Source organism: Lactuca serriola, chromosome 3 (genome assembly GCF_051521515.1).
Source record: "Lactuca serriola cultivar US96UC23 chromosome 3, Lser_US96UC23_V15, whole genome shotgun sequence".
In the NCBI taxonomy this organism is placed as follows: domain Eukaryota; kingdom Viridiplantae; phylum Streptophyta; class Magnoliopsida; order Asterales; family Asteraceae; genus Lactuca; species Lactuca serriola.
Window position 1 is genome coordinate 236577140 of NC_136410.1, and position 62577 is coordinate 236639716.

The following is a 62577-nucleotide window of genomic DNA, read 5'->3' on the forward strand; positions in this document are numbered from 1 at the left end:
GCGTTTGGCCAAGCCGGGACTAAGTTGATGTGTTCAATTGTAGTCTGTTGTCTGTCGTCATAAATCTGAAGTCGGGAAACAGTATAGAGAGAATGATTGAAATTCATGTCTTTTGTCTATACGATGTCTTGAGAATGGAGGAATATATAATCCCTTATCTAGAGGACACGCTATCTGATAAGATCAGAGTTGACAGCGGCTTTTAAAAGCTATGATTGCTGATCAGGTTCTGAAGTCATACAGAAAATAGTTATTAGACTTATCCAAGTGGGAGACTGTTGGATTAGTGTCTAAGTCCATAACTATTTTGGTATGTACTTGACCCGATTATGAGCATGGTCCTTTTGGGTTGCCTTCACCATTGCAATATGTAGGATAAATTAAGGAGAGAAAGGTTTAAATATAATTTATTAATATATTATGAGAATAATATATTAAAGGAGAAATTATATTGTTTAATTAATATTAGTCAAGAATTAATTGATAATTAATTTTGTGGCTAAAAGAGATTAATTAAATTTAGGGGACTGGACTGCAATTATTGGATAATTGAGTTATTGGGCTAAGGAATGCTAAAGGAATAAGGGGTGAACGAAATTATGATGGAAGCCCATCATATTTTCGTCCATGGCCTTATCCAGAAGGTTCCATGGGCTGCTTAGAGTTTAAGCTGTCCATTAGGGTTTTGACTGAAACCCTAGCAGCCCACACAAGTATATAAAGGACCCATTAGGCTCCAAAAACGTGGACAACACTTCCATTAGGGTTTCCAGCCGTTTTTGGTGCCTCCCCTCTCTTCTCCTCTTCATCCAAGTTGCATAAGGTGTTTGTGACTCCATTAGAGGTGCAGCACTTGAGGCACTAAGCTTTCTAAGGCCAATCCAAGCAAGGAATTGATTGTTATTGATATATAACAATCAAAGGTAATTCTCTAAACCCTAATTCAGTTTATAATATGTTAGATCTAAGTTTGTTAGTCTTGGATCCAAAGCATGTACAATAGAGAAACCTAGATCCAAGCATTAGGGTTTGTATGAGCACATAAGATTGTTCTTATGCCTAAAACCCATCACATACATACTTTCGAGAGGTCTCACCCACTCCCCAAGTTTCCTGGTTCCATCTTGGCCCTCCTTGACTCGAGTATGGATCCTCTACTTTCAGTAGTATGGGCCCATACTACCTTCCACATCTATCCGTACTTTCCTCAAGGATTGCCTCAACTTCACCAAGTCCCTTAACCATTATCCCTTTCCAATTGATCTCATCCTAGGCTTTCCTAGGGCACCCTCCGACCTACTCTCCGCCATCAGCTACACTAGGGGTCTCTACCACCTTTCCCTAACTAGCTTGCGAATACTGTTTCATATTCGCTTACTAGTTAGTTAAAGTTAGCCAGAACCCCTATAGCACAAAGCAAGCAGCATTTGTGCATTGAGTAACCAAATCAAGCATAACCTAATCAGGTTATCTCACTACTAACGAACAACTCTAACATACGGCTCAATGAGCTCCTATAGCAGGCATACAATGCATCCTTCCTAGATCCTTAGCCATATTTTATCATGCAGTTCTCATAAACACATAATAGGCATACAAGGCATCCTCCTAGATCCTTAGCCGTAATCTAGCATGCAGTTCTCATAATCATATCATATATCATAACAAATATGGGTATCTTGGGGAAAACTTACTTGAGCTCGGCCGGTCGCACGCATCACACACCTCGTTCTTTCTCAAAACTCTTTAATTTAGATTTTTGAAAAACTATTTCCTTGTAAAAATCTTTTAAGCCCTCGGTTTGAGTTTAGACACCCCCGAGGGTGTGTCCGAATCCCTCAAACCAAGGCTCTGATACCAACTTGTAACACCCTAATTTTCGAGACCAAAAATTTCATTTTATATAAATACTTCACAACATAGTTTACCAAAACATTACCAAGGTCATGCCATTATATATATATATATATATATATATATATATATATATATATATAACTATAACAACATGTTCGAAAACCATCTCAACACAAGTAATATGAATCAGAGTACAATCCTAGAAACTCAATGCAGAAACCATATGTGTGTGTGATGCGCTGCTACACCGCCGACTCCTTCCCCTTAGACGAAGAGGTACCTGAAACCAAAACCGAAACTATAAGCACAAAGCTTAGTGAGTTCCCCCATCATACCACATACCAAAACCACATACATATTGCCAGGCAAATTCTGGGGTGCTCGACCTACCCATGTCAATCCATTCTGGGGTGTTGACCATCCCATATTAAGCCAGTTTGGGGTGCTGACCAACCCATGTCAAGCCATTCTGGGGAGCTGACCTACCCATGTCAGGCTATTCTGGGGTGCCGACCTACCCTCTAGTCTATCTCAACCGAACACGGGGACTATTTCACCCCCCCTACCGCTAGCATATAATATCATATCATAATTATGTTGTTAGACATATCTAGGGTGTCCGATCTACCCATTGGTCCTAGTGACCGAATCGGAGACTAGTCCCCTCCTACTGATACTATCTCACATAACATATCATACTAGCATACACACATGTCAAGCAATAGCAAACCAGATAATTATCACAAAGACAATCATCTCAACTAAACATCTACTAGTGGGCTGACCTTGGTTCCTTAAACCCACTTCTACAGGAAGGTAACTCACCTCGATGTTGTGTAGTGTCTGAATTATCCTCAGCGTGAAAATCGACTCTTCTTGACTCCTCAATCCCTACACGACAACCCTTCTAAGTTATCAATTTGAATATGCAACCCTAACTAGGGTCAACTCAATTCAGTCAAAGTCAACATCCAGTTGACCTGACTCACCGAGTTGGTCTACCAACTCGTGGAGTCCATACTCCTCTAACCCGGACCAATCCCCGTCTCTACTCGTCGAGTCTAGCAAGAAATTGATGGGTTCTCCTTTAATCATACCATCGAGACCATCTTCATCCAACTCACCGAGTTCATCCTTGAACTCGTCGAGTTCATCTCCCTCATATGAATGTGTCTAGTCTATGACTCGCCTAGTTGTAAGAACAACTCGTCGAGTCCATCTTCAAAGATTGGTAGATTGCCTTGGACTCGCCGAGTTTGCTCAAACACTTGTCGAGTCCCATGATTCCCAGGTCCCTTAAGAGCCTAAACAACCGAGGGACCTTCCACACTATCATCTGGTCCATCAACAAAAAGGATTTGGTGGTCATTACACCCTGACTTGCCGAGTCCTAATAACGACTTGTTGAGTCCATCCTTGACCATTACTATACAGTCGATTTAAATGGGTTTTAACACATCAAAACCATAGATATGGCCTCATAATGTCCATTTTACACGTAAAGCCTCAAGCTTGGTGCACATGCATGTGATCTTTGGCTCAAAAAGCCATAAAAGATGGTCTACAAGATGCATGGTGTGTTTATGGAAACAAAGTGGGCAACTTTATGCCATAAAGACCCCCCCCCCCCAATGGCCCTATATCTGAAGCACAAACTCACTTCTTATACTCAATCCCGAATACATCCTCACTAGGGCTTAGAAAGATGAAGAAAAAGGTCCAAAATCAAGATCTAGACAATGAAAAGACAAGGTTTCAGCTTTATACCTCTAATAAGCTGGAAATATGCTCAAAACTCTGGATCTTCTTGTTTCCCCTTGATCTCACAAGCCTCCTTCTTTTCTTCAAGCTTCAATCACACAAAGTAACACCACAAGGCTCAAGAACACACTAAAAACAGCTAGGGTTGCGAGTTAGGGTTTGCTCTGGACGATGGGGGCTGAGTTGAGGGGTTATAATGTGTTTAAATAGGGTGAAAACCCTCAATTTAGGGTTTCACGACGTCTACTCGCCGAGTCGGTCTCCCGACTCGTCGAGTAGACTACTTTAACTTCCCGCGGATCACGACTTTACTCGACGAGTTGGGCCTCCAACTCGTCGAGTCCCAAAGAAAAACATAAAAAATAATTGAATTAAAGGCATACCAGGAATCAGGTGTTACATAAATGGTATCAATGTTTTTGCCATATTAAAAACGAAAATTTTACCCTTGATTTTTGGATCATTACAACATATGTTTCAATTCTGTTAGATTCAGTGTCAATTCCGATACGACTCTGGTACGAAATCGGGATTTGGTACTAACTACTCATCCCTAACATAAGTTAGTATTTAAGTCACCATGCACATAATGGCGGAGAACTCATTTGCAATTAATAAAAACAGAAACTATAAACAATGTTTTTCATTGTTTAGGACGTTGATCAGTGGTTTGTTTCATCGGGATATTGAAACCCAAATCATCCTTTATTTTTAACAATAAATACCTCATATATTGTTTTTGTTGTATCATAAATTTCTTTATATAATATATAATAAAAATCATAACCTTATATAGAAGCTATTTTTCATATAACCAATTTATTGATGTTTATATAACTATTATATCAAAAACTGAAAAAAAAAAACATAATATCATATCAGCATATCATCGTATATTAGGAAGCATCTTTCATATCGCTATATGTATTTAAAACCTCAATTTAAAATTTAATATAATTAATGTAACGTCCCAAAAATACCGAGTAAAATTTTCATTTTTAAACGATTCATTCATTGTTCCAAAGGAGATCAGAGTCATAATAATTTCAAACCATCAAAGTAATTTGTAAACATTCAATGAGGAATAAAAGTCCAGGGGGTGCAGTGCGATTAAGCTGGACCATTCCTTTTGAAAACGGAGATACCAAACATACAATAATGGGCCCTGCCCCTGAGGTTTATTTCAACTCGATCATACCATAATGAACCCCACCTGGAGTTTATCTCAACCGATCAACATCTGGAACCATAAAGTCACAAACTTGGTGACTTTTCATGCCTCAAAAGGACCCAACTTCAAGAAACAACATTCTACTTTCACTAGATGGACAACGACTCATGCATAGATGATTCTCAACCCGAAAGGTGGCAACTTTATGAACTTATAACCTCAGAAATGCTAAGAGTAGCAACTCAAAGCTCCTGGAGTGGTGTCCAACCACTAGATATCATCCATGAGATCAAAATGGGACCAAAACTCACATAATCTTAGATCTCAAATTCTAATGAGCAAGGTTAGAACTTTTTACCTTTAATGAGGTGGAAATGGAGCAAAGAGTCAAGATCCACAAGCCTTCCATTGATCCACCACCTTGCATAAAGCTTTCACCCTTGAATATTCACCAAAAGCCACCAAAGATGCACACAAAGAGCTCACAACACTCTTGGATGAGACTAGGGATCAAGATTAGGGTTTTAGGACTATAGAGGCTGATAGAGAGGCTAACACCTGGGACTTAAGGTGTTTATATAGTGAGCCAACCCTAAATTTTAGGTTTTAGGATCCAGCTCATTATGATGGGCTTTCCATCTGTACACTGGGCGTACAACCACCAACACCCGCGTCCACTTTTCCTAATTACGCGGGGCGTACGTCTAAATTACGCTAGGCGTAATCAACAATCCATGCTTTCAAGCATTCCAAGGACTAACTTGCAACACTTACATCTTCAAGGCTTAATTGCAATACTTTATAACTTCAAGGGTCTTAAATAAACACTTAGAAATTCCATAATGTTACGGTCGATGATATTTCTTTTGCACTTGTTTTTGGTACCTTTTTTTTATCGGTTTTGCAAACTTTAGTTTTGATGGGTTGATTTTGAAAGATAAAGATTTCTTTTACCAAAAAATAAACATCGCCTTAGTTATTATAGTTTTTTGTTTATGTTTTACCATTGAACTTGTTTAAAAAATATCATTATGACTGATTATTGTAGGTTCAACCAACCAAATGTAATTTTTATTGAAAAACATGAACTTTTTCGGTGAGGACACACACATATGATGTGTTTCGATGAAGAACTCAAGAACCTTAAACCCAAAAGTTATTTGATGCTTAATAACTCAAGGACATCTCGGGTTGATCTTCAAAACTTTAGAATAAACCAAATGTTGTTTTTGAAAAAGAAGTATTCGTTCGAAAATCTTGGAATAGAAGAAAAGAGCTTATGATACCAAAACAAAACATCACACAATTGTTTAACCATACGATCAACAATATGAATACTCGTAAATCTAATAAATCCATTTCTTTTCCCAATTCGATACCTCTTTTTAGCAATAAAATCATTCACAAATTTTCCAAGACGATCACATACACACCACAAATCATTCAGAATAATAGAATCTGGAAAATTCGTAACATAAAAGTAAGAAATATTAGGACTTACATGGTAATTCTTCCGAGTAGTATCGTACCATTGCTCTTTGTGGTTTGAAGATTGTTCCCTGTTTTTGTCCTTCGAAATCTGGTTCCTGGCCCATTCATCGACATGTCTCCATCTTGATTCCATATTAATTTCAAGAATACACCCCCTCCCGCGCGCGCGACGGTGATCAGAAAATTAGCAGGAATCGACCAAGCTAGGGTTTGGGAGCATTTTTTTAATGGAAAGATCGGTTACTAACAAATATTATTGATAATGGCAAAATGTTACAATTAACATATAAAAACGGTTTAACTAAAAAACGCATCATTAATATAAAAAATAATAGTGGAAGGTGAGATTTTGGACACAATATTTACTTATATTAGAATACAGGACATTATCTTTATTAGTTAAATTTTTGTATACTATTTTTGGGTTAAAATTTAAAAAACAGAGGTCTGAAAAGGGAATCAAACCCATCTCCTTTCATCAAACCTATTTCTCTTCATAGTGAAAAAATCATAAAGAGAAAAGTGTGATAACCAACTAGTCTAAAGGTAGTTACATATAAAACATATAGCCGAATTAATTTTGGGGCCTGAAAACCGTCATGAGGCCCAAGGTCATCCAGCTTGCCCCTATTAGGTTGGGCATGTCACATACCGAACTAGGATGTCCGTAGTTGCTAATATTTAATTTGTATGTAAAAAAGGTTTGCATTTTATACGGTGGATTTTATTTATTTTAATAGATAGTATTTAGTAAAATCATAGACGCTCATATATTCTTTTTTGTTTTTAGAATCATAATTTATGTCCAAAAGCTCTTGTAGTTTAAGTTATATGTTGTGGCTTCAAAGTTTATTACATTTTATTATTGGAACATTAATCCTTAATCTACTCATGAATATCAACTAGATAGTTTGGCCGAGTGGTCTAAGGCGCCAGATTTAGGCTCTGGTCCGAAAGGGCGTGGGTTCAAATCCCACAGCTGTCAAATTTTTAATACTAGTTTTCATATTCTAAAAAACTGTCGCTATGAAAATTGCCCATATGAGACATCATAACTATTAGAGAAATTAAATATCCCCCTACTTTTATTCCTACAAATCTTCCTACCCAATTAAATGATGACATGTCATCCTACCCAATTAAATGATTACATATGTCATTTTAGTATGCTAAAATACCATTAAATGAGCATTAAATGTGACACATGTCATCATTTAATTGGGTAGGAAGATTTGTAGGAAGAAAAAGTAGGAGGATATTTAATTTCTCTAACTATTAACTTGTGTTTAGTTGTAGTTGTTTTACTTCAATATTTTTTTGTACTTGTTCAAAAGATAGTAATTAGTATTTGCTCACAATTAGTTGTCGTATATCAGTATATGTCGATTTGGAACATCAAACAAAATACATAAAATAGATTTATATGTTTTGTATTTGAGGTAGAATTAGTAATTACATCAAGCTAGCAGTATAATACATAGAAACAGATGTTCTAAAATCAGAGAGTAACAAATAACAATTGTAAACCGCAAATCATCAGTGCTAAATTTGGAGCGGAGGAGATGCAGTGTACATAACAATCTACTGATAGTATACATAAAGAATATCATTTTAAGTAAGATTGTCACTATAACATGTTTGATAATGATACATGATGTTATATCGTCATGATAAATACTATGTTTTGGAGTATTATTTTAGTCAAAAGATTATAACGAATGGATGTCACATACAAATTGGCTTTGTTCAAGACTTCGGGTATGCTAGATTTTAGTTAAAAGTTGAGGTGAGCCTTGAATTCAAAGACAAAGCTGAACAAAAGCTTGTTATTTTATGAATTTATCAAACTTGTGTTAATAAATCTAGTCTTTTATACACCTTAAATAGAATATATATACTTACTTTATGTTTTACGTTGTTGCATTGCTATTAATAAAATTTAGTCTTTTATACACCTTAAAAAGGATTGTCATTTTAGGTTAAAAAGGATTGTCATTTTAGGTGTCAATGAAATACTATTTGTAAATAGGGAAGTTCATTTGTCCAAAGAAAGTATACAGGAATCTAGAGTGGAGAAAGGCAGAAATATTCAAAGCTAGTTGTAATAAAAAAGCATAATTCAAAGTGCATTTTGTCTTCTGGAAAATAATATTTTCAGAAAGCAAGATGCATTGCTAAAGTTATACATCATCCAATGAAAGTCAACGTTACATAGACTCTGTTTTCAACTCCTTGGAACAACAGATTGATTTTGTTTTTGCTAAGTTTTCAATCTAACTCTAAAACATTAGTTTCATAGGATGTCGCTTGATAAAAACAAGAAGTTCACTTTCTCTTTGGGTTTAATCAAGTCTATAAAATAAGGAATTATCAGAAATTAACCATATAATAATTTCTATTGAGTTTGATGTTGGTGATTTTAGTGCCACCATGTCGTTTTATGTAATTGGAATTAACATATGAGCTAAGAGACTTAATAATTTGTACTCTAATATATGTACGGTTATGTGCAGAGTGCATGCATGTATAAGATCGAATTACAAGCCGGTTTGACGACAAGTTGGGGGTCTGGGGGCAGCGCCCCTAGTGGGGTCCAAGGGGCAGAGCCCCTGGCTGGTTATAGTAAAATCGAATTCTTGAGGGTGATTATGGTAAAACTGCCGAATTCGTCAGTTTTGGAAACCCTTGATTTCCTCATTAAATTCTTGATTCTTAAATTGTTTCCAAAGCAACCTATGACGGTCAACCCTAAGAGGCAAACCCTAAATCTCGTTTATTATATAATAAATGACTCTTCTCTTTGAGACGAGATACACAACTATTAGCTCTCTTTTCTTCAGAAAAACATAGAATCGTTCTAGCAATTTGGCTTATGATTTCTGTGCCTAGACTCGTAAATGTCCTTTTGGATTATCCTAGGCTGTATTACTTGCAACCCAGACATAGGGTAAAAATATCAGTTCGGAAAGTGTTCACATGATCCAAAGGGGTATCTAGATCTCTAACATAAACCCTAATTTCTCTAACAATTGAACTGAAATTTGTTGTTTCTGGAGATGGGAGAATCAATCCGCGAGATGACCATAAAGTTTGCAAAGCTGGAGAAGTTTGAAGTCGTCGATTTCAGGCGCTGGAAGAAGAAGATGCACTTCATGCTGACTACTCTAAAAGTAGCTTATATGCTGACTACTCCAAGAACGCCGGAGGTTGATGAAGGTGTTGCTGAGATGATTGAAGAGAAAAGGATGAGACATAAGTGGGACAATGATGACTACATTTGCAAAGGTCACATTCTGAACAATATGTCTGATGTTCTATTTGATATCCATAGTGAATATAACACCCAAAATCAGGAAGGCCAAGAAAGGAAAGGAAACCCTAAGTTAAAGGGCCGACTCGTCGAGTCCAAGGAGGAACTCGACGTGTCCGAGCAGGATCCGGGTCGAGGAGTAAGTGACTGACTCGGCGAGTCTGGTCTGAACAAGGAAAACCCTAATCCTGGGAGTTGCATCCTATATAAAGGGTGTTATGTCCCTTCCTCAGCCTCCATATCATCCTAGAGAGCCTGTAAACCCTAGATTTCGTGTGAGCTTCCATCACTTGAGAGAAATAGCCTTGGAGGAAGTAAAATTTGAAAGGAACTTGAAGATCAAGAAGGTTGCTTCAAAGGAGAGGTGTAGATCCGAGATCTACTTCAGTTAGTGTTCATCTTGGAGGTAATAAGCTGCTATCTTCCCTCCTTTGCATCTAGATCTATTTTTGTTATGAGATTTGGGGGTTTTATGGTTGTTTGAGACCGAATTCGGGCTTGGGGCTTAGATATGTAGGTGCCACTTCAGATCTAGTGTTGGGATGGTCCAGTATGTCATAAAGCATCAGATATTGAGTAGTTGGTGAAGCCCTTTTGTCATAAAACCTAGGCCTAGTGTGTTTTTAGCCTAGATCTCTTTAGTTATACGTAAAGTTTGCAACTTTACGTAAGGATTGAGCTCTGGAAGTATGGATCTATGATTTGGAACCCCTGCATTGCTCGAAAAGCCACTGAATGGATTAAGAACTAGAGCGACTCGGCGAGTCACATGGGTGGACTCGGCGAGTTGGATGAAGTTGGGCAGGAACTCGGTGAGTTGGAAGAACAACTCGGCGAGTTTGTTGAAGATTGCCTTAGACTCGGCGAGTCAAGTCGCGAAACCCCAAACACTTCGAGTTGAGACTCGAAATAGTGAGTCGATTGGAGATCGGTGAGTTGGACAGGTCAGGACTCGGAAATTGGTGGATTCGGCGAGTCGAGTCGCGAATGGAAGGAATCTGAGCATTTGAACTCGGCGAGTCAGTAGGCAGACTCGACGAGTAGGGTTGACCTGGAAGGTTGACTTTGACCAGGACTTTGACTTAGACCAGAGTTGATTTAGTTGACTTTCGGGGGACAGTTAGACTAAATGTTGCATTGATATTGGTAGCTCGGGGAGCTAGTGGAGCAGGAGTTCAGAGAGTTGTCGGGCAGCAGCTAGAGGGGTTATCAGCAAGTTCAGTAAGTGCAGGTGAGTTTCCCTTTGTGTGAATGGGTCTACGGCCACAATGCCGACCCATGTAGTTATGAGTAGAAGACCCGGGGGTTAGCCCTAGGCACAATATGCTAGTATGATATTCAGGACGAGGTCCAATGATAGCGGGCGGGTGCCCAAGGAATGGTTTATGTGATAGTTTATACTTGTTGTCTGTGTGATACTTGTATGTGCCTGGTAGGGAGGTGAGTGTGGGCGAGGTCCCGTAACTCACCAATAGCAGAGTGTGGATGGTGTTCCACATCTTGTTAGCAGCAGATCAGGGGCGAGGCCTAAGTTAGGGAAAGAGTGAGTGTGGGCTGGGCCCGTATCTCACTATCAGTAGGAGCATGGAGGGGGTTCCATGACTCATCAGTAGCAGGACGAGGGCGAGGCCCAGGATAGGCGAGGCCTTAGGACAGGATCCATTAGTATATGTTTAGCTTATGTGTTGTGATATGTTTATGTGCTATTATATGTTAGCGGGCGAGGCCCTGTGACAGGCGAGGCCTAAGTGAAACAGATCTGTGTCCGAGCGGGGCTCGAAGCCAGGCGGGGCCTTGAGCGGCAAGGCCGTTGTAGCGGGCGAGGCCCGAGGTAGGGGGTGAGGCCCAGAATAGCGGGCATGGCCCAGTATGTGCAGTATGTGGTTATGCATGGTGTGTGGTAGGTTGGGGAACTCACTAAGCTTCGTGCTTACGGTTTTCAGTTTTGGTTTCAGGTACTTCCGGTAGCGGAGGGAAGAGCTCGGGGTGATTGCATGGCACACACCATAGATTAGACAGCTTGGGAATGTTTTACTCTAATAATGAACATATGTTTGGAAATTAATACTCTGATTATGTTTTGGATTGATGATTTTGCTTTAAGTAATGTTTTATTAAAAGAAATTTTTAGTCTTGAATTTTGGGACGTTACAGTGAAGCCTTGTGTGCCGAGGAGTTATGAGACACCCTTGAATTGAAATACTTTACTGAGTACGCTTCTAGCAATACAATGAATCCATTTTTCTGGTAAGTGATTTTAATAATTTTAAGATGGACGATTCAAGGTCAGTCACTAAACAATACAATGAATCCATTGTTGTGTCAAGCATCATTGATAAACTTCCTCCATCCTGGAAAGATTTCAAGCATAACTTAAAACATCAAAAGTGTAACACCCTAATCCATGTAATTCCTTTTATTCCTTATAATCAAATCATTATGGAAATTGAGGTCCCTCTGTACGCTGGGCGTACATATGGATTAGTGTCTAAGCCCATAACTATAATTGGTATGTACTTGACCCGATATAAGCATGGTCCATTTGGGTTGTAATACTTTGGAAAAATTTGATATGATGGATACTTGAGAAAGAGGTTATTGTGATTTATTAATATATTATAAGTATAATATATTACTTGAGAAATCATATTATTTAATTAGTATTGATCAAGAATTAATTTGGAATTAATTTAGTGATCAAAAGAGACTAATTAAATTAACGGGGATTGATTATGTAAATCAGTGAGACATATGGTTTGGACTAATGATCCATGGTTAATTTGTAATGGGCTAAGCTTATGTGAAAGTCCATGAAATATTACTCCATATAAGTTATGGATCATAAGCTTAAGTGTAAGAATTAGAGTTTGCTTATGACTCTTGGAATTCTACACTATATATGTATTCCTCTAAAGCCAAAATCATACACTATGTGTGTTCTTAGTAGCTCTAGCCGATTTTGAGTCTCCAACTTCTTTCTCAAGTCCTCTTCTTGTTCTTGGTTTGTTATAAGACATTTAAGGCATCACAATTGAGGTGCTAGGCTCTCGAAAGACCAATTCCTACAAGCTACAACAAAGAGGTAATCTTCTAACTTACTTTTATGATTCATATGTCAAATTGTATGCTAGTTGTAGGACTTATGCTTTGGAAATTTTGTTGCATGTATATAGGGATGTCAAAAAGTCCCGTGGGACCCCATTCCCATGGGGGCCCCGTCCCGTTTGGGGGATTTTTTTAAAAAAAATCGGGGGCGGGGGCAAGGTTAACCCCCATTTTAATTTCGGGGGCGGGGCGGGGGTAGGCAATCCCGTCCCGAAATCCCCATGGGGACCCCGTTAATAAATTACACATATATTAATTATATAAATATAATAAACTATAACATGATTTTGAGCTTCCAAAATTCATCAAAAAACATGTTTTTAAGCTATTAGTATAATTTATTAAAATGCCATAACTTTTTTATTTTTAACATATAAAATTTTGTTATAAATAAATATTTTTTTTTTACCTAAAAATAGTTTATTTTAGCCTAAATACCAACTTCTTTTAGCCCAAAAAAAAGTAGCCCAAAATCAATCGGGGGCAAGGGAACGGGGGCGGGGGCGGGGGTAATAAAGGGGATTCGGGGGCGGGGGCGAGGGTAGGAACATTGAACATTCCGGGGGCGGGGGCGGGGGCGGGGGGACGGGGAAATTTCGGGGGCGGGGGCGGGAGATGCACTCCCCGCCCCGTTTGCCCCCGTTGACATCCCTACATGTATAATTACATAGAACTTAGATCCAAAGCTATTAGGGTTGTATGTGCACCATAAGAGTGTTATAGTACCTAAAACCCAACACATATATGTACACTTAGCGTACATGGGCGTGTTTGATCGGGCACCTGAGCCACGTACATGGGGCATACGAAGCGTATGCGGGGCGTACGTGGCCAAAAGATAAAACACTAACTTATGGACATGAGCTCCACTTAAGTACACCTATGACTCTTGGACCATCACCCTTATCAGCCTCCACTGCCTTTGAACGTCCCTAAAACCCTTGTTTCCATTGAGCGTGATCTTTGAGCTTGAAAGTGAACTTAGTGGTCTTTTTGGTGTGTTAGCAAGATGAAGAAGTTGGTGAGAAAGCTTTGGGCATGGTTAAGCTTCAAGATCCTGAATCTATAGCATCTTAGAAAACTTTTGGAGTTAAAAAGTCCATACATTGTTGATCCTTTTGATAGTTGGAGTTAGGGTTTGTTTATGAGCTCTTTTGGGTCCATGGATTCTCTTTTGTGAGTTTGGGCAACTCCAGAAGCTATAAATGCTATATGTCAGTCCCTGTGATGTGTTCGACAGAAAATACAATTTCATCAGACATAGGGTGGAAGAAGGTCACGTCGTAGTGAAGAGGGTATCATCTGAAGAGAATCATGCAGATCCACTCACAAAGGGTCTGAGTAAGGTTGAACATATGCAACATGCTAGGAGAATTGGTCTAAGAGATGATATTAGTTCTAGTAGTTAGATAGTTAGTTTGAAGCTTGTAACAAAGTAAATGTAATTGACTTTTGGTGATTAAATAATAGAGAATTTTTTATGAGTTTTTTTTTCTACCTTTTTTTCAATTGTTTATTATTGTGTTTCAGTTTGCATGTTTTACTTCCCGAATAATTAGATTATTCAAATTCCATATTCGTTCGTACTTCTGGAAGTAAGTAGTGAATTAAGACTATCATGAATTGAATTGTAGATTGTCTAAAGAGTTTTAGGAATAGCAATGGATTGCTACAATGTTCATGAGTACTTAGAAATGGAGATTTAAGTATTGGATTAACCCACGCTTAGATAATTACTTCATGGAATTTATCAAGAGTAATTCTGAGATGATAATATCTTATAATCTTTAACCAGAGATATATGAGTTGTGGTGTACAAGTCAGTTGTGCGTTGATGATACGTAAACGCATTAGTAACTTGATGTCATAAAACATGTTGTTGTGCATGATTTGATGAGTAAATGGTGAAAGAATATAAGTAAAATTTTATTCATTCCTTTTGCCTTAATAGGAAAAAGAAATATTTGTAGGCCCCTCGGTGATTTGGTATTGACTTATAGTGTCAGGCCCGACCAAGACTAAATTGATGTGTTCGATTAGAAGTTCTTTGTCATTACAAATTAGAAATTGTGAAATAAAGTATTGGACAATGTGATTGATTATGTTCCATGTCTCATGTCCGAATGATATCTTGTAGAACGGAGGATTATATGATCACTTATCTTAGGACATGTAACCGATTGGGTCAGAGTTTGACAATGGCTTTTGGAAGCTACAATTTGTTGATTAATTTAGAAGTTATACTAGCAATTATAGTTATATACTTATAAAAGTGGGAGATTGTTGGATTAGGTGTCTAAGTTCATAACTAAAATTGGTATATACTTGAATTGGTAGTAGCATAGTCCTTTTTGGGTTGCCCTCAAACGTAGCAATTGGACATGATAACTTTTAGAGAGATTAATTTATAATCTGAATAATAAATTAAATAAATGGTTTATTAATGTATTATGAAAATAATATATTAATTAGAAATCATATTATTTAATTAGTAATTAATCAAAAATTAATTGGAATTAATTTTGGGATTAGTTGGGTTAATTAAAAGTACAGAGACTGTTTGTTTATTTATTGAAAGTTGAAGAAGGAAGACTCTAGAACCTCATTAGATGAGGTAGACAAAAACTTCTAGGGAAATTTTCGTCTAAGGCCCTTTAGATAAGGGATTGGGCTGCTTGGTCACAAAGCAAGGGAATCTAGGGCTTATCACTTAAACCCTAGCTTTGGCCCCAAGATTCCTCAGCTATATAAAGGTCTCCCTAGCCCTTGATTTAGTCCATCCCTTCCTCTACAAGCCTTGGACGAAAGCTTGGCCCTCTTATACTCTCTCTATAGTTTTCCTCTTGCTATCTTGGGTATGATTCCATTAGAGGCATGATGCTTGTGGTGCTTGCTTCTAAAAGACCATCAAGAGGATTTCTAGTTGTTTACTATAACAACTAACAGGTATGTAACCCTAAACCTTTTCTTTAGTAATTTCGAAAATTACCTAGGGTTCTTATTTTGATGTTCATAGTTATACGTTCAATAGTGAAAACATAGATATTGTTTTAGGTTGCATGCACACTTAAGAGTTTTAAGTTTGTTTTTTGTTATGCCTGAAACCCATCATCTTTATTTTCCACTGCAACCACAACCCATGTAATAGGATATATGTGGTTTTTTGCATCCCTCCTAATGGCTGCAAGCAACTAACCTTTACATGTTCCCTTTAAGAAACAACCATCTACTCCAATTACCCTCCTACAACCCTCCATCAATCCTTCAAACCCTTTAAACACACATAAAACTTTGAGAAGTATGTTTCTCCATCAGGCATCACATCTACCCAAATCTTAACTTAATACAAGATTTCTCCTTTTTAGCTCTTCTCCATAGCTCCATGTTTTGGCATAATGCTCTATTAAAGTACCTTCTATCTGCTGAAATGCATATTTCCTAGCATTTATGCATTGTCCAACACTTTCTATCAGGTTAAACCTTTTTCTGACCTTAGCTTTCAATTTCCTTATACTCATCTTTGGTTTCTGCAATACCTCATTCATTAAATTAGTTCCAATCCATTTGTAGGTTACAATGGACCTAAATTTGAATACTCTTGAGCAATTATGCCTATCAATTAAGGACTTGATCTGAAAATACCTCTCATTTTCATCCAGGTTGCCCACAACCTAAAGGGACAAGTCTTATTCTTCTTACGTTTACAACACTTGCCAACAACCTTTGATGATCATTTTTTTCATACCATAAATCATACCCATTCTTGACGACATAGTTGGTTAGACATAGCTTCAATTCCATTGGGTTGGAAAATTCATAACAAAAACTATGACCATTTTATCCCATGCTTGATTCTCATCAAAGACAGGGAACACACCCTCATCATCTTCATCACTGGCTTCATCATCATCATTTACTTCTTCTTCATTACTATTAGGAATGGGTTTACCTGACAACTTGTTCAAAACTTCATCATCAATTGTATTGTCAAAAGTATGCACCTATTCATCAGTTTCATGCTCACATTCCATTATATTTGAAATGTGTGAATCCGTATCAGCATCTTCTACCAAATCAGACACCTCATCACTTGTGAACACCTCCTTATCACCCCAGTCAAGAATAGGTTCATTTTGGTGGTCAATGTAGACATTCATTTTTAGCTCATTCTTAGGCATGTAACCATCTTCAACAAACTCAAAATAATCAGCATCATTGTCGATTCTTCTAATACCTCATGCCAATGTTTCATTTCTAGTACAATAGCACAAATTTCCACACCTCCTCTAGTCAGCTTTGTAACCCACAACACAAATTCTCTATAGTTCATGGTACCAAAATCCACATCACGAACCGACATTCTTATAGCGTCCAAGTACACTAACGGGTTTGGTGCAAACATTCCATTATAGTGAAAATCTATTGTAAGATTTATAGTCCACGGTTTCAAGTCCTAACTTCAATTCCAAACAATGAGCTCCTATTGCTTCGATCGATTGATTTTTGAGAAACCTTAATTAATCGGGAAAGATTTGGTTGTAATTGTGAGGAACCTAATTAAATGAAGTCGATTTCGGACAAAAGGGTGTAATGAACATGTAAGATGCCACATAATTTCTTTTAAGTGAGTTAATTTGAGCCAACCAGTTAAAACATGTGTTAGCCGGTAATATTGATGTAAATTGAACACGTAAAACAAGTTAGCTGGTTTTACGTGTACAAAAATAAAAGATGTTGCCAACATGTGAACCCACATAAGAGGTAGTTACCCTCCTAAGTCATTTTCTCTAAATTATTTCATAAAAAGTAATAAAGCTTTGAAGTTTAAACATAATATGTAACAGCCCGGATTTCCAGGTATCTTTTATGGTTATGTTTTTGGTGTTTTGTGAGGGGACTCGGCGAGTTGGAGCTCAAACTCGCCGAGTAGGATCGGGGTTCTGGACGCGGGTTCACGCTTGGACTCGGCGAGTCCAAGGTATGGACTCGGCGAGTCCAAGGTATGGACTCGGCGAGTCCGCGCTGTTTAATGAAACCCTAATTTCTCGGGTTTGGGACCTATTTAAAGGGCCTTAAGGCCGTCATTTGTGCTCACCAGTCCCCTGAGTGAAACCCTAGCGAGTTTGAGCGTTTGGAGCAAAGCAAGAAGCCATTGTTGACCTTGGAGGTGTTATCTTGCAAGGGAAAGGAAGCAATAGCTAAGGGGAATCAAGAGGAGCCACTTCGTGAAGATTTGAGGTCCAGAACATCACATTTGAGGTACTACCTTTGAGCTATTCTCTGTTATGTTGATGTTTATGTTGATTTAGGGCTTATTGAGCCCTTTTGTGGCTAGATCTAGTGCTTCCTTGGTCCCTTAAGCGAGTTAGGTTCTAGATCTGGACCCTTGGAGGTCCAGAGTGTCCCTTTGCCTAAGCTTTTTATGAATCCATGGGGGTTTTGGATTGGGGTCTTTGTGCTTGAGGTCAAAACACCATTTATGAGTCATGGGGTGTGTTATGAGCACCAAGACATGGACTTTACGTGATGAATAAGCTTAGGAGGGCCAGATCTATGAGTTGTTGGAGCGGATCTGACCTCAGAAGCAAGTTTGAGTTGATGCATGGCGTGGACTCGCCGAGTCTGAAGAACAGACTCGGCGAGTAGCATGAAGATTGTCCTTAACCACTCAGTGAGTGGTCCAGCCGAGTTATGGGTTGACTCAGTGAGTCAGGGAGAGTTAGAGAGGGTTGACAGGTGGATTGAGTCGAACTGGAACTCGCCGAGTTGTTCTTGAGACTCGGCGAGTTGAGTCGGGGTGGCCCCGCGATTCTTACCAGGTGGAACTCGTCGAGTCAGGGGGAATACTCGACGTGTCAAAAGGGAATCCTAGAGAGTTGGTGAAAACGCTTAGACTCGCCGAGTCGCCCTAGTGCACTCGCCGAGTCCGGTCAAAGTTGACCGTTGACCGTTGACCATATTTGACCAGTGTTGACTTGATAGGGGTAGTCAACCTTAGTGGTAGAAGTGTTAATTAGAGACATATTATGTTATAGGAGGATTATAGCTCGGAGGATCGAGCATGAGTGATTTCCAGGATTCGCGAGTTATCGAGATACACGAGGTGAGTCTTCTCACTATACTTTACCTTGAGTAGGTAACCAGAGTTATGTGATCAGAGTATTTGTATGCTATATGTATGTGATGTGTTGTACCGCATTATTTCTATGTGATTTATGTTGTGCATGTTTATAGAGTTGGAATCGGAAGGTTCACAGAGTTAGAACCTGAGGGTTCACAGAGTTTGGGTGCACGGACCCATAGAGTTATAGCCTCGAGTGGCTAATATGTGTTAGGTGTGTGGTATTTTGGGGAACTCACTAAGCTTTGTGCTTACAGTGTTAGTGTTGTTGTTTCAGGTACTAGCGATGACCGTGGGAAGGTGCCGGCTTGATCTGTACACACGCATGGGATTTTTGATATATATATATATATATATATATATATATATATATATATATATATATATATATATATGATCTTGGGATTTTGTATGATGTGAATTGGGATTTTAAACTTAATGTTTTATGAATATTAAATGAGAAATGTTTTTATATTTGTGAAAAATTATTTTGAAAATTTACGGTGTTACAAGTTGGTATCAGAGCCTTGGTTTGAGGGATTCGAGTACACCTTCGGGCGTATTTGAACTCAAACTGAGGATTTGAGATATTTTTTCAAAAAGAGTAAAAGATTTTTGAAAAACGCAGAGCAGAGTTGTGTGTACGATCAGTCTGCGCCCGAACGGTGATTTCCCAAAATACCTTTATGTTATGTTGATGTTATGAGATTCTGATACTAATATGATGTATTCGCATGCTAGAGTAGGCTAGGTATTCCTATTAGGACTAGAGTGGCCTGATTTGTGATGCCTTAGCCTAGGAAGAGGTGAGCTGCTATGAGATGCTTGAGAGTGAGTAGGTAGTAGCGAGGGGCTTATGAGAGACCTATTAGAGAGTGGTCTTTGCATGATAGAGTACTTGGAATTGGGATCCGAAGAGGAGGACTTGGGGTGTATTCTGATACGGTGCGGATAGTAGTATTGGGCCCGTACTACTGAAAGCACCGGAGCGGTGTACAACCCAAGTAAGAATCTTTGGAATACCAAGGATCAAGGAGGAAAGAGTTGTCGAGTGTGAGTATGCTCGAAAGGGTTCTAATTTATCGTTTGTTGTATTTTAGAGGTAGATCATGGTGAGGACACGTTTGATGCCTGAGAGCAGTGGTACCAGTGATGAGGAGATCCGCCGGATCATCCATGAGGAGGTGGCTGCGGCCATCAGGGCAGAGATACCGGAGATGTTTGGGTCTATAAAGACCACGCTGATTGAGACCTTTGACGAGCGTTATGCCGCTCTTTCTGAGGCTGCTGTTGCAGCGGCCACCGCAGCGATTGCTGCCGTGAGGCCGCAAGGTGGTGATGCGTTGCTATTCCGGGAGTTCAGCAACACAAAACTACCAGAGTTTGATGGGACCCAGGATCCGGTGGCAGCTATGAGGTGGATATCTGATATAGAGGGGTGTTTCTTCACTTGCTCATCTCCTGAGCATTTGAAGGCCCGGTTCGCGCTGAACCAGCTTCGCTTGGGAGCGAAGGACTGGTGGAAGTTTGTGACGGCGCATTTCATGCCTGCTGAGATTGCGGCAGTGACCTGGGAGAGGTTCACTGCCATGTTCTAAGATGAGTATGTTCCCCAGGTGGAGAGGGAGCGTTTGGCCCAGGAGTTTCTGAACCTCAAGCAGGGTACTGAGTCGGTTATGGTGATTACCAGGATGTTCCACGAGAGGGCGATGTTCTGCCCTGAGCACGTGTCTACGGAGCAGGCACACATGAGCCGTTATCTGAGTATCTTGAGGCGGGACATTCGGGAGTTCGTGGCGAACTCCTCGTACCGGACATTTGCCGAGCTTCAGGAAAATTCCCGGAAGAGGGAGATTGAGCTTGAGACTCAGGCCAGGGAGGAGGCGGAGTCTTAGGAGAGGGATCGGCGACCGGCACAGTCTCAGCCGACAGCCAAGCGGGCCAAGCCCGCTGATCCCAAACCAGGGAGCCAGAAGGGCCGCACTTGTGGGAAGTGTGGCAAGGGTCATGATGGAGTCTGTCGAGCGGGATCTTGCTACAAATGTGGCAAGGAGGGGCATATGGCCAAGGACTGCCCCAAGGGGTTTGCAGTGTGTTTTCACTGCAACCAGACCGGACACCGGAAGGCGGAGTGTCCGCAGTTGCGAGGAGCATCTCAGGGATCTGCCCCTGCCGCCATCAGAGCTACAGAGAGTCGGCCAGTGAAGGCCGAGGCGCCGAGAGCTCGAGGGAGAGCCTTTCAGCTGATCGCGGAGGAGGTCCGCGCTGCGCCCTATGTTGTGGCTGGTATGTTTTCTTTCATGTATTTATTTTGATGCTGAGATATTATGCTTATATTATGTTATGTGTAGGTACTTTCCTTGTGAACTCTGTACCTGCTTTAGTGTTATTTGACTCGGGTGCGAGTCGGTATTTTGTGTCTTTGGCCTTTAGTCAGCATATCAGTGTTAGTCGTGAGGCGTTGAGTTGGCCTCTGAGAGTTTCCATAGCTGACGAGAGAGTGATTTATGACACGGAGGTTCTCCGCGGATGCGTGTTAGAGATTTTTGGTGTTGAGTTCCCAATTGATTTGGTTCCTATTGCGATGGGAGATGTCTGTGTCATTGTGAGCATGGACTGGTTGAGCAGATTCGGCGCAGTTATCGACTGCGAGCGTCAGTTGGTGACCATACGAGACCCTAGTTGGGGAGTTCTTTCGGTGTACGGTGAGGGTACACGTTCGGGATCAGCTTTTTGTTCGGCCGCTAGGGCGAGGCAGTGTCTACAGCAGGGCTGTAAGGGTTTTGTGGCGTATGTGATGGATACGCGGGTGGTTTCCGAGAGGCCGAGTTCAGTTGAGGAGGTTCCGGTGGTGCGTGAGTTCCCAGATGTTTTTCCAGAGGAATTGTCGGGTGTGCCTCCTGTGAGGCAAGTGGAGTTCAGTATCGATTTGGTTCCGGGGGCCGCGCCTATCGCTAAGGTGCCTTATCGCCTTGCACCTCCAGAGATGCAAGAGTTATCCTCGCAGCTTCAGGAGCTGCTGGGGAAGGGATTTATTCGGCCGAGCAGCTCGCCGTGGGGAGCGCCTATCCTGTTCGTCAAGAAGAAGGATGGTTCACACCGGATGTACATTGATTACCGGGAGTTGAACAAGCTGACGGTCAAGAACCGTTACCCGTTACCGAGGATCGACGATTTGTTCGATCAGTTGCAGGGAGCATCTTGGTTCTCCAAGATCGATTTGAGGTCTGGATATCATCAGGTGAGAGTGCGGGATGAGGACGTCCAGAAGACAGCGTTCAAGACGCGTTATGGGCATTATGAGTTTGTGGTGATGCCTTTTGGACTCACCAATGCCCCGGCGGTGTTCATGGATCTCATGAACCGTGTATGTAGGCCGATGTTGGATTGGTCGGTGATTGTATTTATCGATGACATTCTGGTATATTCGAGATCTAGAGAGCAGCATGAGGAGCATTTGAGAGAGGTCCTTGGGGTTCTGAGATCGGAGAAGCTTTATGCAAAATTCTCCAAGTGTGATTTCTGGTTACGGGAGGTCCAGTTCTTAGGACATCTTGTTAACCAGGAAGGGATATTGGTCGATCCGGCCAAGGTTGAGGCGGTGATGAGTTGGGAGGTGCCGAAGTCACCCTCTGAGATCAGGAGTTTCCTAGGGTTGGAAGGGTATTATCGGAGATTTATCAAGGATTTCTCCAAGATCGCAGTACCACTCACCAGATTGACCCATAATGGTGTTGCTTTTTCATGGGGCCCTGAGCAGCAGGCCTCCTTTGAGACACTTCGCCAAAGGTTGCGCGAAGCCCCGATATTAGCCCTCCCGGAAGGGATGGAGGACTTTGTGGTATATTGTGATGCATCGATTTTGGGGTTGGGAGCGGTGCTGATGCAGAGAGGGCATGTGATAGCATATGCATCGAGGCAGCTGAAGCCTCATGAGACGAGATATCTCATCCATGATCTAGAGTTGGGGGCAGTGGTGTTCGCCCTCAAGATTTGGCGTCACTACTTGTATGGGGTTCGGTGTACGATATACACGGACCATAAGAGTTTCAGGTACTTGATGGATCAGCCCAACCTAAATATGCGACAGAGAAGGTGGTGATGGTGTGGTGGCAGAGTTAAGGTTAGGGACGGAGTGGTGGCAGAGACGAACGTAGTGGTGACGACAAAGGTGGTGGTGATAGTAAAGACGATAGTGGCAGTAGCGGCGGCGACAATAGTGGTAGTGACGGCAACGACAATGGTGGCGATGGAGACGACAGTAGTCGTAGCAGCGGTGGCAGCATTAGTGGTAGTAGTAAAAAAAAAATCACATTAGTGTTATAATTTAGAAAACATCTTTCAAAATAAGAAGTTATTTTTGATCTTCTAGAAAAAGATATCAAAAAACTTTTTTATGTCTTTTGTCTTCTAAAAACAATAATAATTTTTTAAAATGTTTTTCCGCCCACACACATAAGAGGTCAAAAAGACATTTTTGTCAAACAACAAACACCACCTTAGTCACTATAGTTTTTTTTTGGTATACGTCTTACCATTGAACTTGTTTAAAAAAATATCATTATGGCCGGTTATTGTAGGTTCAACCGGCCAAACGTAATTTTTACGGTAAAACATAAACTTTTTCGGTGAACACACACATGATGTGTTTCGATGAAGAACTCAAGAACTTAAACCCAAAAGTTGTTTGATGCTTAAGAATTTAATGACATCTCTGTTTGATCTTCACAACTTTAGAAGAAACCATGTGTTGCTTTGAAAAAGAAGTATCCAATTTCAAAAATCTTGGAATAGAAGCAAAGAGCTTGTGATACCAAAACCAAACATCACACAATTGTTTAACCATATGATCAACATTGCGAACACCCGTAAATCTAATAAATCCAAATCTTTACCCAATTCAAGACCTTTTTTTATCAATAAAAACATCCACAACTTTTCCAAGACAATCACATGTACGCCACAAATCATTCGGAATAATAGAATCGTGAAAATTCCTAACATAAAAGGAAGAAACATTAGGACTTACATGGTAATTCTTCCGAGTAATATCATGTGGTTGCTCCCTTGGTTCCAAGATTGTTCCCTGTTTTGTCCTTCCAAACCCAATTCCTAGCCCATTCATCATCAGGTCTCCATCTCGCTTCTATATTAAATTCAAGAACAAACAGCCACTCCCTAGCAATGGTGATCGGAAAATAAGCCGACAGCGACCAAGGGTTTGGGAGCACTATTATTATTATTATTATTATTATTATTATTATTATTATTATTATTATTTGTGGAAAGATTGGTGTCTAACAAATATTATTAATAGAATAATGTTACAGTTAAAGTATAAAAAAGGTTTAACAAAACAAAACATCATTAATATAAAAAATAATAGTCGAAAGTGATATTTTGTACATAAATGATATCTATGAGTGATGAAAAATATAAAAAAGTTCATAGTATATAGGAATAAAACTTTTTGTTGTGCATACAAAGACTACCGAGAAAGGAATCAAACTCAGGTCCCTTCATTATGAGAAAAGCATAAAGAGAAAAATGTGATAACCAGCTAGTCTAAAGGTAGTTAGTACGTGATTGAAACACAAAATATATATATATATATATATATATATATATATATATATATATATATATATATCCAAATTAAATTTGGGGCCTCAAAACCGTCATGAGGCCAGGGCCGTCATTTCCCCGTATTAGGTCGGGTTGTGAATTAGGACTTCCATAGTTGCTAATATTTAACTTGTATGTAAAAAAAGTTCTTTGTAGGGTGGATTTTATTTATTTTAATCGATAGTATTTAGTAAAATCATAGACGTTCATATTAGGGGTGAGCAAACCCAAACCAAAAAACCGAAAAACCGACTAAAACCGACGAAACCGAAACTGAAAAAACCGAAACCGAAGCTGAAAAAACCGAAACCGAAGCAAAACCGACGGTTAGGGTTTGAATTTTCTAGAAACCGAAAAGTCGGGTTCGGTTTCGGTTTTTACCTAGAAACCGACCCATCCAACCCAAGAAACCAACCCATACTTAAAAACGACAAACCGCCCCAAGAAACCGATCCATCCAACCCAAGAAATCGACCCATACTTGATTGTGTTTTTGTTGTAATAGACTATTTGGGGCTTTGTTTGTAACTTAGAATAGACTATTTGGTTATAAAACTCATGTTTCTTAAAATATTTAACTTTAATTTGGTGTTTTTTGAAGTATTTAACTTCTTGCTATATTTTTGGAAAATGGGTTTGAACCCAAAACCCACGGGTTTAAACCCAGAACTCCTCAGTGTATGGGTTGAACCAAAGAAACCGAAAAACCGTCCAAACCGACTTCAGAACCCAAAAAACCGAACCGATCAGAAACCGATCCTATTGGGTTCTGAAAACCAGAAACCGACCATTTATGGGTTGGGTTGGGTTTGGGCCCAAAACCGACCCATGCACAACCCTAGTTCATATGATATTTTGTATTTAGAGTCATAATTTGTGTCAAACAGCTCTTTTAGTTCAAGTTGCATTCTGTGGTTTCAAAGTTTATTCTATTTTGTTATAGGATCATTAAAGCTTAAACTATACGTAATTAACAGTTGGACAGTTTGGCCGAGTGGTCTAAGGCGCCAGATTTAGGCTCTGGTCCGAAAGGGCGTGGGTTCAAATCCCACAGCTGTCACAGTTTTTTATAAGTTTTGAAGTGGCCATGAAAGTTGCCTTTGTGAGGCATGTAAACTTGTGTTTAGTGCTATTTAAGTAAGATTATCACTCTAACATGTTTGATACATGATGTTATATCATCATGATAAATACTATGTTTTGGAGTCTTATATAAGTTAAAAGATTATAAAGAATATTGGATCTCACATGCAAATACGCTTTGTTCAAGACTTTTGGTATGCTATAGATTTTAGTTAAAAGTTTATAGGTGAGCCTCAAGGCACGATGATTGCTTGTAATTTAGCATCTAAAGCTAAACATATATTCATGTAGCTCTTTTTTTTTATTTTATTATTGTTTTTATGCATTGTGCCTTGTTATAGGTTCGATGGCTCTCTAATTTTAATTAGTATTCAAAGCTGAACAAAAGTTTGTTGTTATTTTATGAATTTATCAAACTTCAAAACATAATGATATGACTAATTATTTCAGCACAAGAGTTAATATAGGGCTAAAGTGACATTTTCCCGAGTTTAACTTCAGAAATTAGGTAATCAATTTGACAATGAGATAACTTTATAACAAGATTACAGCATCAAGGTTTTGAAGAGATTGAGCGTAGTTTGAATGATTGAAAAGATGCTGGCATATAAAAAGCATTAAAGCTTCACAGCTATGATCATCAGCAGGAGTTTTGCACTTAATTTCCATGGACGATTGTTGGAAAGTAAGTAATTCGCCTATATATCAAGATTCCATTTTATACAAATTTAGAACAAGAAAAAATTAAGTACATTTTGGAAATCATGACTGTCCATAACGGCTTGCTTCAGATCACATAAGAGTTTATCAGTCAGATAGAAGCAAATTAACCTTGTAAATTAGAAGCAGCACCATATAAATGTCCTCCTTTGATCTTTTCTTTTCTCTGATGATTTTATTTCAAACTTCATTACATCCACTGACCTTTGATCTTTTATTGCTTGGCTGTATGTATATAGGAGTGAGAAAAATACATTAGAATTCAATTAATAAGCCATGAATTTAAATAAAATACCATCGAAATGTCATTTGACAAATGTGCATCTAAAGATAAAGTTCGTCACAGTTTCAAAAATATATGGAATCATATTTAAAGAATTAAAGGTGTGAAAATGGACCTATTTAATAAAAAATGCGTTAACATTAATCATGGGTCAAATGCATCACTTTTTAAGCAACATATAGATTGGCATTTTAACATGGGTACAACCCTGGTAGCTCTTAGATGACACATCATCCAATATATTCATGATTCGAACATATTTGTATATTTGTACCAGTTTGTCTATACTCTATCGACATATTATTACTATTATTATAATGATTTCATAATTAAGTTGTACTCCAACTTTAACAAATAATAATAATTCTAGAACCAATCTTAGTTCAAATCTAATACTTTTTTTCGATTTCAAAACAATTGATTTGTTAATTAACCATTTTAATTCATTGTGCACACCCTTCTATGTTGACAACCCTAGTCATATACTCATATTCATCAGCAAAAATAAAACAGAAGTGAAGGGCGTCTTTTGCACTCCTGGGAAAGAGACATGTTGTAATTGAATCACAATTCCTAATATCCAATTGCAAGAGAGTTTGTAGACTTTTCAACTCACCAATTCCTAAGGGCGTCTTCTTCAAATCAGGAGTACCCCTCATGTCAAAATGCTGCAAATTTCTAAGATTTGAGAAGCTCTCGGGCAACTTAATCAATTCATGACAGCCAAAAACAATCAGTGTCTGTAAATTATAAAGGTTGCAAATGTTTTCCGGTAAATTGGTGATTCTAGTTCAAGATAGATTTAGATACCTCAAGTGCTTCAAACTACCAATACATACTGGTACCTCGCTTATACTAAACTGACTCAAACTTAGCGCCCTTAACAATGGTAACTCCTGAAGTAAGTCATTCAGGACCTTATTTGATAAGTAAAATATATTGAACCAATGTTCTACCACCCCAACAGACAATGCTAAAAATGTTCTCATCAAACTTTTTGCTTCTTTGAGTGGCTTGAACCTTCCGTAAACCATGAAACGCTCACAAACAAATGACATATGGCGGTGGTTTTGCAAAGCTTCCTTCCTAGTGTACTGCTTCATCCCAACATCTAGCCTTAAAAAAAATCTCCAGCAACATGCATGGTCATGTCATTCATGAGGTCATGCATCACAAACAATGATTTGTCATTAGACGAACGTTGAAAAAAATGACCTCGACAACAATTCTTCAAAATATTCGAGACCCAAGCGCTTGCATGGACTTGCTTGTAGTAGAGTGGTGCAAAAAACCTTCTACCATCCACAACAAAATCAACTCCTCCTTGTCGAACAAATAGTCCTTGGGAAACAAGGAGCAATATGCAAACAACTACTTCAAAGATGCAGAAAGATTATTGTAGCTTAGTCTAAGAGCCGGAACAATCTCATCTCCATTTCCTAACCTCCAAATCTCACTATCTATAACAAAACCTTCCATTCTTCCTCGTCTGTTTTTGTCCTTAGTAACCTCCCAAGTGATCTTAAATCTAAGGGCAAGCCATCATATTTTTTCACAAACCCTTCACCATGTGGTTTAAGTGTTGGATGTAAATCAAAGTTATCTACACCCAATGCATGTTGAGAAAATACACATATAGCATCATCATGTGAAAGACTCGGCAATGGGTCTATATGTGTGTAACCCAATTTTCTAAGCAATTGTTCCTTCCGAGTTGTCATGATAATTCTACTTCCAGGATCCCTCACAAGAAATAGGCACACTAACTTATCCCAGACATCATAACTTTCAGACCATACATCATCTAATACTATTAGAAATAGTTTGTTCTTAAGTTTCTCTTTAAGAGCTTCTTGAAGCAAATTTAAATCTGTGAATTCCTTGGTTTCCCCGGTCACAGATTGATAAATCACTTTGCTTATATTTGAAATATCAAATTCATCAGAAACACAAACCCAAGACCTGACTTAGAAGTGATCCTTCACTTCCTTTTCATCATACAAAAGTCGAGCTAAGGTTGTTTTACCAATCCCACCCATACCAACTATGGGCACGATGCTAATGTTTTGATTAGACGATTCATCTTTACCCCCCAACAATTTTTGAACCAGTGCTTTCTTATCACCAAACTCGCCTCGTATCTGTTAACTTTTGGCATTTCATTTGTTAACATACTTAAACCAAGATTATTTTTTTGCCTCTACTAATTCTTGTAACTCGGTGGAAATACCATCTAATTTTCCATGCATCCTAGAACTTAATGAAAAATTTGTGCAACAAGTTGGGATTAGCTTTCTTACCTTGCTGATGGTGGATCCAGATTTCTCAGTCAACTCACGTTTTATATCTTCGGTTGCCAGATCATCAAGAACATCGTCTATGTTGTAAGCCAAATATTGGAGAGCATTCAACCATCTTCTAACAGATTCATTAGTTTCTTCCTTCTAAGAAGCATCATTAAGCAGAGCTTGGATCTGGTCTAATAACTATCACATTCTATAAAAATACAATGTCATTTTTTGCATTTTTGCCACATTCTATAAGAATACAAGCTTTATAGTAAGTCATTCTTGAAAACAATCTTCATTCTATAAGAATACAATTCATCAAAGAATCTTCATTCTCATTCTTGTTTCATGCTGTTATATTTTGATATTTTGGTGTGGTGAATCTCAATTGTCATGAAATTGTCTCTTAATTTCCATCCACCATTGTTGTTCCAAATAACTTTGCTACATTCCGAGTGGTCCTGAAAAAAACACATACAAAAAATGAAGTTCAAGAATATAAATACATACAACTTGTTGCCTCAATATACATCACTCTTGATATAAACTTTTTCTTGACCGGTTGAAATTCAAAATGTCATTCTTGAAGAAGAAGAACATTCTTCAACTATCATTTGAAGAAGATTTGAAGTGCATCTTATAGAATAACATGTAAAACAAATTATGAAATGATCAATTAAGCATACTGTTAACCAAAATACTCACAGGTAAAACGAATCTAGAATTGCAGGAAAAAAACTTTGATCAATTGAATTGACAAAATTAAAAAACACAGATTTAGATTGAGGGATCGAACAACATACCGATTTTTTGGAATCGAGAACTTACCTGGGAGAAATTGATGATGGCTAAGAGAATAGGGTCGGCTGAATCGATGAAGCACACAGTGGTCAGGAGGGTACCAGCCTCCTTCGCATCTCCCCAGATCGTGTGTTGTTGTTACTTGCCTTCACCCTCTCAGATTAGCCTTCTCCCTTTTCTTCACATATATATATGATTGTCGGAGCAGACCCTGCGCTGCTTTTCACCTTCGGCCTCGCCGACCCCGGAGACGACGACCTCCCCTCTTCCCTCTGTCTCTTCAACCTCTTCGAACCCCGGAGACGATCTCGACTAGTCACGACAACCAGAATGACGGACAGCGCACCTGAGAACTTCCCTCCGACGATCTTGACATCTTCAATGGAAGAGGAGGCGACTTTGTGTCGATGATCTTGACATCTTCGATGGAAGCGGGAGGCGATTTTGTGGGTGTGGATGAAATAGGCAGTAGGGTTTTAAAGAAAGTAATTTGCTTAAATTAAAGGGTGGAAGATTTAATTAATTGTTTATTAAAATTAAATAATACTTGGCCCATATTAATCCCTACATCTACACAATATTTGTTCATCCATATTTGAACCTACCTACCTATATATATATATATATATATATATATATATATATATATATATATATATATATATATGAAGAGTCTAATGACAGTCTTCTAATAGATTGAAGTTGAGCGAAGTTTTCTAAATATGATCTCTTGGTTGATGACTCAATTGGATTCACCCATACTTTCTTATATGATCCCCAAATACCCTTAGACTTTAAAGTTGGTTTTCAGTGTTTCTTTATATATTCAAATATGTGTCATCTATAGAGTAACCGGCTGGATGCAGGGAATACATTTGCTCATGCATTCAGTAAGGCTAACCCTCTGTCTGTGACGATCACATATGGCACATCATATCCACCTAACGTGGTCCTAAGACAACGTAGTGCCCAAGTATAATTTGCCTCTTTCTCTTCATCCATAAGAACGAAAACTATGGAAAATGTGTTATTTGTTGAAGTAACACCAACAATTTCAAGAAGAGGCATGTTATACTTGTGTGTCTTATATGTGGCATCCATCATTAAAACTTGTGGAAATGCACGCCATATATTCAATGATGTCTGATGAACAAAAAACAAGTTTTCCAACTCATTGATCGCGTCATATGTTTGAAACTCATATATATATATATATATATATATATATATATATATATATATATATATATATATATATATAAACTCTTGATTGCAAAATTTCGAATACAACTTGCATTTCTGTAACATACATAACTTGAGGTAATGCTAAATTATTTAATTTTGTAAATTATTTGTTGGACTATGAGATTAATGTTAGATTATTGAGTTGGGCCTTTATTGAGTTGGGTCGTTATAGAATTGGGTTGACTGAAGACGTACGTTGGGCGTAGTGAGGACTTTGGATACAAGGGGGTGATGTGTGTACGCGTAACGTACCAAGGGGTACGTGCAGCATACCCGAGCTAACTCAAAACCCTAATTTTTAGGGTTTAGGTCATATATAAACATCATTATGTCCAAAACCCTAGCCTCCTTAACCTATAAACCCTAGAAACCTAACCTTCTTCATCTTTGTGTGATCTTGATCTTGTGGAGTCCATTTTAGTGGCTTGGAGCTTGGAAGGAGAAAGAGGAAGTTGGTGAAGAAGAACTTGTGTAGCTTGAGCTCAAGGATTTGAGACATCATCATCATCTAGCACTCATTTGAGGTAAAAAGCTCAAAACTTGCCTCATGTATGCTTAGATCTCTTGTAATGGGGTTTGGACCTTTTTGGTCCCAAGAATGGATTTTTATGGTTCCAAATTCGTTTCTAGGCGTAGGGTTGCCACCCTTAGTGCTATTTGAGCCCCAAAGATAGAAAAGTTACCATCTTGAAGGTCTTAATGGGTTCATACATGAGTATTAGTCATTTCTATGGAAGTAGGTTGTCATATTTCTAGTTTAGGTCCATTTGGGGGTTTGCAAGCCACCAAGTAATCGACTTTATGGGTTAAGACACTTTATTGGACTCAGATATGTGTTTGGAGCTTAAGGTCTTAAGGGGTTAATCCTTTTTTGGAGATTATGGCTTAACAGGGTAGTACGCTAGGCATACAAGCCCGTACATGCAGCGTACAAGCCATATAGTCTGTACGCTTAGCATACAGAGGAGTACGCCCATCGTACTCATTGAATTTGGATTCTGTGACATCTGGGCCTCGGTTCGGGCCATTCCATGGACTTTGTTATTTTGGGTCATAATGGGCCATCAGAAATTAGTTATTTTGGGCTAAGAATATGTTTGGGCTTAAGGGAAGACCCATTTGAGGAGTTGGGCCCAATTTAGAAAATTGGGCCATTGGTGGGCCATTAGTGGTCTTGGAAGGGCTGTCTAGATTAGGCCTTTCATGTTATGGATTTGGCCCTAGGTCATGGACTTGATTAAATTAGGTTTAAAATGGTTATTTTACCCTAAGAAGGATTTTTTAGTTTTGACTAAGTGTTATTTTGTACTGATAACGCAGGGAGTCCTTAGAGCAGGCGCTAGAGATTTCTTACTGTGATATTTTGCATTCAGCTTTGCGAGGTGAGTTTTCCTCCTGTATGAACAGGTTGAAGGCACCAATTCTGGCCCGTATATGTAAGTTAGTATGTTCCGGACTAAGGTCCGATGTTGGACAGTGCCCGATGTAGGTTTATATGTTTTCTGGATTTCGATCCAATGTCGGGCGGTGCCCGAGGAATGTTTGTATGCTTGATGTCTTCGTGATTCTTGCATGTGCCAGTGTTGTATGTTTCCGGATTACGGAATAATGTAGGGTAATGCCCGAGTTATGTTCGTATGCTTTCGAATTTTGGTCCGGCGTCAGACGGGGCTCGAGGAATATTTATATGTTTATGTTATGTGTATTTGTTGGTATGTTTATATGTATACCTAGCTTTCCTCGATGCCAAGCGGAGCCCAATGCCAGGTGGGGCTCGATGTGACATCCTCATTTTCAAGGCCAGAAAAGACCGATTTTGTTCATGCTTTATAAAAAATCAGAGTACCTCTTTTAATAAAAATGTTGCAGAATTTGTTCCTAGTAAAACATCATAAATACGTTATCAAGGCATTTCCGAAGAAAGTATTTTTATTCATTTTAAACCATTTGGGATGTCATTATCAATACAGAAACATAAGCATAAACAGAACTTACATTCATTATCACTAGTGATTTATATCTCCCAATGTGACATCATATCAACACTTATGAGATAAATAAACTGAGTGGGTCGGGTTAGGAAAGCTGGTGAGTACATAGAGATTTCAATCCCACAATGTTATATCATATATATAATTTAGAACTCACAAAATATACAATTTCACCATATATATATATATATATATATATATATATATATATATATAAGCAACTCTTACCCCACCCCGTCGATCCTCTCAATGATATTATCCATACTCTCAGACCTTAAATTTTACCTCCTACTTAATCCATACTCTTAGATTTAGTCCATGCTCTCGGATCAATAATTGTGCCCATTCCATACTCTCGGATTAGGGACAAGTGTCTATGTGTAACTCCATTCTCCTCGATTAACGACGAGTAACTATGTCCTATCCATACTCCCGGACTGAGGACGACTGAGTATGTCTTAATCCATACTCCCGAACTAAGGACAACTGACTATGTCTTAATCCATACTCCCGGATTAATGACAGTTGACTATGTCTAATCAATACTCTCGGACTAGAGACAATGACTATGTCTAATCCATGCTCCCGGATCAATGACATATACTAAAGCTCTATTCTCTGAGTATAACCCACTCGTACCTATAAGAAAATACTACCCAATATTCCTCATAATTAATTTAGGTTTACTCTTTATCCTAAATCATCATATATAATCAGGTATGCTCTTTAGCACGTATTTCAAGCAACATCAATTAACTCGCACATAAACATATAATTAATACTTCAATCAATACTTGTATTAAAATCATGTTCATGAAAGGGACTATGCACTCACTTGATAAGGTGGTGACTCGGTACTCGGACAGCGCTTCGTTTACTTTAAAATAATTTCCTTCGACGAAACCTAGTATTATTACCACTAGATTTTAGTCTAATATTTACCGTGACTAATTATTAGTCTTATTATTATTATATAAGCGTTTAAACAATACTTTCTAACCACTATGTACAGACAGGCCAAACATAAAACACCGGAGGGCAGGACCATTTTGGCATATAACACTTCTGAAACCTAAAAACCCTATGCGTCCCTTTAAACCAGATTCCCCGTATCGCGAGTAGTTAAAAAAGATATTATAACGAAAATTATATAATAATAGCTCAAATAATTATTATAAGTTCATAATAACAATACTAATTTTAAACATAAGCTATATTAAAATAGGGTAACCATAACTTACTTACAAGGGGGTTTTAGCTAGGAGTCGTGCTCTGCAGGGGCATAACTTCGTCGCTGAATGTTTCTAAGAATGATTCGTGCAGCGCTTTAACGCTCACTTTACTATACTAAAACTACAGAAAGAGAAGTTGGATCATGAGGGACCGAAATGCTCGGGGGATAAGAAGAGAAAGACTCTTGAATCAAGAGAATGGTGCAAGAAATATGAGAGTCCAAGCCTCTTATTTATAGTAATTGAATTTACAAAAACTACCCTCCATAATTACTTAATGGCCTTATATTTATATAAACGCCTAAACACCCATTCATAATACTATTTTAAATAGATTTAAAGATATTTGTACTAAACTAATGTCGAAAGTACTCAACACTAGTCTTATAATAACCGCATCGTCGATATCTTTCTAATGATATATACATTTGTATATATATGTGTACGTATATATGATTTATACTTTATTTTAATACATTAATATGCTATTATAATTTGTAACTCGTTCATACGAACTCCATTTTTGACGTTCTTTATATCCACGCGTTGGTATTTACGAGTACTACAACTTTCATTTAGACGTCGTCGGCTTATTCTCATTCTATCTCAGATTTACAAAACTGTATCGAATTTATCGCGCTTGAAGAGTATGGACCAAGTATCGTCCATATCTTTAACATACGAGCTCTACTCTCGACATTCTTTATATCCGCGCGTAGGTAAAAACAAGATCTAAAACTTTCATTTAGACTCCGTCGGCTAATTCTCGACCGATCTTAAATTTAACAGTAGGTGGAGATTATACTGTTAAATGTCTGCGTAAAATTCATAACTTCTACATACGGACTCTGTTGTTGTCTGTCTTTTTACCATTGAGTTCTTACTAATGAGATCTTCAACTCTTATTTAGGTCGCGTAGACCAAAAACCGATCTAACTAAAATTCGAGTTTCGGGCCGTGTACGGTTATGCCAAATGTTAGAAAGTTCATAACTTCCTCATACGAAGTCAGATTTGGGCGTTCTTTTTATGGACACTCTCATTTTAACATATTCTATGACTTTTGTTTAGATTACTAAGGCTAAAAAGTCATCTATCATAAATTCACTATTTACGTCTCCAGTGTCGTGCCGGTTTTGCCGTAAAACTTCGACGGGCCATAACTTTTTGTTATAACTCGGATTTCGACGTTCTTTATATGTACGGAACCCTTGAGATATATTCTACCACTTGGTTAAGATTATTTGTTCTAAATAGTAATTTGTCTATCCCGGATCTGCGGGCATTACAATTATCTCCCCCTTACGATGATTACGTCCCGGAATCATCAACGAAACATGGTTGTATAATGACTCCATACATTATCTCTTCATCCTAGGCAATAATTGTAACTTCTATGTTTCTTCGAATGCGTATCTAACTCCTGGTCTTCTTGACTGCAAGCGGTGCTTGATCTTGCACTTGCTCCCTATCTCACGTTAGACTCCAAATTGTGACCTTTCAAGTCACAATCTTGATCCTCACTGGATACGAACTTAAGATAAGTTGTTTTATTACTACAATGGAACGATGTGTCATATTCTAATGACCTATCATCGTATGTTGCAATGCTTAGACTCAGGTCTCTTAGAGTCTTCCAGACCAGGCTATACTTTCCTTCATGTTCTAATCTCATATTAAAAGGTAGCATTTAAAGCTACAAGAAAGTATCGCGATACCTCTATCGATCGCTTTGATTATCTTTATTTCAATCTTCCGGCTTAAGTCATATGCTACATCAAACTTGGTTCTCTAAACCACGTAACATACTCATCGTAGTCGGACTCAATTCGATATGACCACTCGGGTCAGAATAACAATCATCTTCTTAGTTATTACCAAAATGATGGTAACGAAATATTTGAATAAAACAGTATTAATTACTAGCTTCTTGGTAACCTTGTGACTTTCCCTGATCCAAGTGTGAGTCCTGTGCTTCCAGTAGTATAAGCCTCTACTACCATTCACACCTACTCATACTCGTCCCAAGTATTGTCTCGCAGTTTTCCAAGTCGCCATACATGAAAATCAAATAACATCTTAACACACCAGATAGCAAAATGAAGGTTTTATATTATTCCTTGAAACGATTACATAGGTGTTCAAGTTCACCCTAGACTATGCCTCTAAGAGGCTACACCTCCTGATACTAACCGCATGACTACTTTATAACTTGATCTTCGGATATCAGTTCGCATTCCTGATTCCTTGCATTATCATCTGCTTCGTCAAGGATCATATGAAATGCTCTTGCCTTCGGATTTGGTGGTACATTTGGCTTTGCAGCTCTTTCTTTCATTGTGCAGTCTTGCTTGAAGTGTCCTTCCTCACCACACTTAAAGAAGACTTCTCTCTTGGTGGTGCATTCGTTGGCATAATGACCGGTAAGCAGGTCATTTCTTTAGAGCATCTCCCAATGTGCTTCCTTCTGCACTTGTCACACCATTGTGCTCCTTCCCCAGACTTTGAGAATTTCCTATTATCGTCGGTCCTTGTGGTTCCTTCAAACTTTCTCTTATCGCCAACTTCAACCTTGCTGGTGGCTCTTCCCTTGATCATATCTTCAACAGACTTGGCAGCCCAGATAGCTGCCTCTAGAGTAGGCGCCTGACGTACCGATACCGCATACTCCCAGGGAAGTCCCTTTGCGTACTTATCGACTTTTTTCAGCTCGTCAGGGACAAGACGCAAAGCAAACTCCATTTTGTCCGTGAAGTTATTGGTGTATTCATCGATGGACATGCTTCCTTTCTTCAAAGTTAGGAATTGGTTCTCTAGCTCGAGCAAGTTTTGGGTTTGAACTGTACCACAAACTATGCCCACGTCAGTTGTAGGGGCTCATTGGGGCTTAAAGTCTTCCCTACAGTATTCCGCCAATGAACCGCGCCTCCTTTGAACTAGCGCACTGCAAATGTGGTTTGTAGTTTGCCTCTGCAACCACACGTCATAAAAGCCAACTCCATCTCTAAGATCCAATCCATAACTCCGATCGAATCTTCCTTCCCGGTGAAGGTTGATGGCTTGCAAGTCAGAAATCTTTATACTTGCATCCATTCCTCTCGACTCCGTCATCTCGATTGTTCCTCCTAATCACTGGCGGATCAGCTTAACCAACGGTTATGTTGTAGTTCCCCTCCCCAGACTACCCTTCGTTCAACTCGGGTTGTTCAATAGACACCATAAGTTCCTCTCAATTTTTTTGAAGTAAACGCCTTGTTTCCTCCATTTGACGATCCAATATCATCTGGATCAATGCTTGCACTCCGGCCATCGTGATTGTCTCAGGAGCGGCTACTACATCAGGTATTTGCTCAATCGCTGGTGGTTGATTCCTGTTTCCATTCGCATTCCCGGCTCCACTGCGGGTTCTTTTCATTTCGATCTATTCATCAATTTAAATGTTCGGTGTGTAGCGACGAGAATTTAGATAAGAAAGATTTTATTTACGATTGACATGTAAATCTCCTTATCACTTCGAAAAGTTACATGCCAGTTCTAATACCGTAATTCAAACGTTTAGAAAAATGAGCACATAAAATTTCCAGATCCGGTCGAAAATAGACCATAGATCCGATCACATAATGCATATCACAAATCATTTAGCACATAGAAGCATGTTAGGAATTTTCCCTAAGATAAGCTAATGCATGTGTCTATTCAGGTGTATTACCTAAATTTACTAGACACATTCCACACAATCATCGCCTAGCATTCTAAGTTTAAGTCTAGAAATATAAACATATTCCTAGTTTGCTTAAACTAATGCTCTGATACCAACTATGACATCCCCATTTTCACAGCCAGAAAAGACCGATTTTGTTCATGCTTTCTAAAAAACCAGAGTACCTCTTTTAATAAAAATGTTGAGGAATTTGTTCCCAGTAAAACATGATAAATATGTTATCAAGGCATTTCCGAAGAAAAGTGTTTTTATTCTTTTTAAACCATTTGGGATGTCATTGTCAATACAAAAACATAAGCATAAACAGAACTTACATTCATTATCACTAGTGATTTATATCTCCTTAACCTCTCAGTGTAATGTGACTTCATATCAACACATATGAGATAAATAAACTGAGTGGGTCAGGTTGGGAAACCTGGTGACTACATAGGGATTTCAATCCTACAATGTTATATCATATATATAATTTAGAACTCACAAAATATACAATTTCACCATATATATATATATATATATATATATATATATATATATATATATATATATATAAGCAACTCTTACCCCACCTCGTCGATCCTCTCAATGACACCATCCATACTCTCAGACCTTAAATTTTACCTCCTATATATATATATATATATATATATATATATATATATATATATATATATATAAGCAACTCTTACCCCACCTCGTCGATCCTCTCAATGACACTATCCATACTCTCAGACCTTAAATTTTACCTCCTACTTAATCCATACTCTCGGATTTAATCCATGCTCTCGGATCAATAATTGTGCCCATTCCATACTCTCTGATTAGGGACAAGTGTCTATGTGTAACTCCATTCTCCCTGATTAACGACGAATAACTATGTCCTATCCATACTCCCGGACTGAGGACGACTGACTATGTCTTAATCCATACTACCGGACTAAGGACAACTGACTATGTCTTAATCTATACTCCCGGATTAATGACAGTTGACTATGTCCAATCCATACTCTCGGACTAGGGACAATGACTATGTCTAATCCATGCTCCCGGATCAATGACATATACTAAAGCTCTATTCTCTGAGTATAACTCACTCGTACCCATAAGAAAATACTACCCAATATTCCTCATAATTAATTTAGGTTTACTCTTTATCCTAAATCATCATATATAATAAGGTATGCTCTTTAACATGTATTTCAAGCAACATCAATTAACTTGCACATAAACATATAATTAATACTTCAATCAATACTTGTATTCAAATCATGTTCATGAAAGGGACTATGCACTCACTTGATAAGGTGGTGACTCGGTACTCGGACAGCGCTTCGTTTACTTTAAAATAATTTCCTTCGACGAAACCTAGTATTATTACCACTAGATTTTAGTCTAATATTTACCGTGACTAATTATTAGTCTTATTATTATTATATAAGCGTTTAAACAATACTTTCTAACCACTATGTAGAGACAGGGCCAGACATAAAACACGGGAGGGCGGGACCATTTTCGCATATAACACTTCTGAAACCTAAAAACCCTATGCGACCCTTTAAACCAAATTCCCCGTATCGCGAGTAGTTAAAAAAGATATTATAACGAAAATTATATAATAATAGCTCAAATATTTATTATAAGTTCATAATAACAATACTAATTTTAAACATAAGCTATATTAAAATAGGGTAACCATAACTTACTTACAAGGGGGTTTTAGCTAGGAGTCGTGCTCTGCAGGGGCATAACTTCGTCGCTGAATGTTTCTAAGAATGATTCGTGCAGCGCTTTAATGCTCACTTTACTATACTAAAACTACAGAAAGAGAAGTCGGATCACGAGGGACCGAAATGCTCGGGGGATAAGAAGAGAAAGACTCTTGAATCAAGAGAATGGTGCAAGAAATATGAGAGCCCAAGCCTCTTATTTATAGTAATTGAATTTACAAAAACTACCCTCCATAATTACTTAATGGCCTTATATTTATATAAACGCCTAAACACCCATTCATAATACTATTTTAAATAGATTTAAAGATATTTGTACTAAACTAATGTCGAAAGTACTCAACACTAGTCTTATAATAACCGCATCGTCGATATCTTTCTAATGATATATACATTTGTATATATATGTGTACGTATATATGATTTATACTTTATTTTAATACATAAATATGCTATTATAATTTGTAACTCGTTCATACGAACTCCATTTTTGACGTTCTTTATATCCATGCGTTGGTATTTACGAGTACTACAACTTTCATTTAGACGTCGTCGGCTTATTCTCATTCTATCTCAGATTTACAAAACTGTATCGAATTTATCGCGCTCGAAGAGTAGGGACCATGTATCGTCCATATCTTTAACATACGAGCTCTAATCTCGACATTATTTATATCCGTGCGTAGGTAAAAAAAAGATTTAAAACTTTCATTTAGACTCCGTCGGCTAATTCTCGACCGATCTTAAATTTAACAGTAGGAAGAGATTATACTGTTAAATGTCTGCGTAAAATTCATAACTTCTACATATGGACTCCGTTTTTGTCTGTCTTTTTACCGTTGAGTTCCTACTAATGAGATATTCAACTCTCATTTAGGTCGCGTAGGCCAAAAACCGCTCGAACTAAAATTGAAGTTTCGGGTCGTGCACTATTATGCCAAATGTTAGAAAGTTCATAACTTCCTCATACGAAGTCAGATTTGGGCATTCTTTTTATGGACGCTCTCATATTAACATATTCTATGACTTTTGTTTAGATTACTAAGGCTAAAAATTCCTCTATCGTAAATTCACTATTTACATCTCCCGGTGCCGTGCCGGTTTTGCCGTAAAACTTCGACGGGCCATAATTTTTTCATTATAACTCGGATTTCGACGTTCTTTATATGTACGGAACCCTTGAGATATATTCTACAACTTGGTTAAGATTATTTATTCTAAATAGTAATTTGTCGAAAAGTCGTTTTTGACACTTATTTCCTCTAAATTTTCTATCACGGATCTGTGGGCGTTACACTCGATGTCGGACACTGTCTGATGTCGGGCGGGGCCCGATGAAGGGGCGGGGCCTATGATATGTTTATATTCTATTATGTGGTTATGTGATTATGTGTATGGTATGTGGTAGTTTGCGGAGACTCACTAAGCTTCGTGCTTATAGTTTTCAGTTTTGGTTTTAGGTACTTCCGGTAGCAAGGGGAAGAGCTCGGGATGACTGCATTGCACACACCATGATGTTTTTGTTGGATTAGGTGTCTAAGCTCGTAACTATAATTGGTATGTACTTAACCCGATAGTAGCATGGTCCATTGCGGGTTGCCTTTACCAGAACAATTTGATAGATGGATATTCTGAGTAAGAGCATATTTATGATTTATTAATATATTATAAGTATAATTTATTAATTGAGAAATCATATTATTTAAGTAGTATTGATAAAGAATTAATTTAGTGATCAAAAGAGACTAATTAAATTGACACATATGAGTTGGGTTAATGACCCATGATTTGATTTGTGATGGGCTTATAGGTTAGTCCATGAAGTATTTATCCAAATCAAATGGATGGATCATAAGCTTATGTGTATGGATTAGGGTTACACATGACCCTTGAAATTCCACACACACACACACACACACATATATATATATATATATATATATATATATATATATATATATATATATATATATATATATATAAGCTAAAATCGGTTACCACCTTGCATTCCAAGAAGTAGAATCCGATTTCTAGTCTCCTAAATCTCTCTTATATCCATCTAGTTGTTTATTAGTGTTTGTGACTTGTTTAAGGCACAACACTAAGGGTGCTAAGTTCTCATAAGGCCAAAGTCTTACTAGCTACATAAAAGGTAATCCTCTAACTAGTATTATGATTCATGTATCAGATTTTGTATGCTAGTTTAGGCTTAATGCTTTGGAAACCAATGTCGCATGTATAATTAGAGAAAACTTAAATCCAAAGCATTAGGGTTGTATGTGCACCATAGGAATGTTAGAGTACATAAAACCCAACAGTGGTATCAGAGCCATGTGTGTTTTCTATCGTATTGATGCAATTGTGTAATTTTCAAAGCTGAAAAAACTGCAATTATGGATTCTGCCAGGGCCTACTCGACGAGTCCATGTATGAACTCGACGAGTAGGTGCCTTATGGTGATGAACTCGTCGAGTTCATAAACGCACTCGACGAGTTGGTGCATCTGATGGCAGAATCTTCGAGTTTTTGGCCTGTTTTGGATTAGGAACATTACCACAAACTGTTTTGGTTCATAAAATTTGATTTTAATGATATGGTAATGTTAATCCCCATCCAATAACATGATGTTATCAAATTTTAAGATAATTACAAGATTTTGTGAAAAACTAGTTATTTGTAAAATTTGAAGTTATCATGTTATATGAATCAAATTAGGTCAAATTGGTAAATAATCATCATATGATAATTGGATTAGTTAATTTGATCTATAAGTGTTTCTTGAAGAGTTCCATAACTTGTCCTCAAGTTATGGAATGTGAAAAGTTATCATTTATGAAACATTGATTCTCACAAGTTATGAAATTCCAAAGGTCTTGTAAACTTCATAACTTGTCCTCAAGTTATGGAATTGGAAAGGTCTCATCAATGAAACAATAATTCCATGAGTTATGGAAATCAAAAGTTATGACAAGTTACAAAACTTACCCTCAAGTTTTGGAACTTAAAAAGTTACATTTATGAAAGTTTAATTCCAAACCCTAGAATTTTAAAAGTTTAAAATTTAACCCTATACTATTATAATATTAAAGTTTAATACTTATATATATATATATATATATATATAAGACAAGTCATTCTTACCGTTTGTATGCCTCATTCATGAAGTCGGTCTATAAGGGGGGTATAAGATTACTGCCTATAAAATGGTGGTTTAATGGGTGTTCACTCTCACCCACCGCTTCCTTGACTGGTGGAGGGTCGTTAGTCAAATGGGTAGGATAGGACATTAATTCTCATTAATAAGTATAATGAAAATATACAAAGTAACTAAACTTTTATAAATTCCTAAATCTTAGTTACTTTAGGAAAAATGTGAAAATGGCGTTGTTCCATGAAATTGATCTTTGCACCTTGTTAATTCGTTAGTGGAGCGTGTGTGGTTAACCGACACACTAATTTGGGACTGACAATGTGTGACAAAGGGTAGCTTAGTGTTAATCATGGATCAATGGAGCATGTGTGGTTAACTGGCACATTGATTAGGTGATTTGTAACATCGAGCATACCAAGCTAACTTGCATGGTTATTCACACCTTGTTTGTGATCCTCGGTATCCCAGTCACAAACTTGAAGGGCATAATCAAGATTTAAACATACCATTGAAAAGTTCAATGTATCTCAAAAGAATCTATGAATTTCAATTAATTTAAAACCTAAATCTTCTTTTTCGTTTTTCATGATGGAAATTAGTAAATCATCATTTACCTACCTTCAAATATTTTACAATTGGATTACGTCATCCCTCTTTGAATTCTAAAATATTGTGTTAGGTCCTAGCCTTAATATTTCATTTTGGGTGTTATATTACGGATCCTTATCTAATCTAAACTTTGTCTTTCTTTTCAGATATCTACTTCAAAGAATGCTTCAGACCCAATACCTTCCGGCTCTTTCTCCCTCATGAACTTATGTGGGAGGGTCATCTTCGATGGAACGAATTTCAATGATTGGATTCGAAACATCCAAATGGCCATTCGCTACGAGGTCAAAGAATATCTTCTCGATAAAGAGCTTAAGTAAATTGATGAATCTACTGCTACTCCCGAACAGATTGTTGAATACAAGGCCCATGAGAGGGACGCAACCAAAGTGTCGTGTATTATGATTGCTACCATGAGTGATGAGCTTCAGAAGTCCTATGAGGGCTTTTGGCCTTATGAAATGCATCAGGATTTGATGGAAATATACCATCAAGGTTCACGTTAGGAAAGGTATGAAATCATAGCCTCCATGTTCACTACCAAAATCAAGGATGGAGAGTCCATCATAGCCCACTTGCAAAAGATGCAACGATTTGTGGACCGCTTGCTGAAGTTGAATGTTAATTTCGATGAGTAGTTGGCCATAGATATCATTCTACACTCTTTACCTCCTTGTTATGATCAGTTTCGTATGACCTATCATATGAACAAGGAGGAGGTCACTCTAAGCAAACTTCAAGGCCTCTTGAGGACTGCTGAAAGTAGTCTTAAAGGTAAATCTGTTATGTCTCCTCCTACTGCAACCGCCCCTATCTTGGAAATTAGACATGGGAAGGGAAATAAGAGGAAGGCTTCTTCTAAGAGTCCTAAGGGAAAGTCCTGGGATGGATCCTCTTATAATGGAACTAAAGTTGGTTCTGTTGTACCCTCTCCAAATCCAAAGGAAGCAGAGTGCTTCCATTGTCATGAAAAGGGGCACTGGAATCAAAGTTTCCCCAAATACTCACAGGACATAAAGGATGGGAAGATCAAGCCCACCTTTGCAGGTATTTACACTATTCTGTCTAATAACTCATCACATGCTAATTCTTGGGTACTTGATACAGGATGTGGTTTTCACATTTGTTCTGATTTGTAGGGTCTAAAAGAAAGTAGGGATGTGGAGCACGGGAAGATGAACTAGATCATGGGGGATAGAAAAAATTCGTCTATCACCAAGATTGGATTTATTTCTTTATTTCTTAGTAATGGTTTAAAATTAGATTTGAATAATTGTTGCTACTCGTCAGATATGGCGAGGAATATTATTTCCTTTCACAGTTTGTATGAACAAGGTTTTACCTTTTCTTTTAATAATGAAATTGGTGGTTTTAATGCTTATTTTAATGATGTATTTTATTTTGAAGCATTGCCTTGTAATGCTATATATGAAACTGTGATGGTTGTAGATAACTTAGTAAATAATGTGTTACATATCGATTCGGGCCACATCATTTGTAATACTTGAGTAGATCATAGTCTAGATTCGGGCCGAACGTGATGAGAGAATACGGTTCGGTTCATAGCAATCACTTGGAGTGAAGAGGACTTAGTGATCGTTGGTGCATTGGTTGATCAAGTTGTCTTTTATCTGGATTAAATGATAGATAAGTCGTATTGGCAGATGGGTCAGAGCAAACTTTATCGATTCGGCTCTTAAAGTTAGGAGTCGGTTTGGTGTTCAAAGCAGGATTTGTAGCATAGGTGGATGGTCATGGTTTATGTTTTCTGGATATTAATGGAATAGTAAGATCAGATGGGTTTGTTCCGTTCGGGTTGCAGAGTTGGGTCATTATGGGATCCATTTGGAATGGTTCTATCTGTTTGAAAGTAAGACATTGCATATGGTTTCTAGTTTCCAGGTAGAATGATTGGTTATTCTTTTATTGACTGAGGGCAGAATTTAGTTTGATCGACTGGTATGGTAGGGTAAGTAGTAAAGAATGATTTCGGGGATGAAACCATATTCAAGTGGGTAAGAGTTATAACATCCTATTTGAAGACGTTTCTTAATTCAAGATTTGTGGATGGTAATGAAACCATGTAAAGGCCTTGGGCTTCAATGGAATGGAGTTTAGACTCTATTGTAGGTTTATGATGTTGGATAAGTGATCTAAACCTTGGATTGTTCAATGGAAGCTAAGAGATAAAATGGGGAAGGTTATGTTTCAGGGTTCTTCTGTCAATTAAGGATTTTACTTCAAGATTTTTTTTAGTCATAAGTCTCAAGACAGAATTGTAAAGCTTGTTGATATCTTTTCGTGGATATAAAGATCATCGAAAACGGATTTGAAATGAAGAAGTTATGACTGTTTGAAGTTAAGCTGGAAAAGAGAGCCTGGCAGTACGTTGGGCGTACGCTCAGTAGTACGTTGGACATACTGGTTGAAGTGGATGCATTTTTAATGGGTAATTTTAGGCGTACCCCGTAGTGTTAACACCCTAGTTTTGTGGTTTTGAGCCCTATTTAAGGACTCTAGCCCCTTAGGGTCCTTCCTAACATCAGCCTCCACCCTCTTGGGCCTCCAACTCCAAAACCCTAGCCCTCTAGAGCAAATCTTGAGCCTTCTTATGTGTTTTGCGTGCATTTTGGAAGAAATAGAAGTCCAAGCTTGTTGATTATTGAAGCTTAAGCTTGTGGATCTACAACCTATATTGCTTTTCTCAACCCCAGAACATATAATGTTTGAACCTTGATGATTCATTTGTTAGATCTAGCTAGTGTTGGGTTTTATGAATTTTTTGTACCAAAACCTTGGTCCTTGTGAGTATGGACTACTCCAGACCATTTAAGTTGTCCTTTTCAGACGTTTTTGAGTGCATGGTGTCATAAAAATGCAAGCTTGGCCCTTTCCTTTCACCCATGCATGAGTTATGGAGTTTTGGTGAAAATAAATTTTTAATATTGCATAGTTTACTATGATACACGTTACACTATGTATCATTATTTATTTTAAGATCTTAAAATTTTAGTGATAGTAAAATTATTTAAAATTGATGAATACAATTATTATTAGGGTCGATGGATACATGTTCTACCCTTTTGATTTGTTTCCTCTAGGATATTTGGTTTTCGGAAGAAATATAAAGTTATTGTCTAAGTTTTGTCATACATATATCTATATAGTAGATATATTAAAAGAAGCAGTACTTATATGTTTTGATTTAGGAAATCCACAAACATATTTATAATTTATATAATTGTTGGACGTTTGGGTGGTTTTGTGATATTTTGATCAATAATTTGGTGTGTGTGTATATATATATATATATATATATATATATATGTGTGTGTATATATATATATATATATATATATATATATATATATCAAATTGATTAATACTAACTATGTGGTGTGGTGCGGTTTGACCCGTGGTTTTGAAACTAAGAACCGTAAACCGCACCGCATAGTGCGGTTTACAAAAAATACAAACCACAAACCGCATCACGGATGTTCAAAACGGCATTTTGCGGTGTGGTGTGGTGCGGTGCGATCGGTTTTTGCGGCTTGTGCGGTTTTATTCACACCCCTAGTATATACATGCTGACCAGCTGGGTCTTATTTGTTGGTACTGTGATATGTGTTAATGTGTGTACTGAGACTTCGGGTAGTCTCGAGGGTTACTAATAACCCACAGGGTGTGTTGTTTTCCTACTAAGACTTTAAGTAGTCTCCAAGGTTGCTGATAACCCGTAGGGCGTGCTGTTTTCCTAATAAGAATTCGGGTAGTTTCCAGGGTTGCTGATAACCCATAGTTGTTTATTTGTGATGTGTTGTATGTGGTATTTTGGGTAACTCACTAAACTTTGTTCTTACGATTTTTGGTTTAAATGTTTTTAGGTTTTCTTATATTAAAGGAGGGGCAAGGCTCGATTGCATCGCATCCATGAGAGATTTGTGCAATGATAACTTTTGACGATACTCTAATAAATGTTTTGAGCTAAATGGTTTTATCTAAGATTTTTGTACTTGTGAATTGAATAAACACTTAAATTATAAATGAAAATTTTGGGTTGAATTTCGGGGCGTTATAATAATATCTTGAATTTGAAATATTAATATTTTATTCAAGATTAGGGTTTCTAGGGTTTTCCTGTAAGCTATGAATAGGACCCTTTGGGTGCCTCAATTCCGTCCACTCCGACTCCTAAGAGAATAGTACGAATTCTTCTCCCTTCTCCTCTCTCCTCTTGTCTTCTAGTTGCTAGGGTTTGGGTACAAATCATTAAAGGCACTAAGGTTTTGGTGTTTGTTTTCCAAGGTTTTCTAGAAGAATATTTTTGTGATTATTTTCTACAATAATCAAAAGGTATTTAACCCTAATCCTATGTATATTTCAATTACAATAGGTTAACATTAGGGTTCTTGATGTGTAACACCCGTTTCCTCATGTACATTTCTTGTATTATTAAAGTCTTGGTTTTATTGTATTTTCAGAAAATTGGTCCTATGCAGGGCATAGGTAAACACCTACGCATGGCGGAGATCAACAAGTCCTTGCAGGGGTTTCATGCCATGTGCAGTGCATAAACATATTTACATAGGGTGTAAGTGCGAAGGGTTTAAACCCTAATTGTGAGCCCTATTTAAGGATCTTAACTCTTTGAGACGCTCTCCATATTCATCCTCAACTATTTCCTTCATTAACCTCGAAACCATAGCCTCTTGGTGTGATCTTTGAAGCATTTGAGTTATCATTTGAATGTTTTTGTGAAAAAGGAGACCATTGAAGGTGTACTTGGGAGTCCATAGCTTGTAGATCCAGACTCTACTCTTTTTCAACATTTTCCAGGAGGTATAAAGTTTGAACCTTGATGACTCATTTGATAAACCTAGCTAGTTATGAGTTTTATGAGATTTTTGTTCCTTGACTTTGGTCCAAGTGAGTATGAGCTACTCCAAAACTGATGAGTGGAATTTTCCATCAGTCTGAGCTTGTATAGTGATAAAAATGGTAGCTTGGTCACTCCCATCCTTTCATGCTCGTGTCTTTGGGCATTGAAGTGTGTTTGGGACTTAGGGGTTGGTATTATGCTCCATTAACCCTTGAAAAGGCACAAAGTTGAAGACTTTATCACTTAGGATGTTATTTGAGACCAGATCTGAGAGTTGGAGATTTGGTCCTTGTGGATTAAAAACTTAATAGAAGTTGGCAAATCAAAGCATTTACACATGGAGTAATCTTGGCTACACAGGATGTAGCCTGATTTTGTTCTGATTCCATCAGAAGGCTCTACTTTGGGTGTAGAGCATGATATGCATGGCATAGCCCAGAAGTGGATTTTTGGTCAAAATGGGTTTTAGGTCAAGTTGGGTGGATTATGGCCATGGAAGGGTAAAGTGGTATTTTACCCAGAAATAGAGATTGACTATGGACCAAGATCCTTGGGTGTGAATTATTGCTTTGATTTCTAATTAGGGTTCTATAGTGTATTGATTAGTGTGGGGAGTTCCAGTTTTGGAAGCTCGAGTGTGAGATTTATTTATCTTCGGATTTAGGTGAGTATTCTCAATGTACTCATGGGTCGAAGGAACCAATGTCAGCCCACTGGATTGTATTATGTAGGATGCTAGTTGTCTTTGTGATACTTGCATGGAAGACCCCAGGGGTAGCCTGTGGAATTTGAATGAAAGACCATGGGGGTAGCCCATGACACTTGTGTGTAAGACCTTATGGTAGCCAAGGCACTACAATGGAAGACCATGGGGGCAACCCATGGTAATGAAAGACCATGGGTTAGTCTATAACACTTGTATGCAAGACCATGGGGATAACCGATGGAAATGTATGTATGACATGTGGTATTTTGGAGAAACTCACTAAGCTTTGTACTTAAGGTTTTATGGTTAAACATTTTCAGGTACTTCCAGTTCAAAAGAGAAGGACTTGGCGTCATCGCACAACATCCCCCTTGATTTTATTACGCATTGACTTTTGATTTTACCCTTGATTTTATTACGCATTGACTTTTGATTCAGGTACTTCCAGTTCAAAAATATGACCGTTGTGAAACGGTCTAGAGGTAAAAAAAAAGTATTTTTTTTATTTTATTTTACATATAAATACACACACATACATAATTTTTAAACACAAAAATCTTCTCTCATCTTCATATTTCTTTCATCTTTCAAAAAAATAATAAATAAATAAAAACTTTTCCTTTCAACCAAATATGGAGCAAAACTTGAACACCCCGCCTCCAAACACAAACACATCCATCTCGATGGGGTTCAAACAATACGGGAGTTATATGAACCTACTCAACTCAAATTCACCATACAAACCACTTCAAGGGAACTTTTTGAATCCATCCCCTTACATGCAACAAAACTCAAATCTTAAACAAAACATTTTCAGTGCTTTTGCTTTCATGCAACAAACAACCACACAACCACTACCTACAGAACCAACACTAGAAACTGAAACTGTTCCGGAAACACAAACAGAAGGCATTCAAAAAGGGAGAAGGAAAGGGAAAGGGAAAAGGGAAGGGAAGGCAGTCACGACAAGTGAAGAAGAACCTTCACTATGGTGGACACCAAAGGTGGAGTATGCGTTGGCGTTGTGCGAGACTTCAAAGAGTCTGACCGTAGGAAATGATATGCAAAGAGTTGGGTTTTGGGAAGTCGTGCTCGGAAAATTCCAGGCGCTTATGAAGAAACAACCATATCACAATATCGATATGCTTAGTAGCAAGTCGACTCCGATCAGTCGTGTCGGTGCACCAAGTTTAATGGGATTTTCATGAGACTAGAATCGCAAATGCAAATTGGTGTAAATGATTTTGATATGTACAAAGCTACGTGGGAACAATAACAAGTCAAAATGGGGTACACTTTTGAGTTTGAAACAATATGGGAGATTGTTAGACAATAATGGAATAAGGCGTTAACATCTACGGATACACAATCAAAGAGGTCTCGCAATTCTAGTTCGTTTGAAATTTCTGACAAACAAACGAACATCAACCTCTTACGCCGACACGGATGACATCCCCAGCGATATCGAAGAGATCCCCCCCCCCCACTGATATTGCCATATTTATACATATTTTTAGGCAATATTTAAGTACATATATATATATATATATATATATATATATATATATATATATATATATATATTGGTCATTTGCATAGAATGATGATACTTATAAGGTTAAATTATATTTTGCAGCCAAAAAGAAGACATTTTGAAGAAAAGGGACTAAAAGCGTTAAAGAATGGAACTTTGGAGGTTGAAGGCATGAAAGACAAGAAAAACACCCAAAAAGATGTACTCATGACGTGAACATTTGATGGTTCGCGACGTGAATAAAGAGAGATAGAAGATAAGCATTCAGGTGAAGGAATCCTTAACGATCATTATTACCTCGAGTTCACGACGTGAGTTTTAAATTCTCACGACATGAACGGTGAATTTGAAGGGAATATAAATATCTTTACCATCACGATTAGAGCGACTTTTGGCTGGCTTAGGAGGATTCCTGGAGTCGAAATTCAGAGGAAAAGAAGCTCTGGAAGCTGGTTTTAACACCAAGGAAGGAGAAGTTCATAATTTGTCTTTATAGATTGGTACATTTAAACATGTTTTTTATTATAGTTTTTGTTTGTTTAGCTGTTAATATGTCCAGCTAAATCTAGCTGGTTCTGTTAGCTAGATGAAGCTGGAACTCATGGTTTTAACGCATTAGACTTGACTTTACTTGTTGGTGATATGCTTGTGTTGATTGATTTTACCTAGCATGCTTGAATTAATTATTTGATTGCTTTAAATTCTTGTTATGTGTAGTTAGTGAACACAAATCTGCATGAATTTGAATACCTAATAATATAGTGAACACTAGTTTATTAGAGCTAAGATCAAACCAATCTTACATAAGTAACTGAACCATTAAATTAAGTTGTGTTAAAGAACTCATATTATGACTGTAATCATGTTTTGATTAATCAATCTTTCATGGCTCCAATCTTATTTAATAATTGATTATGTGTTAACTATTGTATGACCATAAATAGATTTACATGAATTGATTAATAATTAGTAGATTTAGAACTAAATTGTTAATACTTCCTTAATTGGTAACCAACAATAATAGTCATAGCTAATGTATAACCATTGAGTGAAAGCAGATTCGAACTAACAGAAGTGTTTTGATTATTGATTGAGTTTTTGTTGAAGAATTAAGTTAGTCTGATCTTGTAAAATCAGATAAAAACCCATTTTTAGCTCATTAGTAATTAGGTTAGTTTAGTAGTAAATAAATTAATTAGTCAACACCGTTCCCTGTGATCGACACCCAACTTACCAAACTATTCTATAATTCGACTAGGTACACTGCCTAGGTGCGTTTTAGTTAGTTAGTTAGTTAGTTAGGTTATAAATTATAAAATTAGTGGGTACTATCGTGCACATCAAGTTTTTGGCGCCGTTGCCGGGGAACGGCTTAGTTTATTAGTTTGTTTGCTTTAAATTAATCGATCCTTTTTGTAGGTTAAAACCTGCAAAAAGTTATTTTTCTGTTTATTTTTAATTTTTTTTACATTCAGGACTCACGACGTGAATCTTTAAGATTCATGATGTGAGAACTGCAATCCTTAGTTTTGTTTATTTCAGTTCGTTTTTCTTAGTTCAGTTGTACGTTTTTTTTTGTCTCATTTCAGGAGTTCATGACCAGAGATTCTAACACACCTTTGGTACCACCACTTGAAGATCCCGAGTCTACACTTCACAAAAAAAAGGATAAGAGCGTGAAAGAAGATCAAACACCAAAGAAGACACCCTTACAAGAATTCAAATCAGTGTTCTCAAAGAAGTGGGGGAAGAAAACGGAGGAGTCAAGTTCGTCTTCAAAGAACAAGAGCAAGCTTGAAATCTTAGATCAAATACCCGTCCAAGCCGAATCCGAGTACGATACTGAGCCTGAATTTGAATTACACACAAGTGAGCCCGAGAACGAGCTGGAGAACGAGATGGAAAACATTGATGAGATGGCCATGGGGGACTACAAGAAGCGCATTCGAGATGATGTAGGGTCGGGTTTAGTACATCCTACAATTCCTGCCAATGCCACATTTAAGTTGAAGGGACATATCCTTACTGCACTTAAGGATATCACATTTTACGGAAAGGATCACGAGGATGCTTTCAAACACTTAGACGAGGTGAACGATATTGCAGATTATTTTAATACTCCCAATATCCCAAGGGAGACAGCTTTGCTAAGGATGCTACCAGTCACTTTCAAGGGAGCAGCAAAAGACTGGTTGAAGGCACTCCCACCTGGTACGATCACCACATGGGCCCAGTTGCGTGAGAGATTCCTAGATCAGTTTTGTCCACCCTCCAAAATCTCTAAACTCAAGAAGGCAATTGCCAACTTTGAGCAAAATCCGGGGGAGTCATGATACGAGGCCTGGGAACGTTACAAGGGGTTGTTAAGGAATTGTCCTCAACATGACCTCAATATTCAGCAAGAGATGTTGATATTCTATGATGGGGTGAATGTCATGACTATACAACTCCTTGATTCACAAGGACCACTAACGAAGAAGAACCCAAATCAGGCCAAGGAGCTTATTGAAGAGTTTTCAAGGCACTCTCGTGAGTATCACAACCCAGGACATGATGGAATAAAAGGCAGTGGAGGTACACAAACTGAAGAGATGGCTGTTGTGATGGCAATGCTTAGCACTATGGATAGGAGATTAACTCAAATGGACCAATCAATTCATGCAATTCGAGTTGGTTGCGGGAGATGTAGTGGCCCACACTTAACAAAAGATTGCAATATGGATGAATATGGGAACAAGAAAGCTCAAGTATGCTACTCAAGTGGGGACAAGTATAAAGAAGATTGGAGAAAACCAAAGAAGGAGTGGCTGCCTTACGAAGAATACAAGAAGCAAAAAGAAGAGAAATTCAGGCAAATTGGCTGGGGCTTCTACCAAAGAGAGCAACCACCAGTTGAGAAGAAATCAGAATTAGAGACCATGTTGATGAAATTCATGGAAGCTTCAGAAAAAAGACATGATGCTACTAACGCTGCAATGGAAGAACAAAGAAGTATACTGAAGAATCATCATGCAATGATGATAGTGTTGGATTAATGTCTAAGTCCATAACTATAATTGGTAAGTCTTGACCCGACCCGACATGGTCCATTTGGGTTGCATGGCATCATGCATTTGGATAGACAATAATGAGAGAAATAAGACACTTATGGTTATTAATATATTATAAGTTCTAGTATATTAATAATAAGATTAATAAGATCATTTAATTAGTATTGATCAAGAATTAATCTAGGATTAATTAAGTGATCAAAAGAAGACTAATTAAATATATGGGTTGATTGTGTAAATCATCCATACTTATATAGTGGGCTAATGCTCCATGGATTATCTAGTTGGGCTAAAACCCATATGATGCTCCATGGTGTATTTGAACCCATGGGTCATGGAAATGAAAGGTCATGACAATTAGGGTTTACATGGTGTAACCCTAATTGTAACACACTATATAAGCATCATATTATTCACCAAAATCGGCCACTAATGAGTGTAAAGAGAGGGCTAGCTGATTTCATGAGTTGTGAATTTCTCTCAAGTTATTCCAAGTGTATTTGGTGTTGTGTGAACCATTTGAGGTGTCACACTTGAGGCACTAGGCACTCAAGCTTCATGAAGACATTATACATCAAAGAGGTATGTATTCTATCTTGTTATATTAATTGTTTTGTATGTTAGATTAGGATAATACCTTGGATGTTCATATTTGTATGTATAATAGAGAAAACATAGATCCAAGGTATTTAGGGTTGCATGTACACTTAGGAGTGTTAGAATGCTCAAAACTCATCAGTGGTATCAGAGCCTAGGCTTGTTTTCTTGTTATACTTGCAAAAGTAGCTGAAAAATCGAGTTTTGATGCTGTCTACCCAGCAGACTCGCCGAGCCCAAGGCAAAATGCATCCAACTCGCCGAGTTGGTTCGTGCACTCGACGAGTTGGACCCCCAGACAGCATATATTCGACTTTTTGGCTGGAATTGGACTAGGAACATTACCCTAAGATGTTTTTGGACTTATAAAATTGTTTTTGGTGTGGTAATGTTCATGATAATCCAATTTCAAAGATAATTGTCAATAGATTCATGTTTTGTATTAGTTTAAGGTTTAGGCTAATTACATGAAAAAATTTGATTTGAATTATCTTGTTCTTATGAGTTGCTTAGATTAATAGAAAAGTTAATTGATTATGTGCTTTCAATCCAAATTAATCTAAGAGTTGATTCTAAAATGTGTTTTTGTAACTTGTCCTCATGTTATATGAAAAGTCACATTTAAGTTTCATAAAACTCATAAAAGTTGGCAAAGGTTACAAAATGAAGAGTCTAGTTCTAATTAAATGGTTTTATGACTCCATAACTTGTCCTCAAGTTATGGAGGACCAAGAGTCTCTTCATTAAATAATAAATAAAAAAATGTAACCTTAATTAATTCCATAAGTTATAAAATATAGAAAAGTTAATTCTTTTATTAGTTTAAAGTCTTCCATAACTTGTCCTCAAGTTATGGAACTTGAAGAGTTTTTGGATTAAAACTACTTTAAACACATAAGTTATGGAATTAATTAGTTTTGAATAGTTTCAAAACTTGCCCTCAAGTTTTGGAATTTGAAAAGTTTTCACTTATGAATACTTTAATTCCAAGTTAGCCCTTAGAACTTTAAAAGTTAAAATTCAACCCTTATACTTTATAATATTATAAGTTAATAATATATATATATATATATATATATATATATATATATATATATATATGTATGTATAAGAGCAAAGTCAGTCTTACCGTTAGTAGGCCTCATTCACGAAGCCGGTCTATAAGGGGGTATAAGGTTACTGCCTATAAAATGGCAGTTTAATGGGTGTCCACTCTCACCCACCGCTTCCTTGACTGGTGGAGGGTCGTTAGTCGAACGGGTAGGACAAGGACTAGAATTCTCCCTTCATTAAAAGTATTAATGATAAATACTAAGTAACTAAACTCTTAATAATACCCAATCTTAGTTACTTAGGAAAATGTGAATAAGGTGCTAATCCATGAAATTACACTTTGCACTTTGTTTAAGTCGGTTAGTGGAGCGTGTGTGGTTAACTGGCACACTAACTCGTATTTAACAAGGTAGGCAAAGGGTAACTTAATGTTTATCATAGTATCGATGGAGCGTGTGTGGTTAACCGGCACATCGATTGAGGGGTAAACACTTAAGGGTACCAAGTAATTTGCATGGTTATTCACACCTTGTTTTGTGATCCTCGGCATCCCAGTCACAAAACCTGAAGGGCACACTCGAGATTGAAACATGCCATTAAACAGTTCAATGAATCTCAAAGATCTAGGAGTTTCAAAACCAATTAAAACCTAATAATACATTTCGTTTATCCTGGTGGAAATTGGTGAATCGTCATTCACCTACCTTCAAATATTTTATAGCTTGGATTACGGCATCCCTCTTCTAAGTTATAAAATAGTTTGTTGGGTCCTAGCCTTAATATTTCATATTGGGTGTCATACTAAGGACTTTAGATCAACTATCTTGAATATCTCCCAAAAGATGTCTGGTTTAGACATCTATGATCTTCCCAAATCTCTTGAAACAAGCTTTCCTAAATGAAGATGATGTCCCATGGAAATCATACTTCTTTCACCTCCTCCAATTATTCTCCCTAACCCACAAGTTCAAGGTCACTCAAGCCCTATTGGCAAGGCAAGGTCCAGGTGTGATCATATCTTGGAGATGTAGTCACATATTGACAAGCCGGGAGAGTTGGGTGTCAAAGTCTTGAGAAAGTTGGTGGCCCAATCACTTTCTAAGTCACATAGTGAGCTCCTTTGGGACTCCTATGAAACAGACTAAGACAAGACCCTGAATGATCTTATCCATTTGCTAAGATCAACTTCCTAAAACTTTATGGACATTGACAATGATGACATTGGATATCCAGTAAAGCTCTCTCTTCCTAATGGAAAGGGATCGGCCATAGTCAACTCGGTTGACCAAATGGTAAAGAGAAAAGCTAATTCTGTGATAGTCCTGTGTACCATTACCAAAGTGTCCATATGTTCAATTGCCAATGGAAGGGGCTTTAGTTGCGAAGCTGTCAATTTTACCTAAGGATGGTAAAATCAATAAGTTTGACTCTACTTCAGGTAAAAAATTCCACTATCTAACTCTGCTAAGTTTCTACTCTGATATTCTTGATACATGATGTGACTGGGTCATGTGTTGATGTTTTAAGAATCAAAGAAAAGTAAAGAAACTTAAAGAAAGAATATGTTGAATCTGATCGCGTAGATGGATTTCTATCGCATAGTTTGAAGATTGGATTCTTGAGCTACTTCTTAGGAGTTATGATATTTTTGCTTAGGAATAGACAACAACAAGTTTTCATATGGATTGTAGGGACAAGTTCTTCCGCAAATTTTTTTAAAATAAAAGGAAAATTTTGATTTTATTTATTTTAAAATATCCTTACAGTGGCATCTGTGGAAATTTTTTGTTGCTTATAAGATTCCATTAAGAGCAAGAGTAGAAATATGAATTTGATTCTTTCATTTGTGGTAGTGTCTAAATTTACCAAATAAGGAAAGATTCTCATCACCCAAGTTTTAGTTTGATAGAAACTTTGAATCATGCAAGTTGTATAGCATGATGAATGAGAACTTTCAAGCATTGGAAAAATTAAGACTAACTACTTGTTCACATGGATGTGTGAGTCAAGTGAAGGAATAAGGGATCGAGTACACATTCTTGTGCACTGGTCAAGTCCACCACAAAAGATCGATAAGACTATTCGTCATAGTTTACTAAAGCTCAGTAAATATGATTATACTTACAAGCTTAAGTGTAACGCTGAGACATTGGAAAACGTTCCAATGTAAGGCAGAGCGAATAAGAAGAATCAAATTAGGCAGAAGGATAAAAGTTTCTCAAATCTGAAAAGATGGGAGAGTACTTTAGTATCAGTTTTGTGATCATCTTAATGATTAAGAAACCATAGCACAATGAGTTCTCTAAGGGAATCTTAGTGCATTCTTATGACTAAGAAGAGGAATATTGAATTGTTGAAATGGTTAAATCAAGAAGATGAGTCATACTTCGTTCCAATACAAGTCTTAGAGTCACACTCCAAGATTGTAATTTGAGTGACATGTCTTAGAGAAGGTTTAAAAACACATGTCAAATGTAAGAGTAAATTTTTCTACTCTTGTACATTTGAAATTGGTAAGTTGTGATGTTTTGGATAAAACAAAGACCAACTTAGGCCAATTGTGTGAAGTGTTTGTCTTGATTAGAATCTACATTGTCCCTTGAATATTTGACAAGGAAGTCTTTTATGTCAAGAGGACAGTGGGAGTCTTAAAGTTCTTGAAAGTCTCAAGAACTAATCAAGAATAAAACCTGAAGTTCTTCACTAGCACACGACTTGAGGTTAATAACCTATCGTATTGACATATTCTGTGCCCATTCCAATTAAAGTTGGATTTACATATGAGTTCTTAGATTTCTCAATTGGTTGCACAAAAACTTGGAAGCAATGGCAAGCCCTTGAGCTGCCAGGTGGTAAGAAATTAAGATTGAGTTCAATCCATATGAGTTTGGATTTGTCATTATCCTCGTCTTGTGACTATGGTTATGACAATTCACATGGATAAGAACACATACACCAGCAAATCTAAGTGTCATAAGGTTTCTCTCCGATTCATGAAAATGATGGTGAGGAAACACTTTCACTAAGTAGATTTTAGCTAGATAGCAATTGTGATATTTGCATTCTCAAAGTCGTTAGTGGAGCGTGTGTGGTTTACCGGCACACTAACCTGGACTTGTGAGAAGTGGCAAAAAGGTCTAAACATTATGATTACGGCATCCCTCTTCATAATTGTTTAGATACACAAGTGTGCTATCTAAAGGAAGGTGTATGATTTTGATAAAGTTTTATCAAAGCAATCTAGTATCAGAAATCTGAACTTTGGTAAGAAAGTCAATGAAGTATTGATTTCTAGAAGTCCAGCTGATTTCTGAGTACATGTCAAAGCTAGTAGGAGCATAAGTGTTATGCTAATAATCATGTTAGTGGGAGCATGATAATTATGATAAGTATTGCAAGGTAGCAATGTTAATTATAGAAAACAAAAGTTTCAATTGGGAAAGAGTTGTTTTGCTATAATTAAGGGAGAGGAAATTATACTTTATCTCAAATCTAAAAGCTTAGATTGAGGTTTTAATCGTATTTAGTCAAAGATATATATATGAATTTCATGTTGGAATGGCTCAACATAAGGAAATTCTGTATATGGGTCCATTATTTGCGTTCTAAAATTCAATTATGATTACGACATCCCTTTTCATAATCTGAATTATGAGAACTTGGCAAATAGAAATGGAAATGTGATAGCAAAAGATTGGTTTGGTCTTTATGTGAGACATCATGAATCGTGTCCCATATGCTTCGGATATAGGATCGATTACATGTGCTATGATCATCTCTTCTAAAATTTTCCAAATGTCTGGGGCATCAAGAAGGGAAAAGGTCTAGAATTGGATATGACTAAAAGGATTAATCAATTGTCAAGGACAATCTAAGGTTTACCAAAGATTGGTTGCTCAAGGACAGTTGGAAGTATAGTGATAATTCTGGAAGGACCATATTGACATAATCTGTAAGGAGGCAACTCTTGTTGAGAAGTGATAGTCAAAATGGAATTTGGAAATGTTTTAAAGTTAGAAATTATTCAATCTGTGTAAGATTAGGAAACTTAATGCAAGAAGGATGTTTCCAAGGAGTTGGTCTCCTTTAGAATACTCTGTAATGATTGTTGCCAAGTCTTTGTGAATTTGTGCATAATCATTACAAGATGATCAATGCATATAAGTTTATAATCTAACAAATTTCAGTAAATGGCATGAATTTGGAATTCTTGCATTTGCAGTAAGGATTTGGGACTGTGAAAGAGGATCATTGGAGTTATGTTCAATTGATCTAATTCACAAAGTGAAGATCATAGACAAACATAGTATGCATACTTGGTGTATGGCATGACTAGTGTTTAGAAAACATAGTGTACATGCTTGGAGCATGGGACAACTATTGTTTTAAATTCATGAATAAAGTTGATAGCTGAAACAGTATACAATGAATAATGTGTAATCATATGGTGATAAATAAAAGGTGTTTTATTTATGTTCATAGGTTTTGATACCATATTGGATTCAATTATTCTTGTGTTTCATTTTGCATGTTTTGACTTCCAGAATAAACTAGGTTATTCTTCTGGAATGACTAAGTTATTCAAACCATCCACAGTCGGTCATATGTTGGAAGTAGATATGAATCAAGACTATCATGGGTTGGATTGTAGAGGTCTAAGATGTTGGACAAAGGGCTACAGCACTCATGAGTGCCTATAAGTTCTGAGTATTGGATTCAACACGCGCTCATTGGAATCACTTCATGGATTTTATCACGAGTGATCATGAGACGATAATATCTTATATTCTTCAAACCTAGAGATATGAGTTGTTACTATGAGTTGGTTGTACATTGATTGCACGAAAACGCACTCGGTAACTCGGTGTTATAAAACGTGCATTTGTGTATGATTCAACAAGTATTAGAACAAGCCATATGAGTCGAAGTTTATCCATTCCTTTTACCTTCGGGATAAAAGCGATATCTATGGGCCCCTCGATGATTTGATGATGACAAATGGAAGTGCTCGGCCGGGCCAAGACTGATTTGATTTGTTCAATTAGTCAGTCGTCATAAATCGGAAATCGGGAAACAACAAATGGACAGAGAGAATGATTATAATCCATGTCTCAGTCCATATGATATCTAGAATGGAGGAATATATGATCCCTTATCTAATGGAAAGGTCATTGACAAAGGTCAGAGTTCATCGGCAAGGTCAGAGTTCGACGGAAGCTTTTGAGAGCTACGATTGCCAGTCGGTTCTTGAAGTCATACGCAATAATAGTTTTAGACTTATCCAAGTGGGAGACTGTTGGATTAATGTCTAAGTCCATAACTATAATTGGTAAGACTTGACCCGACCCGGCATGGTCCATTTGGGTTGCATGGCATCATGCATTTGGATAGACTATAATGAGAGAAATAAGACACTTATGGTTATTACTATATTATAAGTTCTAGTATATTAATAATAAGATTAATAAGATTATTTAATTAGTATTGATCAAGAGTTAATCTAGGATTAATTAAGTGATCAAAAGAAGACTAATTAAATATATGGGTTGATTGTGTAAATCATCCATACTTATATAGTGGGCTAATGCTCCATGGATTATCTAGTTGGGCTAAAACCCATATGATGCTCCATGGTGTATTTGAACCCATGGGTCATGGAAATGAAAGGTCATGACAATTAGGGTTTACATGGTGTAACCCTAATTGTAACACACTATATAAGCATCATATTATTCACCAAAATCGGCCACTAGTGAGTGTAAAGAGAGGGCTAGCTGATTTCATGAGTTGTGAATTTCTCTCAAGTTATTCCAAGTGTATTTGGTGTTGTGTGAACCATTTGAGGTGTCACACTTGAGGCACTAGGCACTCAAGCTTCATGAAGACATTATACATCAAAGAGGTATGTATTCTATCTTGTTATATTCATTGTTTTGTATGTTAGATTAGGATAATACCTTGGATGTTCATATTTGTATGTATAATAGAGAAAACATAGATCCAAGGTATCTAGGGTTGCATGTACACTTAGGAGTGTTAGAATGCTCAAAACCCGTCAGATAGATCAGCAAGCATTAATAAAGAATCAACAAGCCTCCATCAATAATCTTGAAGTACAACTTGGTCGACTTACCACTTTGGTTAATGAGAAGATGTTCCCGAAAAATCCTGAAAACAAAACCCAATCTCATGTGATGGCCATAGATATTGAAGAAGAGGCAATGTCTAAGTTCCTATAAGCCTTAGAAGTGGAGCCACAACAGCCCGATCCAAAACCAAAGAAGCCAAAGCTCGAAATGAAGACGTTGCTGGAACACCCAGTTCACGTTGTGAGCCCGCTATGCTCACGTCGTGGGCTCAGTCTAAACATAAAAATTTTGTATTTGTTCCAGCTTATGAACCACCGTTGCCATTCCCGTCTAGAGCTAATCTCAGTCTACTGGAGAGAGAACATCTGGAGTTTATCAAGAAATTGAAGGGTATTCCTATTAATACTCCTTTTATTAATTCACTTGCAAAAGTTCCAGAATATGCTAAGTTCTTACAAGCTTTATTAGACACTCGTCAGAAATTAAAGGAGAATTCTAAAGTGATCCTAAGTGAGCAAAGCTCAAAAGCTGTGGTGGGGGAAATACCTAAGAAGATGGGGGATCCTGGACGCCTCACTCTTCCATATGAGTTTGGGAATAACATGAAGGTTTATGCTTTAGCCGATTCTGGGGCTAGCATAAATTTGATGCCATATTCATTTTATCAGAAGTTGGATATTTAGAAGTTGAAGGCTACAAAGATGACTATTCACATGGCGAACCGTTCAGTGACACAGCCCCGGGGCATTGTGGAAGATATTTTAGTAAAAATTAAGAAATTTGTTTTTCCAATAGATTTTGTGGTATTGGACATGAAAGAAGATCCCAATGTACCAATTATTCTTGGTCGCCCGCTACTAAACACTGTTGGAGCTCTTGTTGATATTCGGGAGTCTAAGCTCACCTTGAGGGTTGGTGATGAAAAAGAAATTTTTGGGATAGAAGATGGCTTCCTAGGGAATCATGCTCAAGAAGAGGTTTTCAACATTGATGAAGAAAATGAACTTGAAGAATTAGAGAAGCTCATGGAAGAAGAAATCAAAACAATTCAACAAGTTAAAAGAACAAAATCAAGAGCATCTGTTCCATTTTTAGTTGAAGTCATTGCCTACACGAATCCAACTTCTTGGGTGAGCAAGGATGATGATGAGATGACGAGTGATGAAGAGGAGGTTACATTAAAAATGACAAGTCCAGTGGTAAAGGAAGAAAATGATGCTATGGAGTGTAAGGAAGAGACTAAAGGGACCAAACGCAAGTTTGATGAAGATGAGGTCAAAGCTAAAAAGGAAAATTCGAAAAGGGCGTACAAAAGACGAGTTCAAGCTTACAAGAGGCGTTTCAAGGAACAAAAGTTCCTAGTGGAGGATTCTTCGGA

At 37.6% G+C, this 62577-nt stretch overlaps 3 non-coding genes across 3 annotated transcripts; 2 read left to right on the top strand and 1 right to left on the bottom strand.

Annotated features, from left to right (window-relative positions):
* The first annotated feature begins 7185 nt into the window (after positions 1-7185).
* On the top strand, positions 7186-7265 carry TRNAL-UAG (transfer RNA leucine (anticodon UAG)). The gene has a single exon. It is a non-coding gene; the product is annotated as a tRNA-Leu (tRNA).
* An 18156-nt stretch (positions 7266-25421) lies between these two features.
* On the top strand, positions 25422-25501 carry TRNAL-UAG (transfer RNA leucine (anticodon UAG)). Its single transcript has one exon. It is a non-coding gene; the product is annotated as a tRNA-Leu (tRNA).
* A 27191-nt stretch (positions 25502-52692) lies between these two features.
* On the bottom strand, positions 52693-52799 carry LOC145096370 (small nucleolar RNA R71). Its single transcript, XR_013703778.1, has one exon. It is a non-coding gene; the product is annotated as a small nucleolar RNA R71 (small nucleolar RNA).
* Between the last annotated feature and the right edge of the window lie 9778 nt (positions 52800-62577).